This window comes from Centruroides vittatus, unplaced genomic scaffold (assembly GCF_030686945.1).
Source record: "Centruroides vittatus isolate TY-2023 unplaced genomic scaffold, ASM3068694v2 contig_890, whole genome shotgun sequence".
Taxonomy (NCBI): domain Eukaryota; kingdom Metazoa; phylum Arthropoda; class Arachnida; order Scorpiones; family Buthidae; genus Centruroides; species Centruroides vittatus.
The window spans coordinates 896,201-968,289 of NW_027122581.1; the positions used below are offsets into that span (position 1 = coordinate 896,201).

At 26.8% G+C, this 72,089-nt stretch overlaps 2 protein-coding genes across 3 annotated transcripts; one reads left to right on the plus strand and one right to left on the minus strand.

The window, feature by feature from the left end:
• Positions 1–235: 235 nt before the first annotated feature.
• Positions 236–57,010, plus strand: LOC136983890 (PP2C-like domain-containing protein CG9801). 2 transcript variants are annotated; one of them, XM_067280772.1, is made up of 8 exons: positions 236–276; positions 5,233–5,289; positions 5,900–6,214; positions 33,451–33,758; positions 37,127–37,291; positions 42,809–42,990; positions 49,974–50,175; positions 53,199–57,010. In XM_067280772.1, exons 3-8 carry the CDS (start codon positions 6,081–6,083, stop codon positions 53,825–53,827), a joined length of 1,620 nt encoding a protein of 539 aa, XP_067136873.1. In that variant the 5' UTR covers positions 236–276; positions 5,233–5,289; positions 5,900–6,080; the 3' UTR covers positions 53,828–57,010. The 2 variants fall into 2 exon arrangements, with proteins under 2 accessions (XP_067136873.1, XP_067136874.1); XM_067280773.1 differs by having other exon boundaries at positions 238–276; positions 33,451–33,725.
• An 11,464-nt stretch (positions 57,011–68,474) lies between these two features.
• Positions 68,475–69,658, minus strand: LOC136983891 (COMM domain-containing protein 2). The gene has a single exon (XM_067280774.1). The coding sequence runs from the start codon at positions 69,525–69,527 to the stop codon at positions 68,928–68,930; it is 600 nt and encodes a 199-aa protein (XP_067136875.1). The 5' UTR covers positions 69,528–69,658; the 3' UTR covers positions 68,475–68,927.
• Positions 69,659–72,089: the final 2,431 nt, after the last annotated feature.

Genomic DNA, 72,089 nt, shown 5'->3' on the forward strand with positions numbered 1-72,089 from the left:
TCGATAAGCATTATCAAAACAGCTTGATCGATAAAGAAATTTTCTTTTATATAACATTTTTACTTCTTATTTATATATAATAATAATTTAAATCGAATAAATGTTATTTTTATTAATATAAATTTTATGCGGTTTAAATAATTTATTTAAATTATTATGATTATTTGTTATTAGTTTTTATAAAAGTTTGAAATGTCTAGATGGCGTTGTTGGAGGTCAATGACTTACGGACACGTGATGCAACATGCCGCAATGCGTTCTGGAAGAGGCGATTAAGTGTGCTTTTTTTGTTTTTAAAGTTTTTTTATGAATTATAATACGACCGTAATTAGAAACAAATTACTTTAACGAATCTGTACTTTTTCTTTCAGCGTTTGGATTTATAAATATTCTAATTAATGTTGTATGTTTCATAAGATTCTATTATTTAAAGTTGGTTCACTTTTATTTCTATTAAGTCATCATTGGGGAAAGATAAATTCAATACGATTTTATATCTTTTTTTTTTCTATAAAATTTATTAATAGCGTTATTATTTCAAACTTTTTCTAAATATATTTTCTTGTTAGGAGGCCATTTTTCAAGCTTGAAGTAAAATATTTGTTGTTTGTGTTGCTATTCTGTTTCAGAAATAATTTTCTCAAAAAATCCAAATTGTTTATTTTTATTCCAATAATAATAATTCAGAATTAAATTTTTGACAGCTATTAAGATATAAATTCTACTCTAATTCTATATAACTTGGGAGTTAGAGTACCTCCAGGATATATAATTTTATTAACTCTATATTTCTAATTTTTTAAAGTTAACTTATTTATTTTTAAAAAGTATAAAATTATCTATAGTTTTTAATTTTTTATATCTTAAAATATTATTTTAAATAAAATATCTTAGGGATAAATAATCTATTTTGTACTTATTATTATAATTAAATTATTGGAAAGTATGTAAATGAAATTTTTATCTAGTTTTTTGAAGTAAATCTTACTTAAATATTTAAATTATAAATCAGAAAAAAGTTTATCGAATTACATATATATATGTATATGTAGGTCTATATAATTTAATAAATTAAATTTGATTAAAATAGACACTGAAATTAATTCATATTTAAAATATACATATCTTTCTAATTCTGCAAACTTTAATTTACTATCATCAATTATGCATGGTAGTTACTAAATAAATATTATTACTACACAATGTATTATATTTAAATTAAATATACAATTCAAATATTTAGTTTACGAGATAGAAATCAAATTTCCCAAATGTAAAAAATGAAGTGTGTCGTCTTTATTCAAATTTACATAAAGTTAGCTACCTGTGGGACTTAATTTAAAATATTGAATGAAGGAAATTGTACAGACACATCCATAGAAAAAACTAATGATTAATTTATAAATATTGTAGGTATAAGAAACAAGTAGATTAAGTGATTTTTTTCTGGCCAAAAGAAATTTAAACAGAAAATAAAATAAAAATTAAGCATTGATTTTAAACATCATTAAATATTGAACAAACAGGATTATTAAGAAATCAAATTATTTGCTTAAAATAGGAATTCATTATATATATATACATAATTTAATGAACAACAGAATTGTTTTTATAACAATAAGCTGCTAAACTTCATTAAATTTAACAATTTAAAGAATAAAATTAAATAAAGGTTATTTACAGTTTTGTTTATTTAAAGGTTTTTAAATATTAGCTAATTATTATTAAATTATAAAGCTAACGAATTTGATTATGAGAACAGCTTAATGGATGACTTATATTAAAGTCAATAAGTCATACATTAAAACTGTTTCCAAAATCAAATTTACTAAATAAAGCTTTACGCTTAAAACTTTTAATATGATTATAATTATATAATATTTAACAATATTTGTTTTATAATGTTATAATATAAAGTTTACATAATTACATTTTTCTCTAGTAATTCTAATTGGTTCAATATTTAATATCAGTTTAAAAGATAAATAATATATCGTAATTTGTAATATAATATTGAAATCTATTGCAAAACTTTGACAATTGCATCCTTTCTGCTATAAAGCTAAGAAAATTCGTTTAGATTAAAACAGAAATAACATATATTTATGCATTCATCGCTCTTTAGCCTTTGTTTGAATAAATTCATCAAATTTAATTTATTTGAACACGTTAATAACTTCTGCAAAATGTAGCAATAAATAATAAATGTTGACCCTCCCAACGTTGTCTACTCTGTCACGTGGGATAGCAATTGATGACGTCAGTGAACTTCACTGTAAGAATTTAAAAATCGATGAATTTGGCCAACCACTCCTCATTTATTACTAAAGCGTTTAAATAGATGAGAAGAATCGACTTCTGTACCCGAATAGTCACGAAATATTTTATTGATTTACTTACAAATTTAAAATGATCTTGTTGAATGATATAATATGCTGCGTTTTTTTTTTTTTAGCTATATCATGTACGTACAGAAGCCGCCACTTTAACTTAAAATATAATAGAAGAAGCATATGTTTGAATGATATATCCATTAATTTAATTAAATTCCAATGGGTTTTCATGGGTTACTGATCGTTCGTTGAATGTTTTATTGAGAATTGCATGAAATACTGTATATTGATGTAACGGTTTTCTCTGAATAACACAGTTGAGGTAGTGCGTCACATGTCGTACAGTTCAACATTACTTTTTTACTTTTTTCTCTTTCTTCCCTCTTGTTAAAAATAGATTTTCAGGATTTTTATTCGATTTAGGAATTGAAACCGACTTATTTGTTTTATTTAATACTTTATCTTGTGAATTGTTTAATACATTAGAAAGATCAAAACGTGGAAAATACAACCATTAAAACAGCAATTAATAAATTATTCAAAGTTTATATATCAAAAACTCATAAAGAATGAATTTATGAATAAAATTTTGTGTGCAATATAAATTTTTTATATTGTATTTATTCAAATTTAAAATATTTTGTACTGTACATGATGATTTTGTTTAAAAGTTATTAAAGGCTTTATGCGTACGAATCTGTTTAAATTCGGCCTCTAATATATAAACCATGCTATAAAGTAAAAAAAAAAATTCGATCTAAATCTCATCGCTAGGTTTCTAGTTCAAGTGGAACAGATACAATTTTTAATTCATGAAGGTCGTTTAGGTTATTTATGGAGTGAAACGAAAGCGAAACGCTGTATTTTAATGCTCCAATAAAGCATTAATTTTAAAAGAATTTTGCATTTTAAAATTAAATTCAAAAACGACAGACGGATATATATTAGATTCTTTTTAAAATTCGTTGTTGTGATATTGGATAGCTCTTAAAACACCATTATCTTGGTAATGGTGCATCAAAACCATTAGCAAAAAAAAAAAAAAAAAAAAAAAAAAACCTGTACTGTAGCTTCTAATGAAGAGTACTTTAAATTTTCTTAATGCGAATGATGTTATATTTAGATAAACCTGACGAGTGCAGTCAATTCGTAATAATATCTGTAGCAATAGAAAAGGAAAATATTTTTATTGCAAATTTTATGCCATTTTTAATTCATAAAATAAGAAAAATAATATTCCATTAGGCTTTTTTCCAGATGTTAAACGTACATGTTTTTCTCATTGCTTATATTTTACAATGACGCAACTACACATCATAATATAAAACGAATTTTTCTGGATAACTGCTTAACCATTAAAACACCTGCTTTATCTTCACAAAAATGAAAAGTGATGATAAACAATTATATATATATATATATATTATATATATATATTTATGCTTTAATTTTCTACAAGATAATAAATATATCAACTTTCTCTCTCATCTAAATTTTTAATTTATAGCGAATATTAAATATTCATATTTTAAAGAAAGAATATAATCTGCTGTTAATATTTTAGAAAGTTAATTAAACCATTTACATTAACGTTTTAAAAATAACAGCGGAATAATAAAAAAAAAATCACTTCTTTTCTAGATTTAGATCATAAACGAAAATTAATTCGAAAGTCTAACTTAACTATAAAAGTTATAATTAAATAAATTTACTAATTTTGGTTTAATGTTTTGAATTCTAAATATTTGCTGATATTAAAAATCATAAAATGTGCATTCAAATAAAGCTTAAATTCTGTAGAGAAAAGGGAGAATTTTTTAAATTTAAGACATATAAGTTTAAAATGATCTACCGATCAAGCATATCATTACACACATTCATCTGTTCCACACCGAAACAGTTTCAATCATGCGAATTTTACTGATTAACCGACATTTTCATGTGTATTATTGTCTTCCTTGCATCAGAAACATCAATACAATTTATAGCAGAATAAATTTAATACAGCGAAAATATTGTTTTAAAATGTCTCTTTAAAGATTGATGGATAACATTCTATCGATTAAGTTACACTACTGATCAATTTATTCTACATATAAACAGTCTCTTTTTTTTGCGATGTAGAAAGTAAATTTAAGAAAATTGCCATTAAAAAAATTTATTTTCGCTTCATTTTTATTGGCACTAATCTAAAGTAAATTAAGTAAACATACACCAATATTGCTGACATATTTCCGGATCATAAGTCAGCTATATGTTTGGCAAATGTCACTCATAAAATAAGATAATATAATTTTATAATTTCAGCGGCGAAGCCAGTTAGAAACACCATACATTTTCTGCACAGCGGTATTATATGTATAACACGCATTTTGCATTTTCAAATCGATTTTATATATTAAAAACCCATGTAAAATAAGTATTTAAAGAAAATAATAATATACAATTATATATATTTAAACTGTTAAATTTAATGGTCGCGTAATGTTTTCGCAGTAGTCTACTCAATAACAATCAATAGGAAGTAAACAGACTTATCGATGGATGGTATCACGTATATTGACTTATCCTTGACATTCTTTCTTCGTTAATGATAAGTTAAGGATATAAATTTTAAAGATTATTCTTTCATTCCTTCCTACATAAAGAAGCTTATTTAAATCATTCTGTTAAAGAAGCGATTTCTCATACTCAGAATAACTTAAGAGGATATGGATAAGCGGGATATATCCTTCTTTCGCCTGGTTTATTTATTCTGTGTACCCGTTAAACGTTTCTTGGACAGTTCTTTAATCTTTTTGAATATTTTAAAATATATTTTTAAGCACAGGAAAAAAATTATTCAATGAAAAATTTATAATGAAATAAGGCGGATGTGTCGGTTTCCTTTATTCTGTAGGGTCTAACGGGAAATGACAAATAGAAAGTTTAAAAAAGGACCTCTAAATTGGTTCAGGTGAGGATTAGAGGATGAGGCCAGTTCGAAATTAGTCCTCCATTATTTAATCACTGAGTTATTTAAGAGAAAATAATTTTAAAAAAATTCTCTTAAATGATAAAAATGTTGTTTATAAATATATATATATCTTAAAGCAATAATAATTTATAAAAATTTCTCAATTTAACACGTTATATCTAATAATACGAGAGAGTAAATATTATTTTCATGACGTAATTGATGTCAGATGTGTATGATGTCATAACCGAGTATCGCTCGTTAGATTAATTAGAAAGTAAAATTAAAGATTTTTGAAGCGTCTAATTTTGTAAGATTAATATATTAAATTTTTTTAGTTTTTTTAATAACTTTGAAAATAATTATTTTTAATAATGATCAAAGTTAACGTAATAATGCGTCGTATGCATAAATTTTCTTAAATTAATTCTAATTCGTTAATCATTACATGTGATGTCGTTATGTAATCACGAATGGATGCCGTCATGATTCAAAATACGAATAAATACACACGTGTGTATTTACATAATTTAGAATTATTTATAAACTATCATTGGATATATATATATTTTTTAAATGTAAGATACTTTTTCCTTTGTTTTATTTATAGGCAAAATCGTTAATATCTAGTTTACACGTTAGACACGAGGGGGAGCTTTAATCATCAAAACAAAACTCATCCGGGTCGCCATCCGCTCGTCAGTTGTTAGTGAATAACGGTCTATGGAATCAGAGTTGTGCGAGAAGTGAAAGCGGAAAAAAAAGGAGGAAAAAATTTAGGTGGCTAATCAATGATGCCTACTTTACGTGAGAAGGTGCAGGAATTTCTTAAACATTTATCTTCTAATCAAGATGGCAAATGCGACAAGTCTCCTTGCACGTCGCCTACAGGTCAAGGGTCGTTCATTCATAAATATTTATGCGGGTAAGTGCTTAATATTTTCTCATTAATTTTCATATTTCATAAATCATATTTATGACTTTAGTTCGAAAATAAAAATCTTAAGCTCTACCAGTAAATATTTTTCAATTTAAACCTTCGTTTAAATAAATAGGTAAGTGAATTTCACTTATAAAATAAATATATTGGTCGAGTAAACATTTACGCTAAAGACGGCATAAACAGACTGATAAGTGATTAGTTGCGAAGAAATTGCATGATATTCTTTTGCATATATCATGAACAGGAAACATGTATCACTGCTTATTTTATGTAGCATTTAATCATACATTTTTTCATTGTTACATGAGGAAAACAAAACAGTTCTGTTCTAAAATGGGATTGTTATCCAGTAAAATTCTATATTGAATTAATTTCGAAAAGTCTATTTATATATCATTTTTCAAACAAGTTCTTACCTATAAAGTATTTATTTTAATTAATCTGTTAATTAAAATGTGTTAAAATGAAATGTTGGAAAAAAAACACTTAAAATTGTGTAATTTATATAAAAGTAAACAAAAGAAAAAGGTGCTTTTAGTTGTTTTATTTTTAATTGTCTTGAAATATTTTTTTGTAATTTAATTTAGTCTGCTCTTTAGAAAAAGTAATATTTGTTTTTGCTTTTATTTCTGAGAATGAATCATATGTTTGAAAATGCATAAATTTGTTGAAACCGTAATGATTTGGTTAAGATAATTTCAAATTTAGGAAAACTTACACAATATTTTTATAAATTGTTTCAAATGCTTCAAAATTCAAATTAACAATGTTTTTCATTGAACATGATGTTACTTTGTTGAATATGTTGCAACTGCAACATATTCAACAAAGTAAACTACTGTATTATAACAAATTACACTAATATTGCATTATTAATATAACTAAATATACTGTTAACTTAGTATAATTCATACTATGTAAATTGTATAATAAAGGTAAAAGCATTAAATTGTCTAAATAGACAATTTAATGCTTTTAACAAAGAATAGAAACAATAATTAAAAAAAATAAATGTGATGTAATTTTAAAAAAATTATTTTTTTTAGATTTAAATCGTAAGCAAAATTAACAATTTATTATTTGAAATTTCAGCTTAATTATAAAAGTGATAATTAAAGGAATTTACTTTAAGTTTGCTTAAGTCATGAATTTAATTTTTTTTAAGTATGAAAAATCATAAAATTATTACTACACAGAAATTTTTGTCTACTTCTGTCTCTACTTTTCTTATTAATTGTTAGAAATATACTTAATTTGTTAACTAAAAGCAAACCTATTATGTTTGAATGTTTTCTTTTAATAGAATGTTGTTGAATTGTTCTGAAGCTTTAGCAATGAAGCTTATTTCTGATCAATTTACTGCATACGTTCTACTGAGATGTAGAAAAAATTAATTGATAATTGTTGACTTTACGTATTTAATGATGCTTCATTAATGTTGATAGTAGAATTAATAAACATGAACCATTTTATGCACACTTAAAATAATAATTACTTCTATTTAGATTATTATAAATTGCTTTCAGAAGCTAATAAATTAAACTAAATATCAAGTAAATACAACATATAATAAAGGATATTTTAACCAAATTTAAATGTATTAAAATTTGTTACAATCAAACACTTTAAGAAAAAATGATTTAAAAATTTTTGAAGTATGATATGTTATTTTTACATTAGTATGTTAAATATATCAATAGATAATATAAAATATTTCTGAATGATGGATTATAATGTTTCAAAATTAGTTCTAATCTTAATTATATCCATATATACCTGCTAATTTATAAATAGAATTTTCTTAGAATAATAATAAAAAAATATATATATATATTTCTTCAAATTGCCATTTATGTATGATTTGAATAAATGATAATACCATTTATAAATGGTATCAGATAGATCTCATCTGTCAAATTGTTTCTGATTACTGTACTTACCTAAGCATTTACTAAATCATTCAGAAATAGGTTTAATATTACTATATTAGAATTTTATGCTAAATATGTATGTTAGGAATAGTCATTTTTATATTGTTGAAGTTTTTTAATTGAAATGTAAATCCTACTTATATATTATTGAAGAAATTACTATTATAATGTAATGTTTTGATTGCAAAGAAAATATGTAAAATGAGAAAAAATGTCATTAAAATTTCATTGTTATGAATGTTTTAAATGATTTTCACTGATATAACAGAATTAGATTTAAAAATTTTTACATCTGTTTGTTTGCTTATATGTTGAATATGACTTTTTTTTTTTGTTTGTTCTAGAAAAAATTCCAATCATCGGATGAAATTTCTATATAGAAAGCCTTGATTTTAGTCATATAAATTTATAAATTTATTTACATTTTTTAAAATATTATTTTAAGAATCATATATATTATCACAATATTATGACATGATTAAATTGGAAAAGCAGAAGGCATAGCACTAATTAGTTTTAAATGACAGATGCTTTCTTATATTAAAAAAATGATTGATTGATAAAATCATATTTTGTATTCTTTTTTAATATTGCCAATGTAGAAAGATAGAAAAGAAGAGTATTTTAAACATGTTTTTTGTATTGATTTGAAAGAAGCATTATCTATGATTTTATCATCTGATCTTTCCAAAAAAAAACATTTAACTTTATCATAATTTTGTTTTATATTTATTATATTTTTTGGACATTTATAAAATTTTGCAAGTGTCTTACATTTGATTTTAAATAGGAAAAAATCTTATTACATGATGTAATACTTGGTTTCAGTTACATGTCATATCACATAAAAGCTTATCATTTGTAGAAAAATAAGAGTAACTATGAATTTCTTCAGTACTGAAATAATCTATAAAAATTTCTCTCATTAATTAAAAATCAATAATTTAAGAAATCATATCTCAGGATTTAGAATGCATGAAAAAAATAATTACTCATAAATAATAATTTTATAAATATTTAAGGAAAGAGATTTTCACAAAAATAATTTTTAATAATAGACTTTCACTAAATTTTCATAACATATTATGTAAGCACATAAAAGATGAACATGTAGACTATATCATATATATATTCATTAGATGCAGTCTGGGTTAATAAATATAATGTGATTAAAAAGTTTACAAAGTTTTAAAGCCAATAAAATTAAATTTTATTGAGGAGTTGTTAAATAATTGACCAGAAGGTTGTAATCATTTTATGACAGAAATAAAAAATAAAACTGCTGTGGAACAATAACTTATTCAGTTGTGTGTTTGAAATAATAATATATCAGTATCCTGATATTTTAAATGAATAAAAAATAATTTTTATAATTAAATATTTGCAATATTGCTAAAATTTTTCATTCAAAATATTTTTAAGGAATTAAAAAAATATATTTTTTATTACATATTTTGAAAACTAATTATTATGACACTTGAAAGGATCATATTTAACATGAATTATCAGAAAAGACTAAGCAATGACCCCAAATTTCTAATAAAGTGAACATTGTTTATATTATTTTTATTAAAGTGTTTTAAGATAAAGAAGGAAATTAGTCATTCTTTGATGTTATTTGAAAAGATTATCACAAATAAAAATATCATAGAATTTTATTATAAACTTTTAATCAAATATCAAACAAACAGTTGGATTTCTTTATCAAGCACTAAAGTTAAATAATCACTAAGTAGTTTGGCAGGCAATAGGCAGTAAGGTTGCCATCTCTTGTTTAATTTAATTATTAAAAATTAATTAATTAACTTTGGAATCTGGATATTTGGTGTAATTATCAGATTGGTTGTATTTATTATAAAATATTAATTATTGAAATAATTGCATATTTTGAATGTTATCTGTAGTAATTTAGTTTTAATATTTAAGAACAATGGAGCTTTTTAGGTTAAATTTTATTTTTGATTTTTTTTAAGATAAAATGTTACTCATAATAATAAATGACGAATACATATGATTAATTTATTATTTTCTATATTAACACAATATTATATGCATGCAAGTTATATCAATGTATATAAGTTAAAGTATATTAATTAAACAGTTACTCCCTCAATTCTCATGAGGGAGATTACAATCGATTATCTAATTAGATAATCTGACTGCAAACAGTAGCCAAGTATCTGGGATTTTGTTTTTGAAAAGAGGCCAAAAATTGATATTTCTTAAAAGTTTTAATTTCTATTATTTTTCAGAAATAATATTTTTAATAATTTTATAAGTTTAATAATCTCAAAGCATAAAACATTAAGATTAATATAAATGAAAGACTAACTATTTTATATTATGGAGAGAGAGAAAGAAAGAAATGATAAATTTATTTATATATAAATTATGGGTAAATATTCTCTGACAAAAATAAAATGTTTATATAGTTGGTTTAAAAAGTTTTCACAAAAAATAAGGAAAATAAATAAGAAAGTATAGTATTTAAAAGTATATTTTCTTATTTATATTCATCATGCAATAAATATTTCAAGAAAAATATATTAAACATCTATAAAAGATTTATATAATAATGATAGTAATATAAATAAAAATTTATTTAGTAATTTTAATTATATTTTAAAAATATATTTAAAATAATTAATAAATAATAAATTTGATAGGAAGTGAAATACAGTACAATCATTCATAAAATCAGTAAAACATAAAACAATTGCATCTGCATCATAATGTTTCATTTGTATGTGTAAGAAGTAAGAAGCTATAATCAAACCAATAACACTGTTTCATAAAAAATAAACTACCATATTTCCTTGATTAAACCCTGGTTTTCAAATAAATTCTGGGGAATAAAAGTGCTGTTAAAAATGAATCCAGGGTTTAAAAGCATCGGAAATACTGAGAAGTATAAGATAATGTAACTTAGAGTGACAGATAAAAAATTTAACTAAAATTCTCTCTTCAGATTATCTCTAGTCAGACATCACTTTCTATTCTAAGGTTCACGGGAATATTTTTATTTTTGGAAATAAAATTATAATATTGTTGAATATTGACTGCAGAAAAGTCTAGATTGAGTTTGTAAGTCAACTGAAGGGTAATTAGAAAAACTCAAATTGGAAATGATTTGAATTGGAAGATGGTAATAAAAATCCTGATTCTGACAACGATATCAAAACAGAAATGAATGACAAAGTAACAGCCAAAGCCAGGTTAACTATGAAAACAGTAATTATTTCAAATGTTTTAGCTATAACCCATAATTTCAATAAATTGTTTTGATAGTTGTGAAAATAAACAAGTAATAAGGTATTTCTTTCAATTTTTACTTACTCATCTCCTTATTTTAAGGTAATAAATTCCAGGACTTTAAATAAACCCAGGGGGTATACATATGCTTTAAAAGCAAACTACCTATATTTAATCAAGGAATAAAAGTACCTGAGTCATTGGCTTGATTATTTAGTTGCTTGCCACCTAGATGCACTCTATAGACTTATATTATAACAGTTAAAAAACGATCGATAATGAAATATAAAGATTACTATAACAGAAGATTTAGATCAGAAAAAATGAAAAAAGATTTAACATGGTATTAGAAAAAAATATCAATATGTAAGTGATTTGAATACTGTTATTTTCTAAGAATTATCACATCCATGGAAAATAATGGTGTTTGAACTACTTACATATTGAGATTTTAAAAAAAGGAATTGAAACAAAAGGACAAATCATAGAAAAAATATGTTTACAGAATAGAATACAGGAGAAATAAGTTGGAATTACAGAACAAAATTCTTTACAATATCTTATAATGTTTCTATTCTGACAGACTTTTAAAGGATAGAGAGTGATTTTTATTTCAAATGATAAAATAACAAGCTGTGCAAGAAGTCTGAATAAGCCAGTGCATACAAAATTTCATTATTAAACTTAAGAATTAGAAAAAAATTATTGTATATTTGGAAAAATGAGAATATTACAGCAAATTAAAAGCTTAGAGAATATAAAATATGAAGAACAGATAATAAAATACTATTGTTATTATTTAGGAATATAAAAATGTAATGAGATTCCAACAAAATTGTTTCATACAGTTTTCTTATACTATTTCATACAAATAAAATTATGTTGAAAATAATTTAATAATAGAAGCATTCTATTTGGAGAAAAGTGAATATCAATATTAATTAAAAGTAGTGTTGATGTTGATGTTATCTTGTTTATATTTACTTGTTAATTTTCTATATTCAAAATTATCATTGTCTGCATTGTTATATATTCACCACTCTAAATAAATGAATATTTTTATACTTTTTATGAAAATGTCTTTGTAGTTCTTATGAATATTATTTAATTAGAATTTTGCTATCGAATCCTTTATTTTGAAGTTTATAGTAAATATCTTTTTGAAGATAGCAACTTCAAAGTCTGTTTTATCAATTTTATTAATATTTATCAACATTTTATGACACATTAGAATAACATTTAGATAGTAATGTATTATTAGATAACATGTACAATTAATTAATTAATAATTATTTCTTTTTCATAATTGCAATTATAAACTTAATTGATGTGAGTTTAATTAAATATGAATCACAGTAAAATACAGTATATAAAATAATTTTTTTAGAAAAAATTAAGGTACAAAGTATAAATAAATTTTAGATATAATCACAAAATAAATATATTATTCTAAATGATGTGTTAAGTCTGTGGCCAAATATATAGATCTGAGATATTTTTGCATTAATTTTACAATATATATTTATATTCAGATGATAATCATTCTGAATATTTTCTTTATATATATAATAAAAAATATTATTTAGAGAAGCACCCACTCAGAGCAGATTTATGAAAGCATGACTTGTTTTCTTATATTCAGATAGTAGATTAAAACAATTACAGATATTTCAAGAAAAAAAATTAAATTGCTTTTTCAGATTTGGTGACACATTAGATTTTAAAAACAAAATTAGCAAAACATGTCAATTCATTTATAAGATTTATGCACTATATTACTTGTAACATAAGTTTCATTTAATCTTATCTAATTTCTTATATTGTTTTCCTTGAAGAAAAATAATAAATATTTTTATATGTGAATTCAAACTTTATATTAACTTCGAAATTTTACAAAAAAAAAAAAGATACTTCCCACCGTTTAGTGTGATTTTGAAAGGTTATCAAACTTGGCACCATCTTTTGTAAATAAATAAATAGTGATAGTGTGCGAAAGAAATGGCGTACCCAGGGGTGTTGCCAATAAGAAAGGGGGTGATAGAGAGGGTGAGAGAAGGATGGGGGAAGGGAATGGGGTGGGGGGAGAGAAAAGGGGGGGAAAGGAGAGAAATAAATAAATCACTACTTCACTACTAATTTCAGGTTGCATAGAACAGTGTAGTAGTAGTACAGAATATCTGTTATACAGTCTAAATTAAGTCGAGGATGATCTATCAAGCTGAAGATGATGCTGTCTACCAAGCTGTTCAGTGGGCCATTTCACTACCTAACAAAACTCTTTCTATCAACATTTACAGTGACTCTCAGTCTGTCCTAAAAGCCCTATTAAATCCCAATTGCAATAGCAACAAAATCACATATATCCAGCACCATATTAAAAATCATGGTAATAAGATGACTTTTATTTTTGTTCCTGGCCATACTGGCATACTAGGAAATGAAAAAGCCGATTTTGAGGCTAAGTCAGCTGCAAAGGACACTGACTTGGACTATACTCTCATCCCTCTCTCACATAGCAGTCTTAAAAATTATATTCATGTCAATGCTATGCAGAATTTGAACCAGCAATGGTTGAGTAGTAAAACTGGTAGAATAACAAGACTTTATTTTCCTAGTGTTGATTGCAGATTCTCATTACCACTTAGAGATTTAACGTTTGCTACTTCTCAACTACTTACTGAGCATGGTAATTTTCGAAGCTACCTGGTGATGTATAACCGGGCAGAAACTGCCTCTTGCTTTTGCTCTACAGTAAACCTTGACGCCGTCGACCATATGATCTATCATTGTCCAATTTATGATCAAGATAGACTTATTCTGAAATTAGAAATCTTCACGCGTGGTTTCAGGTGGCCATGTCCACTGGATAAGCTTGTTCAGAAGCCACTGTTTGATGCTTTTTACAATTATGTTCAAAAATATGGAAGAAAAGACTATTTATAATTTCTAGCTGCACTCTATTTTTTTTACATTTTAGTTTTCACTAAAAGCCAAATACTAATTACTAATTTTATGTTTACTTTGTATCGTTTATTTTGGTTTATTTATCCTTAGTGTTATACTCCCATAAAAGTGGTGCACTTATTTCTAACAAAAAATAAAAAAAAGTCAACGATGGTTAGATTTGACCAAAAGTATTTTTTTTTATTTAATAAAAAGTTGGTTTCTTGAAATTAGCAGTAATTTATTTATTTAGTATGATATGCTTTTTTACTGTGACTGAGTTCACTTCATAATATACTTAGAAAAACTAAAAACCAGTGTTTATATGAAGATTTTTGCATAATCTGAGAATTATGAATGGTTTGTGATTGAAAAATTTAGTGGAGAAATGAGTTTAAGATGAAGTTTCCATGTAAGTAAAATGATAGTTATAAAAATACATAAAAAAATCAGTAAAATTTTCTGTTTATATTTCTTATTCAAGTATATAATGATAGAAATGTGGGTATAGAACCATAGATGGCTAAATGAGAAACTGTAATTTTCAGAAAGTGAAATTTGAAAATTGGACCACTCAAAAAATTGCTATTTTATGTTACAGTTTGGAATTTTTATTTATCTGCTTATGATCCCAAATAGAACATGTTGAATATACTGTAATAGGAATATTCTATTATTGATAAACTGTAAACTGTATTTAGAGTTAGCCATTTATGGTTGTATACTCATGATGTATGTAAAACAAAAAACACTCAACATTGTATTTTGTTTTAGTATTATTTAATAACACAACTTTAATTTTTTTATGCTTTGAAACATCTAAAAAAAAGTCTGTTGTTAAATAAATTTAAGTTTGAATTTAATTGTTATTATTGACTTCATTTTTTTTCACATACTATAATAGAGTTTAGATAAAATGTCAATGTAGTAAAATGTTTATAAAACTAATTTTTAAAAAAAATAGTTTTAAATTTTATATTCATTTGGTTTTTATAATTTTTGTTGTACAGAGTATAAAAATGACATTTACTATACACGACATGTTGCTATAGTGTATTGACATTTTGTTCTGAAGACAGGGTTCCCAAATCTGTACAACTGGATTAAAGGACATTTAAAATTAGATTATTATTGTTTTCTTTGGACAAATAGGCATTAAGTTGCCTTTACATGCTATTAGTTCAATACATAGTTGATAATATAGTCATTATTAGTAGGCCTACCATAATAGTTATTGGTCTTAACCAGTACTTTATAAATGTTTGTTGTTTTGTTATTTTGCTCATAGTGTTTATTGTTTATATTTTGCTGCACTATACTTACGACATGTTCTATAGTGTATTACATTTGTTCTAAGACAGGGTTCCCAAATCTGTACAACTGGATTAAAGGACATTTAAAATTAGATTATTATTGTTTTCTTTGGACAAATAGGCATTAAGTTGCCTTTACATGCTATTAGTTCAATACATAGTTGATAATATAGTCATTATTAGTAGGCCTACCATAATAGTTATTGGTCTTAACCAGTACTTTATAAATGTTTGTTGTTTTGTTATTTTGCTCATAGTGCAAAAGTTTAAATTGCTGGCACTTCTTACTTCAATTATAATTAGCTGTTAAAAGTTTAAGCAGATACTCTGTAGTTTGATTACAGAGAAAATACATGAAGATTATAAAAATAAACTTTATGGTTGTATGATGATCAAAAATATGAATGCTAAACTGAATTGCAAAGTTTTAGAGTTAAGTAATATTTACAAAAAATACCTGTATCTATGTCTTGTAGTTACTTATTTTTTACAGTTTCAAAGAGGCTAGGAAATATCAATAATTTTGAGAAAACTGTAGTTACAGAATTTTGGTTGTAGCCTTTATAGAATATTATTATAATTCAATATAGAAGAAACATTATCATAAATTAGTGAATAATTAAAAATAAAGTAAGTCCAATTAGAAACATCACCAAAGGATTACCTAAATCCAATTCTCTGATAGCATCATTATCATTGCAAAATATTATGTCTATAATGAAACGGAAGTTCAGTTATTTTTTATTAGCTGAAATAGCTCTTAAATACAGTTTAGGGAGATGGATTTTATTCTGGCTTATTTTACATTATCACTTACTATTTTATATTATCAATTAATTGTAAGGGAAGACAAATTTCCTTACAGTTAATTGTAAGGAAAGACAAACAGACATCATACAAAAAGATGAACTTTTAATATGCATTGTGAGAAGTGTAGACATATAGTGATACAGATGATGATTAAAATGATTGATGTCCTACTATAAATGATAGAAATGTGGTTCAAAATAATAAACAGATGTCTAGAACTGATGATTTTCATAGGCAATGCATAGAATCACTCAAGAATAAGCATTTATTTTATATGAATAAACAAATTAATTGTGATTGCTGAATGAGATGATAAAGAGATGCTAAGAAGGTGCACACAAAAGATTCAAAGACATGTTTTAAATTTTTTAATGTAAATTTTTGTCAAAGGCAAGTACTTAAAATTAATGATTGTTAAATATAAAAGTTTTTTTTTATAAATTTCATAGAGATTTTATTCTTTGAATGTTTATTTAAGAATTTTTTTTATAAATAAGATGTCTGTTACATATTGTATCTTATAAACTTTTGTATTTTCAATTATAAAATTTTAAATTTTCATCTAAATGTTCTAAATTCAAGGAAATAGATATAATGCTTGTTTTAAAAGGAAACCAAAAACTTAAAATTTATTTGAAATGTTTTCATACTATAGTTTTGACTGGCATCAACTAATTAAACAAAAATTTAAATGATTTTTTAAGCAATCAACAAATTGCACAACCACCTGGAATTTTTAGTTTAACACATTGTATATTAAAAACAGGAAAAGAAACTGTAAAATGATTGAATTTATAACTAAAGCTGTCTTCATTTTACCAGTGATGTGTTTCTGGAGGAGGTGTAGTGTAAACAAAATTAGTACAAAATAAATTCATTTTATTATGGAATAAATGGGGATGTGTTCCAGGCATCTGTGAATGTGTGTGTGTGTGTTATATATATATATATATATATATATATATTTATTTCAATAATAATATATTTAGTACAAAGATTTTACTAATACAAAGTAGTAATAAATTAATAATATGGGAATTATAACTTATTAGCCAAAATCAATGATTCAATTTTTATACAACTGCTGTTGATCTCATACAACAGTGTCACTAGATGAACTTCAGTTCTATGATGATGGCCCTCATTGAGGGTCATTCATTGATGACAACCTAGGCTGAAAATCATGCACCTTTTGTAAAATATGAACCAGGGCTGCGGAGTTGGTAAAAAAAACACTTGACTCCAACTTCAACTCCTGATAATTTTAGTAGGCTGACTCTGGCAAAATTAAATACAGTCATTTTATGGGGGGTAGAGGCATTCATAGGGAGGTACCCTACTCTGAACTCTGAAAGGGGCCTGAGGCATTTACCCAAATAGTTATTATTTTTAATATTTAACTTACTTCAATATTTATTTGTATAAAAAAATTAATTTTTAACAAATATTTAATAAGAGGAGAAAGGGGATGATAAAATTCTACATTTACATATATTTGACAGCATTTGCACTCCAATTTCATTCTTCCAGAAGAGTTAGTCCAACTAGCTACTTCAGCCCCTTGTTCAGAAAAGAAAAATATGTACTCTGATCAATTAGTCTGGCTCATTCAGAAAGATAGAATACTTATTTAGAGCAGGGATAATAAAGAAATGATTCAAAAATATTCAAATTCAATTGGGTCGAAATAATTTAACTACTAAACACAAATACTACAAAGAATACTACATATTTAATAAATTAAATTGCTGCATTTTGTATTTAAAATAAATGAATTATAACAAAATACAAAAAGATTTTTAAAAATTAATAAATATATAGTAAATTTTCTTTTCATTTAAATAAAAAAACTAAAGTAAATTTTAAAATGCAGGAGTCAGAGTCGGAGTTGACACATTTTTTCTGACTCTGACTCCTCTGGCCAGAAATTCCTCCAGATTCTGACTCCACAGCCCTGATACGAACAACAGAATTTTTAAATTAATAAGTATAAAATTATTCATACAAAGTTTTTAAGAAAAGTAAAAGAACAGTAAGAAAAGAATAGTAAAAAGTATTTGTGTTAATAATTGGTATTTTTTTTTTTTTTTCCTAAGTTATTTGCTGTGCCTTTTCTTTCTTTTTTCCTTTCATGTTAAGATGCTAAGGCTTCATTTTAAACATTTTTCTTACACAGTCACTTTGCTCTCATTGGAGTCTATTTTGCAGTACTTTACTCTTCAGTTAATGAGTTGACATTAGCAAGAAATTGTTTGTCATGTTATTAGCTTTATACCCTGGTTCATTATTGTTTCTCTTCCTTTGTCCATATAAATGTTCTACCAAATTTGTTAATTCTTCTAAATGAACATTTGCATTTAACATTTGCAAAAAATATTCTATAAGTACACATTGTAAAAAAAAAATTTTTTTTAAATAAAATTTGAAACCAGTGTTGTTGTTAGTTGGTGTAAATCAAACATAAACATCCAATAATCTGATTTTTTAGATTAATGCCACATGATTGCTGAATTTCATGGAATATATCTAAATTAAAGCAAAGATCAGACAAATGTCTGGGTAATGTAGCTGGCAATGCTTTTGCATGGCAAATGAGAATTGTGCATTCAAGTCCTGCTTCAAGCCAATTCTTTTCTTCCAGAATTTTCTAAATTAATTATTAAATATTAATTTCATTATAATTATTAAATTTATCAAGAGATGGTGTTTAATGTCTACTTCTGGGCCAAATTATTTGAAATTTAACTAGTAATTAGTATCATTATTATAGCCTGATATAATCCTGCAATTATTTGATTTAAATCAAACCGATGTAAAATGAGGGTAGCCTATATTAAAAACTGAATTTTTCTGACCTAAAAACATCCAGAAAACAATTTGGATCTTTGTAAATTCATTTACAAAAAACAGTCTTTACACTCATCGATGACCTAAAATGAAAAACTCATAAAGAAAAATTAGTGACATTTCAGGGAAAATGAAAAAAATACTAATAAATGTTTTAATTGTTCAAATCCAAAATTTAACAGTTTGAAAACTTATTAAAGCCAAGATTTTTACGTTAAAGTGTGTGTTTTTGAATTTTAAGTGGTAAACTTGGCATACAGGCTAAAAAATAATTTTATGACTTAAAGGTTTTCACTCTAGACCCATGGTTCTCAATCTTTTTGAAATTGGGGAACACTATACTTTGACATTTTTTTCGCAGAACACTTACAATACATCAGCTTTAAACCTTTTTGAAATCAAGAGGTCACTCTGTCTAGTGTACGACGTCATTGGCATTTGCTGATTACATTACCATACAAAAATTATTTTACATTGTATTGATTTTTCTTTTGCAACAATTTTTAATTGTATATTTGATTTTTTAGCAGAACACTTGAATTGGCATCAAGGAGCACCTGTGTTCTGCGGATCACAGTTTGAGAACTACAACTCTAGGCCACTGATATTTTGAATTTTCTTTTCTTAGTTCCATATGATTATATATGGCACATGAAATTTTGACTAGCAGATATATTAATTGTGATTTACTTGTTAAAATATAGTTTGTAACTATTCATAGCAAATACAGTACAATCAATGTATCGATATAGAAAAAAAACTAGCAGACAACCTACATTACATGTGGGAATAAAACATTGGAAGCATGTTTCATGCTTCCAACACTAATATCAACTACAAAAATGGATTACAAAAGTTCTTTGTATACCATATTTAAGGTGGTAAATGCAATAGAACCTTAATCCTGGTTACTATACTTTAGCTCTCAATGAATATTCTTAAATGATGACTGTGAATAACTCTTAGCAACATAAAGCTGTCCATGAGCAAAAACAGAAGAGTGAAGGTAGGAAAGCTATTATAAATGATTAGTAGATATGCAAAGTGCAGAAAATTTGTTTGGCAGAGCTTTCTATCAGGGTCACACATTCCTTCAGAAATTACATACACAGATGGCTGAGCAGTTAAGATGTCACTCTACTACTCTAAGGGACCTGGAAACAAATCCAAAATTGGGTTGAAAAAAACCAGAAATTTTTTAGGGGTGGTCTGTCCATCTTTTACCACCCAGTCACTCTAAATTTTAATGTTGCAAAAAATTTCTTATTGACTCCCTATACAAATTGACAGAAAAATTTCAGAACTTTGAAATTCAATATCTCTAGAATGAATCATTGAATCTGAAAAGAAAACCTATTACACATCTATAAACTCATGTTATCGATTAACACCTAATTCATTTATATCTGTTGAGAAATTCAGCTAACAAAAATCTTTTTAGTTTAATATATAACCACTGCCATAATTTTCCTGTTTTTGACTAATTTTTTAAAAAATATTTCTTCTATCCCTGCACAACCATTATCTATCATTTGTAAAATTATTTGGTTATCGATATACAAAACATATTTTATGAGTAAAGTCAATATAATTTGTGTGAGCATTACACACAAGTATTTACTGTATTATTGGGTTGTTCGGAAAGTAATTTTGTTTTTTCCATAGAAAAATAAACGCAATATTCTTAGAATAAATAAATATTTTATTGAATTATATATTGACCATTTTGATCAAATATCTGTTTTCATTGTTTCTGGTAGTAGCATGATTTCACATTCATAAAATTTTGATTGTTGTTTACAAAAAACTGATCCAAGTGATTTTTGACATTGTCGTTTCAAGTAAATGTTTTACAGTTAAAAAAAATTTGTAAAGACCAGAACAAGTAATAATCTGAGTGTGCCTGATCTGGTGAATATGGTTAGTGTGATAACACATCCCATCTAAGCTATAACAGTTTCTGACCAGTTACCAAACTTGTGTGAAATTTGGCATTATTATGATAAAACACTACATTTTGTTTGTTGATCAATTTAGGCCTTTTCTGTTTGATGATATTACTCAGTTTGTTTACTTGATGGCAGTACACTTTCAAATCAATTGTTAAATTGTCTGGTAAAAGCTCAAAAACAAATTTTTTTAAAATCCAACCATAGAGAGCATCTCTCGTTAATAACATGTGGAACCCATATATCAAGCTTTGAAACGAAACCAATTCATTTTAAGTAATAATAAACGGTTCAATTTAATAGATTTAATCTCTTAGTGACTTTACGTGTTGTTATACGGCAGATTGCTTCAATCAGTGCCTTTATTTTGTTTTCATTGGCTTCAAATGGCCATCCAGAATGTGGTGTATCTTTGATATTAAAATTGCCAGAATGCAATTTTGTAAACCAGTTTTGGCACTGTCTTTCTCTCAACACATCTTCTCCAAACATGTAACACAAGTTTTTTCTTGTTTGAACAGCATTTTAGTTTCTGTTATAAAAAAGCAAAATATGCCGAAAATGATGCTTTCGATTTTCCAAATTTGATAGGACACCGAAAAAAAAACAATTGTACAGAATCAAACAAAATTTTTTACAAATAAGCCTTAAAATATCAGCTGTCGAAGTATATAATGAAAATGTGATTTAAAATAAAATTGGCTGGTAAAAATACATCTAATTCCTCTAGTAATAAAAAAATGAAATTACTTTTCGAACAACCCAATATATACCTACTGTGTATATTAATTTTGAAATCCTATTTTTCAGTTCTTAAGTCATAATTTCATTTATTTAAACAAATATATAAATGGATGGATAATAAACTTATATAGTTTTTTAATTTATAAACAGTATGATTGATTACCATCTTAAAGAATTCAAAATAAATGTTTTTGAAGCTTGTTTTTAAATACATTAAGACTTAAATAAATAATTAAGTAGAATAGCATATCAATAATAAGCTTCTTAAGTGACTACTGCATCATATACAGAGTGGGCCAACGAAAACGAAATGGCAGTGTTCGTGTTCGTCCAAGCAAATCGCTCGGACAGGTCGATTTTATTCTCGAGGGGACATCTTATGCAATAAAGTTTTTGCAAATCTGAATATTAACTAAACAAACATTTTTTTTCGAAATAAATGTTTGTTTAGTTAATACAAAATAAATGAGTTTTTAAAATTTTTTGTTTGTTGTATTCAGAATCGCAAAAACTTTATTGCAAAAGATGTCCCCTCGAGAATAAAATCGACCTGTCCGAGCGATTTGCTTGGACGAACACAAACACTCTGCCCTTTCGTTTTCGTTGGCCCACCCTGTATATGTAAATGAATTGTTTATTTAAAATTTATCCTATAAACTCAATAAATATCAATTTTATATCATGTATGAATAAGATTTTTATATTACTATTCATTGCCCAAATGAACAATCAGCAAGCAAGTAATGGAATATTCCTAAATGTAATTTTTATAATGAAGACAAAAATTATTTTCATTAGAATTTAAATCAAGTATTTTTCACAATAAGTAATCTATTTATTTAATCATTACACGGATGACATTATTTTAAATGTTAATTAATAAAAACAGTTGGATTTTTGTTATGGTGTATTTACAAATTAAAATATTATTTCAGTTTAAATTAATGATTTATTATGTATATAGAATGTTAGATTCAATTTTAAAATTTAAATTATTAATTATAATTAATTTATTAATTATGATATGGTAATGACAAGAACAAAGAATTTAATCTTAATGGCATGATTATTTACCAATTGATCATTAAGAGAAGCAATTACTTATGATTGGGCTGCAACTTGAAAAACTTATAGACCTATAAATTTCCACTGTTTTCTGTCTTTCCTTAATCTCGAGAACAATGTTATATAAATGAAATTTAAGATCAGATATAGAAAGATTAGGGACAGGAGGCACGACTAACTATATACAAACTTTGGATGCAACCAGAAGTCACATTATTTCAATTCAAAAATTTTTCCCTGTAGGAGCTAAATAGATGACAGCATGGCTGTGTTGCTAACAGGAAAAGTGTGATGTACAGGGGACTTGCTAACAGGAAGAGTATTAAGTACAGGGGCAAGACACTACTAATTTGAAGTGGAGAGCATATATTTTAAATTAAATAAATTTAAAAAATATTATTAAAATTACAGTCCAGCATTTTGACAACATCACAATAAATAAATAATTGCTTATTCAGATACATTTTGTACTTAATCCTATTCTTGCTTATACTTTATGAATCAAAGAACAAAAAAAAATTTAAATTAATGATTTTATAATAATTATTATTTTTAATAATGAATAATCAAAAAAAAATTGTTTTTGCTATTTCATTTAAAGTACATGTGAAATTTTATTATTTAAATACTGTATTTAGAAATTTTAATACATTTTTATTCTTAATTAATGTTTATTCAGTCATTTTAAAAATGCATTTTATTTACATGAAATCAATTCAGCATTTCAAGTTGTTACAGGTACAATGGATAAAATTCTAGTGTTGTTGTTTCTATCTATGGTATTTAACAAATGAGGTCAAGTTTGAGGTGGATAGCTTGCTGAAAGAATAAAAGGAAATGTTAACCATGTTGACCTTCTTCATTCATTTCATGAATTCATTTATTGTAACTGTAATAATTGAGTTTTATAAAAATATAATTAACTTTACCAAATGATTAATAATTATTTATGAAATTATACAAAAGTAAAAAAGTCATGTATTTTTTTTTTTAGTCTAGAATGAAAATTATGTTCTTTATCATATAATGATATTAAAAATTTTGTTTGAAATTTCATTTTGTAGATGTTAGCTAAGAATTTTATAATGACTTCTTTTATATCATAATTAATAGCCTAAATCAAAAAAAAATTAATATTGAAATAGATAAATTTTTTCAGTTTAATTTTTCATATAAGTGATCTATTAATATTAAATCTATAAAATTAAATCTATCAAGTAGTCAATGATCTGTCATTCTTATAATGTTTCATAAAGCATAATTATATGAATTATGAATATTCATTTTATCAGATGACAAATATATGCTTACTATCCCTAGATAAATTGATTTTCTTACTATTTGGAATTGTTCCAGACATTCCATGGCTTGCTATATAATTACACTGTTTACTTAAAATTATTTAAGGAAAAAAATTATATTAATTTAAGCCTTAAAGTAATTGTGGTTTTCAACATTTTCTTCTACAATCACCGAATGTCAAATATTCTAATTATTCTCTTACAAATTATTATAAAGTATTCATTACGCTAACAGTCAATTTAATTATTTTGTTTAATTCAAAAATTAAAATTTTAATTTTCTTGCTTGCTTTAATATGCTTGAAAATGTATTTTCAAGCATATTTGATGTATTTTTTTTTTTGTTAGTAATTTCATATTGTTTTTCATAATTTTATAGTTTTTAATAAATTTTATATAATCAATATACAATGGTATGATGAAATTTTTAACTTGAAATATTGCCAATAGATCTAACAAAGAACTTAAATTAGCAAAATTATAATGATTATTTTTAATTTGCTAAACAAATACTTGAGCAATATAAGTAAACAGGAGATATATCTTCCTAACAAATTCTTAAAAGAATTAGCATTCAGTGATATTAAAGTTAATGTAATTAAAAGTATTGAAAGTTAATTTGATCAGTTCATTCAAATATTGATACTAAACTAGAGATTTCTCTTAATTCTAGCTGCTAACCAAATTAACTTAAGTAGAAAAGTATCCAAAAAGTGCACAAAGTAAATTTTTCTTGTTGATTTTTACAACTAGTGAGGACTCTTTTATTTTGTAATTTCTGTAATTCTCTAATACTTTTTTCCACATATTTTTATTTATGCAGATTTTTTCTTTTTTCTGATAAGTTTCTAGTGATGATGATAGTAATTTATTATGTAGTTAATACATTAAAAATAATTATTCATAAGCCGTTTAATTTATTAATTTTTAACAAAAAACTTATTTAAATTTGCTAAAATTAGAATTAAATATAAAAAGTACAAGCCAAATGAAATCTATTTATCTATGTATTTATAGTTACTTTATATTTATTTTTTTTATTATAGCACTTTTCATTGCAAAAATGCTCAAAAACTAACAAGCAACAAAAATTTTGATCTTGAATAATTTGCACGAATCCAAATTATGCAACAAAAATATTTCTTTCCAAAAGTTCCTATGACATTTTTCATTGAGAATAAACTGCTTTTTAAGTAGTTAATAGTTCTATTAATAATTCTTAGCCAGTATGAATAAATAATTTACTAATAGCATACAAATTTTTATAAAATTGTATTAACAGCTTTGTTTCAATAATATAAATAACGGTAATATGAATCATTCACTGTCAGTTTTGAAATTTGATTATATCAATATACCTTTTTTACTAAAATTTTTTCTTTTAAACATTTTAAATTATTACAGAATCCTGCTATAATAGTTTGATATATTCTCTTAAGGTAATATTTTAATTCTCATCTTGTGAAGTTATCCACATATATAACTACTCTAATTAATTCTGATGATGAATTTATATTGCCAATATTAGTCAGAGTAAATGTATTCTAGTAATAAAAAAATGAAAGCTTTCATCATGTGTGTAAAGGATGTAAATTTGTTTATTTTAAAATAATATAAATTTCAATATTACTGATCATCATCATTAGCATTATCCTAGAAGATGCTACAACCATTTAGGGATTGAGTTATTAAAGTCTTAACTACTAAGACTTTAGTAGTAATATTACTCTAATTGTTATGCTAAAGTATAGTAATATCACTAAAATAATTTTATATGTAAGGATGTTTTATAAGTGAAGGAAATATGAATTTTGAATTATGTTTGCCAAGATAGTTTTCCTTCCTCTTTATACTTCACTTACCAATGAAATTTATTCTAAGACTAATAAATTTGGAAATTCAGATCAAATAAATTATGACTTCATAAAGAAAGCTGTTAAAATAACAATATTACAAAATGAACAGTAGAATACTTTGAATCTAAAATTCGATGATTTTTAATATACATTCTTTAAGTTTTTTCAAATCAAATGCTTATCCAGGGGAAGGGTTTGAAAACAAATGTCGTGGAAGCAGGCTCTATAGTAATAATATTCATTTTCAAAGTTTTCTTGAAGATGAATTGTTTGATTCAAAAGCACTTGAACAGTTTTAAATGTATACTTTTTTTAAATTTTACACTCTACTCTCACAGCATTCTTCTATTAAGTCATAAATTGTATTATTATAAGAGATCTAAAACCCTTAAGAAGATTTTAGATCTCTTTGTAATAAGAAAATTGTCCTGTTTAATTTGGCAAAAATTGTTAACTGTTTCATAACTTTAAGTTGATATATGTATTTTATCAGAAAGTTCTTAATTTAACAGTTTAAAAACACAAATAAAAAAGTTCACTCCTGATTAGAATAAGAAATTGCTAATGTACACCCAATTATTTTTAATGTCGAGATAAAGTTTGTTTATGAAATTACTACTGATTAAACTATTCAATTTAATTTAAACAATACTTCTGTCTTAAATGATCCTTGATTTATATGTAACTAAATCAACTGGTAAATACAGTTATTTAACTAAATTTATTCTTTATAATTGAGTAATTTTTTTGTTTTTTCCTCTTCAAAATAATTTTCTTTCTTATTATATTTTAAAGAAACTATAATTTTTGATAAAGTATCAATTTAAAATTTAGAACATTATTTAAAAATTATTCTAAGAGTGCTACATTTCTAATTATGTACTGCACATACAATTGTTCAGTAATTTGATGATATATTTGTGATAAAAGTAATTGCAGTTTGAAATAATCTTTTTAGAATTTAGTAAAATTTGTTTGTACTCTTAATTCTAATTTCACCAGTTTTCATATATGTAACATATATCAATTATTTTTTCAGTTAAATGAAAATTACACTAGTCTACAAATTGAGTTGTTTATTACTTGCCAGAAATAAGAGTATTTTTACAGACCAACTTTTCATGCTGATTACCAAACTTTTTTCAGTTTTTTTTTTCTATCATATAATGATTTTAAATTAATAACTAGGACATCATCAACTGTCATATTGCAATAGAATTGAGGCAAACCAAAAAGAAAGAAACAATCTTTTATCTGACAGTCATTGATAGGCAAACCTTACACTTGCTATCAAAAGAGGATATCCTTGTACCTAAATAAATGGCTAGAGCTTTTTAAAATTAAGCCAGATGACTTAATTTACAATAAAGAAAATAACTTTCTCTAGTAGACAATACATACATAATGTGTCTTTATACAATTGGTCCTTTCTCGACTCCACTGTGGAATTGTCTTATCCCTCATCTGCGTGAGAAAGGACCGATTGTATAAAGACACATTATGTATATATTGTTTACTAGCGAAAGTTATTTTCTTTATTGTAAAGTGGCTAGAGCATTTGGCACCAGGGGGCAGACTTAAATATGGCACCTTTTGGATAAGCCTTTCATGTTACAAATTTAAAAATTATAAAATTGCTTTTTATTAATGTAATACATATTATATTTCATAATATAATTTTTCTTACTTATGCATGACAGTTTTCTATAAATGTATTAGTCTGCCCATGTAACAGTTTTGGAATTTCGGCACCCTGGGCATATACTTCTCCACATATAGCCCTGCCTTTCCAAACCCTGACTTGTACCTGCTAGCCACAGGAGATGTGATCCTTGCACTGGCAGAGTGTGATTCTTACACTTGCCAACATGAATCCAAGAACAAAGCAATCATTGTCAGTTGCTTTGTTCCTGTGTCTTGGTTGTTGTTGTTGTTTTTTCACCTATTTTCTATTAGGTGCATGCAATGCTGTTTTTTTATTTTTCTTCCCTAAATTCCATTAGGTGTGCTCAATTATGTCAGGGAGCACAGACATTGTCACTTTGAATCCACTGTATATTAAAAACAAAGTCATTGGCCCCTATTTTTTTACATTTAAATGGACGCTTCTTACATTTTTGGATTCCTCATCACAGTTAATGGAAAATGGCAAAGTTTTATCAAAATCAACCATCAAATTTTGAGAATGAACTCAATTCTAAAAGCCCATAAAAGATGTGCTAACGATCTTGGGACATCACCTAACAAAGTCACATGCACTTGTACATTGACCTTGTATCTTGAAAACGAAGTCACGGACTTCATTTTTTTTATAACATTTTTGGATTCCTCATTGGAATAAATGGAAAATGGCAAAGTTTTATCAAAATCAATCAATCAAATTTGAGATTGAATGCAACGTTGTAAGTCACATAGACGAGGCTTTGTTAACACTTTGTGTCAATTATTACAAAACAGCTGCTGAAAATGTATATAACTGGTAATGCATTTGTATAATCTTACATTATTAAAAAGAAACTGATATACATCGAAATAGTGAAATTAAACACTGAGAAGTATATTGCACTAAATTAATGCTAAAATCTTTTTGTACTTTTTCTTTGGATCTATACAATAGATCATCAAACAACAGTCAGCTAGCATTGATTCATTCCAGAAGCCTTGATTATATTTCTCTAAATCTTGATGAAATTTCTCCCTCTGCTCATCACTGATTTTATCAAGATTACAAGGGGGAAAAAAATTCTAAATAGGAGTACAAAAGCTGTAGTTTGAGCAACATACAGAATCCCATTTCTATATATGCATCCAGAAATTTTTGAACCCTCCTTGTAATTGGACTGCAATTTGAAAAACTTTTAGACCTATAAATTTCCATTGTCATCTGTCTGTGTGTCCTTTTTTTAATCTCAAGAATGGTGTCAGATAGATGAAAATCCAGGACCAGATAGGGAAAGCTTAGAGGCAGGAGGCCCCCAATAAACTATATATGAACTTCTGGTATATACCAGAAGGATATATATACAGTAGTTAATTGTATAGTTAAATATATAGTTAATTTTTTTTTAATTGAAATCACGACTTCTGGTATTTCAATTCAAAAAAAATTTTACCCAGCACAGAGATGCTGGCATAGATGACTGGCATGACTGTTGTCAGAAAAAGTATGATGTGCAGGGGCAATACACTAGTAATTTGAGATTCAGATCATAATTTTTAAATTAAGTAAATTTAAAATATGATTAAAAATTTCAGCCCAACACTGTGACACTATCTCAATAATTTTTTCTCATTAGAGACTTGGTGTTCTTGGAAAGTTAACACAGAGCCATTTGAATCTTATCCAAGCCATCATTTCTTTATCATTCATAATTTCTTCAAAAGTTTTCATCCTGAAGTAGGTATTTGATCTCAGGTCTGATTAAGATTCCTTTTTTAGTTTTTCAGCAATAATATTGGAAAACTGGAATCCTATTGAATATTTTCTTCCTGATGTTTTGATGAAAGTTTTGGCCAGTCTGGGCTCTATCTGTTGAGGTGGGGACTAACTTCTTTTGGTTTATTAATGGCATATTCTTGATATGTTCTTCTCCAGGTTTACAAGTCTTCCTTGGTTACCAGTCACATCTGATGTAATGTTCTTCAGTAGAACAACTGTTTTACATATACAGAAAGCAACAAAACTTAGTAAAATGATCTCTCATATCCATCAGCATATAAATGATGATAAATCTTCACACTTGTTTCACTGGTGCAAATGGTGTTGAATTACCTCCAGTACTATATTTACACTATTCATAACTCTTTCAAATGATCTGAATGAGTAATTGGTAAAAAAAGGTTTTTAAATTATCATTACACAGAAGACTATCTTCAGACTTTGCAGGGAAGATTCACTAAATAACTGCTAAACCAATGAATTGTATTCTTATTTTAGTTCCTGGAAAAGTTCAGTCACATCATTATAGTCAACTATTGGACCATTCAAGAAAAAGAATTTTCTTAAATCATCTTTTCACATGTTATAGCAGTGATGTCCAAACTACACCCTTCCAGGCTGTAATTTGGGCACACATTAATCTGGTCCATGAACATATTTGACACATCACTTATAAATGAGAGAAATAAGCCTACTTTTTGTATAAATGAAATATATAAAATATTTCTGGCCATCCTACCTACAACTTATGAGCAATTTGGTCTGCCAGTCAAAAAGTTTGAGCACAATTTGTTATTGCTCTATAGTGTGATAGTTTGATGTTTTTCTTGACAAGATTTTTTTCCTTTAGTCTAGAAATTAGTTTAGTTTTTTTAGGCAGCAATTTCTGATGAAATTGTTAAACTCGTTTTGCATAATCTCTAGAATCACAATGCTTATGAATTGCTCTATTTGTGTATTCAATACCATGTTCAACACTAAACTCTTACTTTATTTCTTTGAAATAAAAGCTCTAAGAAAAACACCTTACTTTGGCAAAAATTTGTTGTTTATCAGTATTATCTTAAAATATCTAAAAACAATATATACTTTTCTGTTTTTATTTGCAGTTGATTCAATATTTTTTTCTTAAAAAACACAGTACAAAAACAAAGCATATTTATGTTATTGAAAAATAAATTATCTATATATTCCTTTAACTATTAAAACATAATATTTTAAAGAGAATAAAATACCCAGATTTGAGTAAATTGGAAAAATATTGATTTCTATTTTTAATCTACTTTCTAATCCTTCTGATACCCTGGGATGCTAAATCAACGCAATCTCTAACCTGTTGACCGGAGTAAAAATTTTGTTCTAAAAATTCGCTAACGTTTTCGTCGCCCCTTCTGGGCACATTCTCAGGCTTTCGATAAAAGACTGTTGCGAGCTGTATACCAACCTTCAAAGCTCCCATTCGGAGGTATTCGATTACCTATTCATATCATTCTTTCCACCCCGAATCAGGACCACCTTAAAATTTGAGGCCATGGAAATTTTTAAAGCACAGTGCGAAAATAAGAGCATCAACTTTAAGGAAGAAATGTCTCTTTCTAAGGCGTGGCAATTCTTAATGGAGGACAGCGGGTGATTTTATTTATTTATTATCTCTGATGTTTACTGGTAGGAGGACAAGTGGTTATACGGGTGGAAGATTTATAGTACGGGGTAACGCATGCAATTGGGCAAGAAGGTAATCAAACACCTCCGAATGGGAGCTTTGAAGGTTGGTATACAGCTCGCAACGGTCTTTTATCAGAAGCATGAGGAAGTGCCCAGAAGGGGTGACGAAAACGTTAGCAAATTTTTAGAACAAAATTTTTACTCCGGTCAATAAGTTAGAGATTGCGTTGATTTCTATTTTTAGTTAATATCAAAATACAGTAATTATTGGTATGCTAATATACATAATTACATATTTTATTTTATTCAGAAATTATTATATACAGGTAGGCCTCCTACAACATGGTAGATACGTTCCTTGAAAATACAGTAGAGCATCAATTATCCGACTCAATTGGGGACTGGGATTGGTCGGATAACTGAAAAAACGGATAACCAAAAAGTATGAAAAAATGCATTATTAGTATATAGCTGTTCACCTACTTCGCCTTGAATTTTCATCGATGTTAAGCCTAACAAAATTTTTTTTAAATAATAATCGTCGCTATTGTATCGTTAAAAATTTTCTTTATTTGCACAAAATAAATACAGTACTGTACTGTATATTGAAAAATATAAAACAAAAAATATATATATATTCGGGTTACATATTTTACATAAAATAGGCCTATACATTAGAAAAGAAGTCCAAAATTTTCTTTTGCTTCACAGCTGACACTCGTTTTTTGCCGCTAAATCTCGCACATGCTTTAAAAACAGGAATTGGATATCGTCATTAAATAAAATTAAGCCACGTTTAAATACTGGCCTCCCTTTCATGGTCGAGCTAATGTTGCCAGCTTAAACATGCAAAAATTTAACAAAAATAATATTTAAAATAGCCAAGACACAGCCAAATGTAGCATCACATCACTAGCAGACATTTGAATTTGCTGACTAGAACACGGTCAGTTAATCGATGTGACGGTTGATCAGGGGCAGATAATTGATGCTCTACTGCAGGGATGGCCAACAAGTCGATCGCGATCGATCGGTCGATTGCCAAGCCAATTTTGGTTGATCACTAGCGATGTCTTGACTTAATGTATTATATTTGTAACCGAACGCAACTGTATGCATGCAGTTATGACTCGACTCATAAGCAGTGAGTGCACTTCGTACTGAAACAGTGTATAAACATAGTATGTATTTCACACTTCCCCTTCCCCGCTTAGACTATGCCTATGACAACAAGTTGATCGCGACACATTTTTATGATAAAAAGTAGGTCTTATGTGCACAAAAGTTGGCCATCCCTGCTCTACTGTACCACGTTGTGGGAAATCGTGTGATAGGAGACACCAACTTAATACAAAACTGGAATTCAGTTCTAAAAAGAAAAAAACTGCCATTTATGGTGTAACATTTTCATCATTTTTTAAATTTATATACATAAAAAGCTAAGTTTAAATAAAATTCAGCATCATATAAAAACTAAAAAGATTATGATTTCAAATCAAAATCAAAAAGAAACATAATGTTATGCTCACAAATTCAGTCCTCATCGTCACTTATTATTGTTGTTCGAGAATGTTTGACTGGCCTCATTTCAAGATCTGAGCTTGTTTCATCAAGTTCCACTGCACTTATGTGATCCATTGCAATTTTTCTGTTATGTGAAAGATAATTCATTTCTAAATACCCTAAATTGTGTTGGAACGAAAACACGTAAGAGGCCTACCTGTATATTATATACACACACACACACTTTTCATAAATATGAATTAAATTGTGAGTTAAATTTTTTTTTTTTTTTTTTTTTTTGACTGTCTTGAGAACATTAAGAGAGAGAGAGAAATATTTGTTTTAATGTAGTATAAGAACAATATTAAATCCTATTTATATTATTCCTGTAATAAATTAAACAAAAATATTTAATTTATATTGTTAAACTTTGCAATTATAAATTATAATTTATTTTAAAATTTGATTTTTTAATATATATACTTTAAAATTTGATTGCTTAATTTGGTTATTATAATTACGGTACTTTAAAAAATAATATAATAAATATTTTCTAGATATAAAATTTGAAATAATTGAAAATTTTTTTTTATTTTATAGAGAAGTTAAAAAGAATCATCCTGACATTTTATTTGGAAAATCCTGTTATGATTTACCCATTCAAGAAATAAGTGTGTTATCTAAAAAAGTTCTTGCTGCTTACACAGGACCTGTGGGCGGTCTTACACAAGTTAATAAAAAACAGAGAGCATTTGATTCATCTGAACCTGATGTAGATTTTATAGACGAAGATTATGTTGCAAGCTGTGACAATATACCAAACTTAATTAAAGATGATGATAAATTATCACAGAAGATTGGAACACCCAAAAAAAGTAATGAGAGTAAGAGTAATTCTGAAATATCAGGTAAATTATTATTAATGTACTGCCAATTCTTTTCATAATAATTGAAAATTATATAGTCAGCTTGCATAATACGAGTTGCTAGGGGAACGGTATTTAGTTTGCTTTATTGAAAATTTGTATTAACAATTTTCAGGTCAAGGTTATATAATTTAGGAAGTTAAGACTTAATAGACAGTCAAAATCTCTAAATTAAGAATTAATATTTTGAATTAATTTTACTAAAACAAGTTAATGCTCTAAATAATTTTTAAATCAAACAAAACGAGGGGGTGACTCTCTTGCCATTGAAGTGTAGAGCAGTGAATCAGAGTGGTTAAACAAAACAAAGCTAAAAGAAATCTAATTTTTTTTTCTGTTGAAGATTGTTTGAAAAGGTAGAAAATATTTTTTGGTCCGAAAGAGTAAAAAGAAAAGGAACCAAATTTGGTGCAAAGTAGCCAAATCTGGCATTACTATACATTCCTCAATATGCAAACCAGCAAGTGTTTGCATGAGACCTCATCTATTTAAAGGGTGGGCATCCTTAACCCCTATTTTCTGAGTACAGTAGAATGATCTGCTAAAACCAAATGTTTGAATTGCTGTACAACCAGAGGTCAAACACAGTTTTGCTTACTAGGAGAAGAAAATGTATTCTACTCAAAATGGAATATTTATTACAGTACTGCTTTGCTTTTTACCCTTTTTGGCATGAACAATGAAATTGTTATTGAAAATAGGGTTACTTCTTGGGGGTTGTGAAGATAATTTACAGTTCAGTTTAATGAATTTGGTAAAATTTTTGTTTGCTTTATCACATGAAAATTAATGTTGTGACAATGGCATTTGGCCAAGTCAATGGCAAAATTCACTTCAATGTGAGAATTTGTTTTATCAGTGTTTGTTTTAAGGGGATTTAACTATTTTAATATTAGGGAAAAATAGGGAATAAGTTTTAACTGTATTACAATTTAAAAATTTTAAATATAAATTGGCAATTCAAGTACATATAATTTCTTGATATTTGTAGAATTATTTTATTTAAATGTATGTTTCTTCTGTTATCATTTATATTTTACTAAGACATATTTACCAGTATTGATATTTTAACAATTGACCAACAATTATGACAATTTATTTTGATTTGATTCATAGATTTATGTATTAATGTTTAATTACAGTTATTTTGTTAATGGTAATTTATTCTAAAATTAAAATTGTTTTTAATCTGTGCTTCAAAGGTTAAATAAAAAGACAGAATTTTATATTTAATCAAAATAAAAAAATCGGAAAAATAAACACATAATTCATTGAATGCACTACTTACCAATTCAAATTCATCCTGTAGGATTATATCAAGTTTCTAAACAACTCCGTAAAATTACGAAAATCTCTAAATCAGTTTTAAGGTCATCTAATGATGCATATAAGGTAGAATATATGGGTGATTTAATAGAAATCCATTCGTCTTTAAGCACTTTGTGTACTTGACATCAATACAAACAAATCTCCACCAGTGAGTCCCACTGATTCACCAAGCAAAAATTCCTTTCTGGAAGAAGCATGTTGGGTGATGATTGAAAAAGTCCCAAACAGTTTCCTGTACTATCTGACTGAAATGTACAACCTTTAGAATTTTTTTTTAGCTGTCCAAAGATGTGGAAGTCACAAGGGGAGAGGTCAAGACTATATGGGGAATTGTTCCTAATGCATGTTTTCCAATTGATCTTGGCAATGTTTTCTGTATGGGCATGGGCATTTTTATGAAGAGGAATGACTCCTCGACTTAGTTTACCAGGCCATCTGTTCTTAGTGGCCATGTGCAGGCAATCAAGTGTTCCAATGTCTCATTCAGTGTTAGTGGTTACACCTGATTGCTGAAATTTCACTAGTAATGATCTTTCATACTCAAAAAAGATCATCAGCATAACCTTATTAAATGACAGTTGATTTTCACCTTTTTTAACAATGCACATCAAATATAAAATAAGCCCAAGGACTGACACTTGTACCAACATTGATATTAAATATAAACATCATTTAACCTAATCTTTAAGATTGACACTAAATGATTGCAAGATTATATTGGGCTATATTAATGCTGCTATTAATTTAATAATTAAATGTTAATTAGTTTCGCCTAGAGGTAGGCATTAGGTGCCATTTCTTGATAAATTTAATAATTATAATTAAATTGATATTTAATAGTTCTAGAAGCAAAAATCAGACAGGTCTGAGTAATGTAACCAGCAATGTGTCTGCATGGTAAGTGGGAGTTGTAGGTTCGAGTCTCACTTTGGGCCAATTCGTCTTCCAGAACCTTCTATATTAATTGTTAAATATTAATTTAATTATAATTATTAAATTTATCAAGAAATGGCACCCAGTGCCTACCTCTAGGCCAAATTAATTAACATTTAATTATTAAATTAATAACAGCATTAATATAGTCGAATATAATCCAGCAATCATTTGGAATTAACATTGAAATTATTATAATGAATACTGTATGTCAGTTTAAACCCATCATTGCCTTAATTATTGCCCATTACATATTGAAAAATTATTATTCTTATAATTATAATTTTATGATTAGAATAAAGTTATTAAACTAAATATGTTTATATGTTGTAGTTGAATGTTACACACACTGTCAGGACCCATGCAACACTTACTTTATTACAATGACAATCCTTATTTAATCACAAAACTTATTCTGCAATTATATTATAAAATGCTTGCTTTCATTATACAAAGGCATTTTTACTGTAAAATTTCTTTTATAAATTTGCTCATCTCATAGACTGAACTAAAAGTCATTGACACATCAAATAAATTGAAAGTATTTGTAATATTTACTAGTTTCAATTATTGTAATCATTGTTTGCTACATTTGATTTAACATTGATCATACTCCATAAAAAGGTGTTTATAATTTCATTTCAACTTCAATTAAAACATATTGTTTGGCAGTTCTATAATTTTCAGAAATCTGCACTTTATAAAAAAGAACATGATCATGAGATTATCAGTTTTTATCAGTAGTTTTGTATTGACACCATAAATTATTTTTGTCTTGAATTCATAATCTTTCAAAACAATTTCATAAGGCATCTGTTGTATTTGATTTTAGTTTATTCTACATCAGGTAAATTACTATCTTTTTATGGATATGTTTATTTAACGTTTCTATGTAAACTGTATATTGATACACTTGGTTTTATCGATATTTTCTCAGAATTATAATTATATTTTTAATTATTTTATTCCTTTATATTTCAAAGTGCTTATTAAAATGAAGCAAAGTTTCAAAATAAATTGAACATACATTTAATGATTTTAATAAATCAATAAAACATTTTTTAATTTGGTGAATACTTTGTTTATAGTAAATGGTGATTGCTTATCATCTCAGACAAGTGATGAAAAGAATTATTTTCCTGATGATAATGAAGAAATTGCTGGCATAAAAAATTGGAACCGACCTTCTGATTATGCATATGGTATTGCTACAACTCTGTATGAATGCCATCCTGTTACAAGAGAAAATGCAGGTGAGAATTTGAAGTTTTATTTTATTTTAAATACAAACAAACAGCACAATTTTTTTTGTAGAGACTGAAAACTTTACATTTGGTTCCAAGGTTTGGATACAAGATTTTATATAATATATATATATATAAAATCTTGTATCCAAAACCTTGGAACCAAATGTAAAGTTTGGATTTTAGAATGACACAAATAAACTATTACTTGCAGTAAGAATATTTATTTGATATTTTTTCTTTGTTAAAGTTTATTTGAAAGGAGTAACTTGTGCTATAAGTAATGTTTTGTTTTTATTGCTGTTATGCTTTGGTTATCTGGAAGTCTTGATACATTTTAAAATGAATCGCAAAAAGCTAAAATTATCAGAATAAGAGAAGTGCATGTGATTTGTTTGGAATGATCATTCACAAATGACATCTAAAATCTGCAATGAATTGCTTTCGGCTTAGATAATTTTTATGTTTTACTTTCTCAGCTGTTATATATAATAGGAAAGGTATGGCAATCGATCAAAAAATGACCCCTCCAAGATTTTAACCTTTTTGGATTCATAGGACCTTAAAATGTCAAGAAATGCAAAAAATTTGGGTGTAATTTCTGTATGTATGGATGTTTGTGTGTGTGAGAGGGGCACAATTTTGTTCACTCTCTTTGAAGCTTAATAATTCCTGTTCTTTTTGTTGAAAATTTCTGAAATTTTGCAGGGAGGTTTGTTTATTATAGGGATTGATGCTATTAAGTTTTGATGATTAAAGGTCAAGGGGTAGGAAGATAAAGAGGGTCCTGTGTGTCTCCAATGAATGAAATCCATCCCTACCCATAAAACTAAGCTTTTTGTCATTTTATAATAGCTAAAAATATGATATTTTATTTTTAAAAACTTTGTGTAACAGATGGTGCCACTAAAAGTTGCTTGAAAAGTTAAACAACTCATTGCTGGAATATTTTTAACTTTTAAGAGAATTTGAAATCAGAGTTAAAAGAACATTGACTTGTTCTAAGTATGCAAATTTCATCTGCACTAATTTAGTGATGTGTATATATATTTATAATGTATTATTTATATATACATATATAATGTATATAAATATATAAATACTAGAAATTCTCCCATCAAGCATAATGGAATAATTTTTATGAGAAACTAGAAATTGAGGAATGGAGAAGAGCTTCGAGTCAAACTTGTGACGCTGTTTCTGTAGCCATTGACAAAACCATTGTTAGTCTATGTTGATCAAGTCGAACTTCACAACCCTCAGAGGTCTCTGTTGTTCTTATTCCTTTAGATCTAGAATTTACCTTGCCAATTTTACTCTTATGCTTTCTCCTAGGCTTTTCCCCCCCCCAACAAAATAGCAAGTCAAATTTTTCTTCAGGAAATTGTTTTGGGGAAATATTTTCTTATAAAAGGATTCCAGTCAATTGCCCTTTTTTCCTAAAGGATAAAATGCCACTGGATTTTGATATATGTTCAAAATGCAGAAAAGTCATCTGCAAAAAGTGCATGATAAACAATTGCATCAATGCATACTTTGTATCAACTGTGTTAGCCAAAAAACATTTGAGATATCTGTATTGTGTTATATTTAACATTGTATTTATATTCACTATAGTTTTATACAACAACCTTTTGCCATATCTTCTTTATATCTGAGAAAAGTGTACAAGAAAGAATAAATTTTATGACAAATAATCAAATATTTTAATATTTGTTTTCATAATTGTTAATTAGCCAATACAAAATTAAAATGAATAAAATTACATTAGATGTTAATAAAAACATTATCAATAATGACAAAATACCTTTCATCTAACTATTTTCATTAAAAAGGTGAAAATATATTAAATTTTTCAGAGAAGACAAAAGTAACCTCTCAGCTGATTTAGGATGCTTGAAAATAGAACTGTTCTAGCATTAAATACTCTATTTAAATTGCAATTTGATATTGATTGTTTTTTCCAAATTTTATAAATGATAAGTTTTATTGGATAATTGTGTAATAGCATATTCAAATATAAATATAATGTTTTACTCTCAATGATAACTTAGTAAATGTTATATGATTGTTGTATTTGTTTATACAGTTGCAACAAATTCAAATACTTTATAAACACATAATAGATTAAATTAACCATCTAAGCTTATTATACAATCAGAATTTCTGCAAAAAAAAAAAATATATAAATTGTGATGTTTAATATTAATAAACTTTACAGAAAATAATTCATTATATTTGTTCTTATTGGGCTATAATTTGAAAAAATTGTAGATCTATGAATTTCCACTGTTGTCTTTCTGTCTTTCCTTAATCTCAAAAATGGAGTTAGATCAGGGGTCACCAAACTACGACCCATGAGGTCAGTTTATCTGACCCACCACTCACTGTGCCACAAGTGAACTAAAATATAATTATTTATATGGAAATATCATAGCTCGTAAATAAACTTATTACGTAAAAAAACTTAAAATAAGTGTATGTAAAAATGCCAAAATTGGTTCAATCTGATTTTTGCATCTGACTGTAATATAAATTTTAGATAAATCAGTGAAATAAAAAATTCAGCGACTTTTTGCAATTTTGGATATCACAGTGCTTTTTGTGTATCGGCAATGGAGTTTCTAAGAAAAGTGATTACCAGCTTGCTGTAGTGATCGTGTTTGTGTATTGGTAAATAAATGTGTTGGTTGTCTTTATTTTTTTTGTATTCAGTATACTGTATTAAACAAAATGGTTATGCAGCCTGCGCTTGTCATTCTCTCGGTTATCTGGCCCACTGTGAAAAAAGTTTGGTGACCCCCGAATTAGATAGATGAACATTGAGACCAGATACAAAAAGCTTGGGCAGGAGGCCCCAATTAACTATATATAAACTTTTGATGAAAACCAAAAGTTGCATTATTTCAATTCAAAACTTTTCCCTGAAAGCAGTTAATAGATGACCAGCATGACTGTTGCTAAAAGGAAAAGTATGATGTACAGGGCACAATACTACTAATTTGAGATGGAGAGCATATATTTTAAATTAAATAAATTTAAATAATATGATAAAAATTTCAGCCCAGCATTGTGATGATGTCACAATAAATAGTTGCTTTATTTTATTTATTTTTTTTTGTATGAAAATTTTGTCTTTGCTTTATATTTTGACAATGATGAATTAGATTGGTCAAATATCCAATATGTGTAATATAATGCTCTGATGTGGAGAATATAAACATCTTTGGTAATAATATTCCATTAAGTTATCATTGAAATAATCAACTGTTATAAATGATTGGATAATTAGGATGATTGTAGTATTGATAGCTGTGTGCATTTGCTACAGAAAATGTTGACTAACTTTTATTGTTAATTCATCAATATTTATTCAAAATATGTTTGTGGTCATTTATGAAAAATTCAATTCAAACTATATTTTTATGTCCGTAAAGTTAAAGGTCAATATAAAAAAAAAAGAAGAAAATATACATCGTACAATGATAAAAATATATTTTACAATAGAAAATCAATGTTATGTAAGTAAAGTGTTTTAGGGAAAAAAGTTTGTTAATTTGCCCATTTTGTGCAAACATCAGATATTTTTTATGTATCTTGTAGTACAGATATCATTGTGTGTGCTGTATATCTTATAATATAATTGAGATGGGTTGATGATGATGATGATGACCATGATGACCATTTGGGCTCTGCACTTATTAGGAGTTGAAAGTTGAAATTTGGTACACAGGGTAAGTCATGAGAATGTACACTAAGAAGGGATTTTCTGAAATTCCCCCGTGGGGGAGAGGGTTAAGGGTTACCCTGAACCCTCTCCCTCTTCCCCATAGATTTTACTGTACTATTTTAGATGCAGTTTTTTGTGGAAAATCGAACATATTTTTAGCCCATCTAAAAATTCTCTAATTAGTCTCAGAAGAGGGTGAACCTAATTCTTGCACCTGGTAAAAATGGGTAAGATCGACTATAATCTAATAATCTTAATCTTTGCTATTGTTACTTTTTTCCCAAGCAACACTGGACTCATCTGCTAGTGTTTGTGAAAAAATTTTTTAATATTTGATACTATTTCAAAATTTAAGAACAGAATTTTCATAGTATAAAGAAATGTTACATCATTCTAAATATTTATAAAAACAGATTGTACAATTTGATATTATTATTATAATCAGGAAAAAATTTTTTACTTAAATTACAAATTATAGTCTAGATTAACGGTTCTCAAGTGTGACCACCAGACACTTAAATACCAAAATTTTTTGTTAATTTTTTAATATTGAAATTTAATAAAATTATGTCAACAATTTTAGATAATTGTTTGATAGATTCAAATGACTGACTTTAGAGCTCTACATATACTGATTGTATTAATGCAACAAACTATCAGTAAAATTTGGGTACAATTATTTTCCAACAGTTTTCTGTATATATAGTCAGCATAGTTATATACTTTCAACAATATCTTTTAAGAAAATAAGTTAAATTTTTAATTAATCATTTAATGACACTATAAAATTTATTGTTGTTTGAAAAAAAATAAAAATGATTTAAACAATAGGATAGGTTTGCTTTCTTCTAACTTTGATAATTGGTAATATAAACCAACAACACAAAACACCAGGATGTGTTAAAAATTGTACTAGAACCTATATCCGGTGTGACAAAAAAAAACAAAAGAAAAAGTTCATCACAAACGTTTTCAAACTGCTATGAGTTCTTTCTCAGGTGTAAAATGGAGTTTCTGATGGGACAGAGCAATCGGTTAACAAAATATGAGGGGAAAAAAAACATTCGAATCTGTAACATGAGTCGTATTTTTTTCTCATATTTCATTAACCGATTGCTCTGTCCCATCAGAAACTCCATTTTATACCTGAGAAAGAACTCACAGCAGTTTGAAAACATTTGTGATGAACTTTTTCTTTTGTTTTTTTCGTCACTGTGGATATAGGTTCTAGGAGTACAATTTTTGGTAATTAATATTACATTTTTCTTTTTCTTCCTTTTATCAATGATTACATTTAATATTGAGTCTTTTTTATGTTTTAAATGCCTCTAAGATTATATTATTAGTAATTAAAATTGAAAACTGAATATTATATACCGTATTTTACAGACTATAAGACACTACGGACTATAAGACTCACCTTAATTTTTAAGCAATTTTTAAAAAAAATACCTATAAGATGCTATGGACTATAAGACGCACCTGAATTTTGGAGGCAACTTTTCGAATAAAAAAGTGCGTCTTATAGTCCGTAAAATACGGTAGTTGTATCATCAGGTAAGTTTTGACAAATTTCATAAAAGAAATAACTTTATTATATTTGTGTTTTGAATAAAATGGATTTTTTATTTTATTTTGAGCATTTTGATATTTAATACAGGAAACTGTTAATTTTTATAATTTAAGAATCATTGAAATAAATAAATAAATTGTTAAAACTATAGTAATTTTTATAGGTAAGCATTGTATACACACACAAAATATGGTAAATATTAAGTTTTATGTTATGTTTTCAGGTGATCCTATTGCAGATTCATTTGCTGTTTGTATGAGAGAAAATAGTGCCATATTAGCTTTAGCAGATGGTGTCAACTGGGGTGAAAAATCTTGTTTAGCTGCTAGATGTGCTGTTCATGGTTGCATGGACTATCTCAATAAGGCTTTATATCGTGAAGGTGGAACTATTGAAACTACATTGGTATGAATTTTATATTATTATGAATTACTATTTGTAATTTAATGAAAAATATTTATTAATATTTTGACAAAAATAGAACATTTTTAAATAGTAATAAGTAAATTTATTGTTTGTATGAATCTTAGCTGTTATAAATAAGAATATAACAAACTATTGTAATGACTGAATTTTTTCATTTAACATAGAAAAGAATATTAAGATTACAATTAAATAATATAATTTATTTTTGCAGCAATATATATATAAAACAAAGCATGTTATAAATTTATTTAAACCTGGCTTTTAAAATTTTATCTTGAACTATTATTTTTTTTCTTTTAGAACATGCAACTCATCTACATTTCTTTGTAAAATGTAATAATTTCAAGTGAAAGATAGAATACTATTTCTTGTTCAGTACATAATGTGACAATAACTCTATGCATCAGTATGGAGGCATTTCAAACATATAATTTATTTAACATAATATAGTTGAAAAAGTTTTCATTTGTTTATTTGATTATTGAACTTAAAATATTTTATGAATGAATGTTTGGGCTTTTTTAAATAATATTTGATTCATTATCTATGTATTTTTGACAAGTAATTACATATTTGTAACAAAAATATATCATTTTAAATAGGCATTATTTATTTTTACAAGTTTAATTAAATGCTAAATTTATAAGGAATATGAGGACCCTAACCCTAACAGCTCCTCAAAGTCGTCATTTAATACAAACAAATTTGAAGTTGATGACAAAATGACTTGAATGGTTCTTGAATTATCATATTCTAACATAATGGCTGAAATTATTTTGTGACCTACATTCTCAAACATCAGCAGTGTAACTCATACAAAACACTGACCATTTAAATGTCTTAAATAAAACGTCTAACAAATTCCTGAAAAAAATTATACATATATTGTGTTAGGATTTGTCCAGAATAACTAAAATTATACACAAAGCAATGTGTCAGTTTAAATAATATAAAACTAATTAAATTTTGTATTACTTTTATTATTTAGTATTGGAGTTTATCAGCCAAACATAAATGGAACAAAAAAAAACTTTTAAACTAGAACAAGACTTTTAAATGTTTACAAAACTGTGTGATAGGAAATAAATATCCAAAATAACAAAAATATGTTTTTAAGTAAATTAAATTATTTTTGCATATATCTTAATAACAAGCTACAAACAAATTATAAATTAGTGTCAGTAGCTGTTGCCTGTAAAGAATGTTTGATTTATAAGTGATTTAAGTATAAGAATCACTTAGTGATTGATAGTCTCAATTTGATTGTATCTGGAATGTGCTATAATGCTTTTTCTGCTCTTCATAAACAACTATACAATAAACATAAGAGGGGCATTGAGAGGAAGATCTACAACTAAACTCTCAGAACATGTGTTTCAACATAGCTTTAGTGTAAATTGGAAAAACTTATACAATTGCTTGTAATAGTAGACAAAACTTTATCCCTCCTGAAAGCTTAACAGTTTTAACCTTTAAGCCAGCCAATATCTCCATTTTGTAATCTAAATGACTTTCTATACACTTTGACAGTAATACTGCTATTGATTTTACAGTATCGTGAGTGTAATTATTAGATCCAACACAACAGCCATACAATAAGTAATAGTAATCTGATTTATAACAATCGTACATTATCTTTATGACGGGGGGGCGGGGAACTTTTTTTAGCTATTACCCCAAAATATATTTGTGTAAGTCGACATTACCCCCCTTATTTTGAAAAGGAGAAAATCAATACAAATTTAAATTAAACACTATTTATTGAATCATTTTACACTGAAAACAATAAATAATAGACAAACCAAATAAAATTATCATTTTGGAACAATAATTTCATTGAAAACTTTTCCTCTTTAGGTTTTGGAGAAATTCCTTATTACCCCCAATAATTTCATTTTTACTCCATTTGGGGTAATTTACCCCGGTTCCCTGACTGCTGCTTTATGATGTCATCAATCACTGTGTTATTTTGTTACCGCATTCTGTTTTTTTCTTCAATTTACATTTTCAAATGTATATACATTAACAGAGGTCATGCTGATAGGGCCAAAATCACCACTTGGCGATATTTTTATTAACATGGCGATAAAAATATAATTCTGGCAATGGCAAGTGGCAATATAAACCCTAGTCTGATTGTTTTGACATTCAGTGTGAAATTGAATTACAAATCACACTTCAGGAAAAGCAGCAGAATTTCGATCCTTGTGCACCACACACCTAGTGATTTCAATGACATCATGTGGCAAGTTTGGGAGAAAAGTAGGAAGTGACATTGAGAACCGAAAGCAGTTTTATGAAATGCCACCCAGCGTTTTCAGATTGCGGATTTTTTATTGACCAACAGAAAATTTGGGGAATTTTTTGGGGTGTTTTTTTTTTTTTTTTTTTACTTTGGTCTTTTTGTAGTAGACTAAAGCAAAAATTTTGACATGACAGAACAAGCAAAATACTATAATAGCCAGGTGGATAAGACTCTAGGCAGTGGAGATAGACAATGTAAGTTCAAACTTCAGAATTTTAGTTTAGTTTTTTTTTTTTTTTAATGTCTAACATTATTATTTTGCCACATTATTAGCATTATTATTACTATTATTATTCCCCACATTTAAAACTTATAAAAGAGGATAAAAATTGTGACATCATTTCCTGTTTAGCAAAAATAAGTCTCTGTAGATCTCTTTTATGTCATTAAATAAAACTTTTATTCCTTCACATTTATTTTCACATATTTTGTTTGTGATTACATACTATGTCCTTACAAGTGAATAAGCTTCATATGTTATTGCACATGGACAATAAAACAAATGGTATGAAAATAGGGTAGCATAGTCACAGCATTTTATTTTTTTAATTGTTAATATAATGGACAATTTTCTCATGCACTCGTCTTTGTTACACTACAAATATCACTATACCACCATATCTGAAAATAAATGTGAAGAAATAAAACTTTTATTTAACAATGTAAAAGAGTTAAATCTACAGAATCTTGTTTTCACTAAATGGGAAATGACGTCACAATTTTTAATCTGTCTTATAAGCTTTAAATGTGCAGAATAATAATAGTAATAATATGGTAAAATAATAATGTTCAGTTATTTTTTTTTTTTTTAATGTTTAACTAAAATTCTGAATGTTTGGAAACTTTATTGCCAAATGCACTTGGCTAGCACCACTCAGAGATGTGAAACTTCCAGACTTATAAACTAAACACTGAATTTTCAGAGGCTTGATTTTTGGAAACACATGAGAAGTGGGTCCTATTATTTTGACAGAAAGCTGTTTATGTTTAAGACTACCTGTTCACCAAGTTTTGTTCAAAACAGAGACCCGAACTTCTGGTCCTCTGATTGTATGATTGTAAGTGACAGCTTAACATGCACTTTTGCTTATCACATGCCAAACTGATAAGGCTACCGGCACCTACATTAATTAGTAAGAAAAGAACTGGTGGCAATAAATAATTTGAAGTGGTGAAAAAAATTTAAAACTGATGAAATGGTTGGTGTTATTTTAAAATTTTCCAGAGTGACCTCTGCATTAATATTAATAATAATAAATGATCTGCCAAATTTTTATCCAACTATATTGGAGCAGATTGTTTGGTATTATTAATGGATTGTGTTATGTATGTTATATATTAACATTAATGTGAATACACTTTGTTCAAAAACTGCAATAATGCATTCTGAAGTAGCCCAACATTATTTTTCAGTTGATGTGGCTTTATACTAATAAATCGGGTTTCAGATATTTATATATAGTACTGTACTATATAAATCTGCACAAAATGGGATAGATAATAGGAAAAATGCAAATGCATTTTAAACAGGTAATTGTTTTATTACATTTTGCAAGCTTAAGTTTGAAAATTTTATAATTATAAACTGTAATATTCTAACACAAAATGGGAATGTAGAATGAAACCATCATATTGCAACATCACAGAAAAATTCACTCAAAATTACCTAGATTATGATGTGACAAAATGGGAAATGATCTTACAGATCTGAACTTTCTGTTTTTTGAGAACAATTGCAAATTAGGTGTTTTAGACAGCTAACAAACTAAACTACAGCAAAATTTAACAATAATGAGAAACCTTGTAGAATTTATTAACAATTGACGAGGAAAGTGTATTTAGACGAAAGTAACATATTTATCAAAAAAGCCAAAATTGACTTTTTCTAGTCACTGCATCAAAGTTTCTTAGATATTTCTTAGATAAAAAAAATTCTAAATCCAAACTTACAAACTAGTTTCAACAAACTGATGCAAAGAAAAATATAGCCTTACAAAAACTTCATCATTTTTTATAAAGCTGTGGGTGAATTCACAATAGTTTTGGTTACCTGTGTTTGTTTCCATTATGTACAAAATTTTGATACTTAATAGGAAAAAGTATTTTAATAATAATATGGTTTAATGTATTCATTTTTCTATAAATTTGTCCTTTTCAATTCTTCCTTTGTCAAACTTCATTCATTACACAAAATTCTGTCAATCCAAAAATATGGTCTGTATAATGGTGCATTGCCAAATAAGTTTTAGCAAGTTAATTTACAGGTGCATGAAGTGCTCCCCTAATTAAACAAAATGTCCAAAAGTAAAAGAAATAATAATAAAAATAAATGTAAGGTCATATTCTATTCCTTATAATCTCAGCAAACAATGTACTGTACTGTAATTTTGTAAAATATTCAAAAAATATTCTACAAAATTGATAGTTTTTTTGCATAACTCAAAACTAAGGCCAAATCAAAAAAAGTTTATTGGGAAAAAACTTTCCTGTATTCAATGTTTTCTATTAGCTGGCAAAATGTTGCTCAAAAGATTGGAGACACTTTATACACGTAAAACATTCTGATGTTATTTCCCGTGCTTTTCAAGCAAGAGAACTTTCTGAAACCTTGCTTTCAAGGAACTTTGTTCATTTCAATGTTCCTTTTTTTAATCCTTCCAAAGAGCAAGAGAAGGAACAGTAACAGCAATATTGAAATGAACAAATTAAAGAACAAGTGCAGTTCTTGAAGTATTTATCTGTCATCCTATTCTTATGTATTGAATACAACTTTTCACTATTAACTTCAAGGAAACAGACACACTATCCACAGCATGGCATGCCATTTTTGAACTAGACTTCAACAGAAACTTGCATTAAGGATAATTTAAGTTGTAGAGGATAATTTACGTGAAATTAATTTATTTATTCAGATATTTTAAAATATTTTACATATTTTGAAATTATATCTCAAAAATAGCATCAAAATTTATGTAATGTATTTGAATTATGTAATCAATCTGAACTTTTAAAAAAACATTTTATTTTACTGGCCATTTGTTCAATATCATTGAGACCAGAGGATGTCTATTTCACATAGACAAAAACGTTTGTATGAATTTTTCTTTTTTCATGACATGAACTGGTTTGGTGAGTAGTATATTTACATTACCCAGTTTTTGAGATATATTGAATATAAACAGATAACAGTTTAAAGCAGCTTTACAAAAAACAATCTTAATAGATTCTGTATTAAAATCATGTTTGATTAATAGAAATGTGCAAGATTTTATCATTTTAATAACATTTTATTTCTTAAAAATTATGTAGAAAAAAATTTTTTATAATAGACAAGTTTAAGATATCAGAAATGTTTGGCCAAATTTCACAGGCTTACAGAAGGGAAAACCTGAATAAAAAAGTTGAAGGCCATTTTTTGACCTGAAGCTTAGTGAGTTATTAAGCATTAAAGTGAATTGATTTCATTTCAGTTAACTATGAAATGTATTGGTAATTAAATTCATTTACTAATCATAATTTCATTATTAAACAGCTCATTTCAAATTAATTCATATTTAAAATTTAAGGCCTGCCTAGACTCTTGCGCCAAAAACTCCAATTCCAACCAACTCTTAAAATTTGAAGAAAAAATTGCTTTCTCCACCAAAAAAAGACATCAAAACAAATGTTAACTTTTGAGAAACTTACATTTATCTACTCAAAAGCCAGTATTGCCAACAGTATCTATGCCTTGTGAATTTTGTTTGTCTTAACTTCACATTTGTAATATGCTAATCCTTAATATGGTTTATTATTCTAATGCTGAGATGATCAATATCCATTTTGTGTATCATTGAACAAATGCGAAGTCATATGAAACCCTAAATTTTTGTAAAGATGTCCGACTAGGAATACCTTTGCAGTTGTTCATCAGCATCTTTGAGAAATAGGGACACTTTCAACAATCACCATTGATAAATGGAGAGCAAGAACTACACAAACACCAGATATGGAGGAGCAAGTTATTGCTAGATTTGGGGACAATCCAAGTACAAGACTAACAGCTACAACAGTAGATACCACTCATTTCTGTGTATGGCATATTCTTTATAAATACAAATTGTATCAAGGGAAAATCTTTATATCTAAAAAATAGAGATTAATTTAAAAATGAACTGTTTAATAAAAAAAAAAAAAGTGATTACTAAACGAATTTAGTTATTGATGTAGTTAGACTTGAAAAACAGAAATAATGTCACTACTGTTTGATGCTTTAATAATTCACTTATTAAGCTTCAGATAAAAGATGATCCTCAACTTTTTATTCTGGTTTTTTCCCTCTGTAAGCCGGAGAAATTTGGCTAAACATTTTTGAAACACCATGTAAGTGAGATTTTAATGATGCAAGAATTATTATAACATTTAGCATTTAGGTTTGGTCATTTACAAATTTACTAAATATTTTGTTTAAGATTGTTACTTACTGAATAATTGTAATAATTTTCAGTTCTGAATTCCAGTTGTTTACTTTTTATATATAATAAAATGAAAGTGTTATGCTTTTTCTTCTGAATAAATTTTATTTTGTAAATTTATTGTGTAAATAATTGAGTTACAATATTTGTTGTTTTGAAATCAATTTTCATTATAAATAATGAAATTTTCTTAAATTTTTCAGGATATATTTGTATGTTTATTGAGGTCATTTCATGCAGCACACAATTTAATACTTCAAGAAAATGGAATGCTGACTACACTTTGTGCAGCTGTTGTATGCCAATTGAAAAATTCAGATAAATATATTGTGTGCACATGCAATGTAGGAGATAGTCTTGCATACGTTTACAGTCAAAAATATGGAGTAAGAGAAATTACACAAGGTCAGTAAATATGTAAAGCATAATTCTATACACAAAACTTATATATGTAATGCATATTTTTCAGGTTTTCTTGGTGTTATGAAATATCTCTTTAAGAGATCAAAATAAATTTATTTATATCATACTCCACAAATCAAAATAATGTAAAAGTTTACGAAAAAAATGTGATTACTGTTTTCCCACTTGAGCAGGACTTCTGCCTAAGCTATAAGCTATCACCTTATTCTGAGTAATTTAATGTAAATAATTTATAAGAGGATTTCAAAAGAATATATTAGTGAATCTATGAAAATGTTCAATACAAACACACAAACCTATTTCATATTTACTATCCAAAAATCACCTAGTGATTTCTAATCATCTGGCAAAGAAACTCTGTCCTTATTCTATGATACACATTTAAAATAGTAATAGTAAAAATGTTTTTAACTGACTACCCACAAGTTTTAAGCATTTTTAATCAAAAGGAAGTTACAGGAAAATCAATTATATAATTAAAGGAACATCTACATGAGACTTCTTCATATTTGTATTAAAATAATGCACAGAACACATGCTTTCTGTCTGCATAAAATATCTTGTCTATGATACTTGACTGTAAGCTTCTTAGAAGACATGGTATAATGCATAGAAGTATTGTTATTTTTTTTACAATTTAAAAAATATTAATAAGGTTTCATCTTTCTTCCTTTAGAGCAGTGGTTCCCAACTGATGTGCTGTGAGATGATAAAAAAAAATTAAAAACAAATTTTAAATTCAAATGTATTTTAGTGTTGGTTTCAATAATTATGTGGATGTTCAATGTAGTTTTCATGTTGAAAAGATCCTTTTATTTTTAATTCTTACAATTGTTTTTATTTTGTTCAAGGTTTTGAGTCTGGATTGAATTCTATATACTAGATTTTTATTCATTTATCACAGCTTCAAATTACTAGGTCATCCTATACGTGTGAGCGAAGGATTCTTTGTGTTTTTGCAAATAATTTTTGTGAATTGTGTATTCACATTTTTTACCAGATGCTCACCCTCTTGTATTTAAAACACAAGTATTTTATGTGGGTCGTTTGAATCATTCTTATATATTGTCGGGAGTAAAGATGAATAGCAATAGGAAAAGCAAAGCTTTTGAATCGAATTCAAGATTGAAATTCCAAAATCATACAGGAGCACGATATAAGTTTTAATCCATTCCCATGTGAAAATAGAAGATTATTCGGAAATCAGAATTCAGAGAAATTCATAAGTGTAATTGACAGAGAATGGATTTGACTGTTAAGAATTGGCAAAAAAGGTTCCCGATTGTCCGCCTTTGTGTGAACAAATTATGTTGTCGATTTTACAAGATTTTTCCTTAAAGTTTAAAATGCCAGTAATTTTTGTGGGACAATGTGTGCATTTGATATTTTATTTGTGATTAAACGAAATAAAATTAGAATTGTATTAATAAATCTAATTTTTTTTTATTTTGATCTTTAAAGTCACACCTTGTCCTATATGCAAACAAATACAGTATTTAATAATTTTAAGTTAATTTTACAAAATACATTAATGTATAACAAAATAATTTGTTTATAAAAATATCCTTTATTAGAATGATAATTTTATTCAAATACAGAGTGTCTAAAAATGATTGCAGTGATTTTCTGAATTTTTGTGTGTGTGTATTATTAGAAATGTAGTGATAGAGATGTTTGTTTTATATCATCAAACTCAAAGTTTTGTTTGAATTGTCAGTTTTTTTTTTTTTTTGTGCAGTCTCAAATTCAAATTTACAGCCTTTTTTTCTCTTCTGAGAAACCATGACAGAATGCATCTATCTGATATATTCCTCAAAATTGGCTCATGTCGCAGCTGGAAAGTGACAGTACAGACTTCATCTAGTAACAGAATGGTGCTCTACCACATTTCCCTGCAACATCTTTAAATTTTTGGACACCAACCACACTATCGAACCAATGAATTGGTCATGTCAAGTAATGATACTCACTAGCAGTTACTGTTATGACCTTCACACTCCCAACTAACCCTGTGTGTGTTTTTTGGGGAGTACATTTGTATTGCCACTACTAGCCATTCTGTCAAAAATGCAAGCTTTCATCATCATCACCACTCAAATTGATAGGGATATGCTGCATTAGGTGTGGAATGAACTAGATTAGAGTTGATGTGTGCAGAATCACCAAGAGGACAAATATTGAAAACTTATTTAAAAAAAGAAAAAAGACCTGGTGAGATTTTTACATATTTTTACACTGATCATATGTTGGATACAAAGTGATTTATCGAAGCTGATGCAATCGTTTGTAGACACCTTGTATATTTAAAAACTTATAAATAGTGTATGTAATATTATTTGAAATTTAATTATTAAAGAAAAATGTTCCACTACTCTGTCTATACTACTTTCTCATATAACAATTTCCATTAAACTCTGATAAATGCAAACATTCATACACAAAAATTCAAATCTAAGATCTGGAAAACTAAGATCAATCTTCATAAAATGTCGTCACATCAGTATATTTTACAAATATTACAAGTCATTAATTGCACCAAACAAAATTAATCATCATTACTCTAGAATACTGTCAATTTATAAATGTTCCTGATAATACATCATAGTAACTTGAAAGTATTTGAATGCTTGTTGTTTCTAGTTTTTCACAAATTTTTGTTTTGCAATATCATTTTTCATTTTGTAGATTCTTTCAAGTTCATTTTATTTTAATTTATCCTCCTGAATTCATTGAATCAAATTATTACAAAGCAATATAGTTTCATTTAATTCAAATAAAATCATAAATAAATAGTACTTTTTTAATTTATATTTTTATCATTTACATAAATTCCAAAATTTTATAGTTAACTAGGTAAACTTTAAGTAAACTTTATTTTGTCATAAATTGATAACGTCACTATTGTTTTTGTGTTTTCATTTAAATATTTTACTTTTAAGTTTTAATTAATTAATTTTACAATAAATATATCTATATAATTAATCATTTTAAAAATATTTTTATAGGTTCCCATGATATCTATTCCATGAGAGATATGAGAGATGCTCTTGGAGCTCTTGGTCCTGTAGATGGTCAAAATCCTGAACTTAATAATTTAACTGTATCTATGACATTAGTTGATGTTGGAGATATTGTTTTCTTAACTAGTGATGGAATTTCAGATAATTTTGATCCAGTAGTAGGAAAATTTGCAATTCCACGAAAACTTGAGAAAACATCAAAATCAGAAGTCTCGGAAGAGAATGGAAAGAGATCTTCGCGTTTGCATAGGTTGAATAGTCAGAATGACAAGGATTGTATTTCATTTGATCCTTCTCTTCCTTTAGTAGAAGCACATCAGCGCCATGAACTCACCCTTCTAAGAATGGAAGATTTGTTGACAAATGGTGTAAATGAAGGTGATGATCCAGCACAAAATGCAAGACAAGTCTGTGAACAAATGATTGATTTTGCAGTGAAATTAACTGTTGCTAAGAGAAGAATACTTGAAGATCCAGAACTTTACAGCGAGGGAGATTTAGCTATTAGTCTAGCAGAACAAAGGCTAAGGAGAAGAAAAGCTGGAGAAAAGTTAGCAATGGTTCCAGGGAAGCTTGATCATGCTTCAGTGGTAGCTTATATGATTTCTAGTTAGTTATTATAATTTCAGAAATCTAAAATCTACCTTTAGATATTAGATTCATGTAATTAAAAACTTAATTGCAACTCTTTATTCAATATTAATCATACATTCTGTAGATATTAAAATATGCTTATTGTTTTTAGAAGTAGATGTTACATTTCTTCACATCATATAAAAAAAATTTATTTAACATCTTTAACTGTATATTTATCACAATTTCATATAAATGAAAAATTGTTATTTTTATTCGAGAATCTATTTACATTTGTATTATATTTATTGACTTTTTTTAAGTTTGCTTTTAACATTAACCTACTTATGAGAAAATAAATGAAAACTGTTTATATTTATTAATTTATAAATTAAATAAATTAATTAATTTCATTTTAAAGTCAAACATTTTTTGTTTCCATATGTAAGCCTAATTCTCTTGATTGTTTCTTAATTAAGTTAATTTTATTCATTAATTATCAGAATTTGACCTGAAGCTAGGGCAGTTGTGCCACTATCTTATATAAAAGTTAATTAGAAATTTATTTCAAATTAATTATTAAGTAAATTAGAAAATTCTAGAAAAATTTATCTAGAATGGAACTAGAACCTGTACCACCTTCTTACCAGGCAACAGGTTATTAGTTAAGCTACTTAAAAGTATAGATGTGAAGTGGTAATGTGCCTTTTAGGTCAAATTCTGATAATCAATTTGTTAAATTAGCCTTAATATAATCTGAGAATAATCTGGTGTTTTTAGACTTACATTCAGCAATAGATTCAGGTTTTTAGTTATGCTTTTGGTTTATTTTTATGATTTTAGTAAATTTTTTCATGATAAAATAACATTATTTTTCATCAGTTCTTTTTAAAGTTGAACTACCTCCTACAATAATGATTTCAAAATATATTTGATAATTAATTTTTCCTTATATTTTGTAAATAGTTCTTGTAGAGAATATTTCAATAATTGTATTTTCTGTTTTATTAACTTTTTTATATATAAATATATTTCAAAATGTATTTATTACTTCTAACTTTAAAAAAATAGTCTAGAATGTGATTTATTAGAAAGGTCTTCCAATGAATATTGGATGGATTCATAGAGTAGTAATTATTAGCCGAAATGAAAAATAAAAGCATTTAGTGTAAATATAAAATGATAAAAAGTATTTTGAATTGTTGGCATAGCGCAAAAGATTTAGAGTATTTTCACTATTTTTTAGAATAAACTGTCTGGAAAAGGTGCAATGATATTAGGAAATAGTTGAATCAGGCATCTTGTATGTGAATATCAAAGATACTTTGAGGGTAACATCTTCCAGATGATGTAATTTATTTTAAAAAATGCAATTAGAGAAGTTTACTGATTAAAAATATTTCATCATTACATTTAAAAGTAATCATTAAGTAAATATATCCTTTATTCATAATTAAGCCAGTGATCAAAATGGTTAAAAATTTAACATATATTTTAGTTAATTTTTTATTGTATTTTTTTTATGTATAAAGTAATTTATATTTTAAAAATTATTGTTTAAACTTCTGTCATCTATCCTTGTGATATAGAAAAATAGTTTGCATTCAGGAATAAGATATATTATTTGTATGTTAAGAGGAAACAATTGCATAAGCCTGTATTTTTGACATTCCTGTAAACATGAGAGCTCTGTCCACTGCCCACTGCCCACTGATATGATATTGATTCTATTGAAAACAGAATATGAACAAATGACAGTATATGAAACATTAGAACATTTAATGTCATTGTTTGAATTTGTTATAAATGATGTCTATTATGTACTAAAAACAAAAAAATATATCTGGATATTATTTATAACAAATCAGACATATCACTTTTATAGAAACACAATAGTCAGTTTTATAGTGTATTTTCTCAGCATAAAAATTGCTTGCTCACTATTTAAACACAACAATTATTATACATTAATTTCATTAATATAGTCCTCATACCATTTTAATACTTATATATATTTTATCAATTTATGAATGGTAAACTATCTCAATCATTATTTCTTGTATAAATGGCTCAAAAAATCAGTCCAAATAGTCAGTGCAGCCTTCATTATTGGCTCACAATAAAAGAAATTTAACACAATTGAAATATCAAGTTATTCACTAAAGTCACTTAGAGCATTATAGAATCCCTTTAAATACTTTAGATGATTTCCTGCAAATTCTAATGTTCTCTGATTATCTGGTCATGATGATATTTGGGATAATGAGGAAATATGCAGTATTTAGAATATTTAGATTTTCTTTCTTAGAGGAAAATCTTATCAAATAATGTAAATTTTTAACTTCTATAAAATAAGAATATGTATAAAATGCTACATTGATACTTCATATGCTTACCTCTTACAAGATATAAATATGATTACCTCACTATCAGGATTCTACAGCAATGTATACAATTTTTGACTATTACAATTCACCATTGCTTCTTAATCTGTCCCAAATTTGAGGAGTATGATTAAAATACTTTCAGCTATATTATCATTATTGCTATGAGCTATTTTTTTATAACCTCCATTCTTATACAATATTCTGATTATATAATAATAATGTTGCTGTTTATAAACTTTTTATGAGTATCACTGTACAAAATTTAAAGTTTCAACAAATGAGTATATTGATCCTGTATATTGTAGCTTTGTGAACAATTATAATACTATTAACAAAAACAATATTTTGTATAAAGAAAAAACTAACAAAATTATTCATTACATAAATATTTGAATTATTGTTGAACAAAAGTACTTTTGTTCTTTGTATAGAACTTCATCAGAAATACAAATACAGAGTGGAATGTATTAGAAAATCTAATTTGAAATCTGTTATATTCCATTTTATGTTTAATGAAGTTCTACACAAAAGAATGAATCAAAGTCTCTAATATTTTAAGAGCTAGTTAAATCCTTTCTACAAAATCATTATAACTATTTCATTAAATTCACTTATTTATTTATAATATTCCACACTAATCTAGCACACTAAAGTCTAATTACTGTTGTACTCATGAATTCATGTTTTCTTTAACAAAAAAAGCCTGAAATTTTATATATTTATTACTCTTTACTGTTTTCAAATTATATTTGAACAAATAAATGGTATTTTCAATAATATAAACTGTATTTTTATAAAACATCAGAAGTGTGACCATTTTCCCCCTTATTCACAAATTACATAGATTACGAATTACTTAACATGAATAAAAAAATGATTTTGCTTTAGAATAAAAATTTAGCTAAATTATCAAAAAAGTAATATCAATAAAAATATTTTCTGGATTTTTTTTTTAATGTGTGATGACCTATATATAAATCAAATTCCTGGCACAAACAAGTTCTTGGAAAAAAAAATTTTTCAAAAACTTACAAGAAAATCATCTTTTCTCTTGAGTTTTATGAATTTCTCTAAAGATTGGTCTGTAAGACTTTGAAAATATTTAAAAATAATTTTTATTTTGTTATTGTAATAAAGCATTTTTATATAAATTTTCTTTGTCATAAATAACATTCATTAACTTGTGATTAAGCAATCACTTACATAAAGTAAAGTTTTAATCCTGATTATTTTGAATGCAGACATTGTTGCAGACAAGTCTTAAAAGTTACTGTGCAATTTCACGATAACTTTTATGACTTGTGTAGTGATTATGATAGCAAGTATTAACTTTTTAACTGTGTGTCATGGCTTAAATTTTCTTTTTATCAATGTCCTCTCTAAATTCTCTGCCTGCCTGCCTACTCACCTGACTCAGTCTGCATGGCAATTGGATTGCCTTGGGCAATCTGCTGTTCTGACTGAGAAGAAGAAATCGTGCTTCTCTGGCAGAGAGAGTTGGCAGACATTTGAATTTAAGATAATTTTTATTTTTGTCGTCTTATTTTTTTTTTTTTTTTTTTTAAATCTTCATTGTTGGTTTCCTTTTCAAACTTTTTACATTATTTTAAAATCAAATACTCTTTTATATAACAATTATGTTTAATCCATTTTGATCACCGGTAAGTAGTTATATTATTTGCCTGTTTTAGAAATAAATGTCCAAACAATAGTATTAAATATGTGTAAATAGAAGTGTAAGTTTTATTGTTTGGTGAATAATTTTATGCAAATGCAAAGGAGAAAGTATTTTAAAAAAACTGCAAATGCTGTGATTGAAATGATTAAATTAAGAGTACCTGTCCAAAATTATGATAAAAGAGAATACATATTAATTTAAATCTATTGGATTTTCTTTAAGGAAAAAGTAGAGAAAGTAATCATGATTTTATTAAGCTGAAATTAATGGTAAATGTTCCTTCGAATGGTAAAGGGTAAAGGTAAAATGTAGATATGAAAAATTTACATTCTTCAAATGAAAATATTTTCCAACTTGTTTAGATCTAATACTTTCAGATTATATTTCAATGAAGTAAATTATTATAAAAATAAACATTGTTAGAAATAAATATTAAAGCTATGTAACTGCTATCCATTTTATATTTGTACCGTTCGGTGTTCACAGAATGGATAGATTACGATAAATGAATATGCTTTGTTGATAAAAACAGACAAAACTTAAATTATTTGAGTCTTTTTTGAGCATAAATGCTCACCTTTACGAGTTCTACAAAGGTGGATAGACTTCAAAAACAGACTAACTTGTCCTCATTTGTTTTAGAAGTTCTGAAGATAAGCATTTGAGTAATTTAAGTTTTGTCCCTTTTTGTTGATATATCATGTTTGTTTATTGTTATCTAAGAATAGTAAAGAAATGCAGTTTTTCTGCCACCTTCAAAGAAATGAAAGTCAATTTTTCTTTCTCATTAACATAGAACCTGCATTTCTAGACTATTTGGAGGGAAGGGAATTGATTGTTTCAGTTTGAGCTGTATAACTTGTGCCAAAACAGTCTTGCAAGTAATGTAGAAATGCAACTTTTTGCATTAGCTGAGGAAGAATAGTTGACACTCGTTCATTTTTTTGAAGATGATGTAGACTTTGTATCTTTATTCTTATACTACTACTACTATTACTACTACTACTACTACTATAGTAGTATTTGGAATCCTCTTTATGAATGGACAGATAATTATTAATGTCAAATCATTCGGAATAGAATTTAAAATCTTTAATTTTTAATGTAATACACACAATTAAATTTACATTACTTTTTAAGTTTTTAATGATAAAATTTCACTATTGCTCAAAATAAAAATTTAGAATGTTGTTATATATTAGAAAATGCTAACAATAATAGTTATATGCTATACAACTTACAATTTATTTAAGAATTTTCAAATATTTACTTTAAAAAATTCTTAATTTTGAATAATACATTTATAAATACAGTACTTTATTTTTCAGAAAAAATCGACAATCAAACAGTTAAATGCTTAATACTGTTGCAAGTTTAGACACTTTTATATAATATCACTTATAGCCTTATTGTACAGTAATTATTTCCAACATTTGATGAATTATATTTAATACAGTTCTGTTAACTTTTTCTTTTAGTGAATAACAACTAATTATTACAATTAAATCTATGACTTCTTGCTTTATATCCTCCGCTTTTATGACTAGTATAAATTTATTATTAGTGAAAAGAATAGCAATTCTTATCTATAAGTTCTTTTTTAAAGCTTGAGTTTAATCAAGCCTCCAATGAGATAGGTAGTCAGGTGTAGTTCAGTGATCTCTGGGTCAAGACACCCACGAAAATTTCCAAGGACCTGGATCTCCCAGAACATCGGATTGACATCTTTATTATCTTGGCATCTTGCCTCAATGCTATATTTCCTTTGTTGACCATCTCTGTATATAGTTAAAAATTGTATTTCCTAAAACATAAACTGAGATTATGATGCTTACTTGATGGTTGCTTTTAAGGAACCATCTAGACCATAAAAGTAGAGGATGTACATTATTTTCAATTATAAAAACAAAGAAAATAGCTCATTTCAGATGTATAGAACCAAAATTTTATTATGAATTTATACTTCTAAAATGAAAACTGAAGTATTGTCTACCCATTTCATTTCCCGATTTAATAATAATCATTTATATTTCAAATGTTGGATATAAGAAGTGATTTATTCTAGTGTTCTAATCTTACATTTTTAATTAAATAAATAAATAAATAAAATAATTTTATCTACGATATGCAAATTAACTATTGCATTTGTCATATATAATTGTGATATGGATAGCATAGCATTTCCATTAACACTAAAAGAAATTTTTAATCTCTATTGTAATTTTACCAGCTTACATTGAAGAAATAAAATAAAATTAACCATCAATATGGTAGTTGAAGTGCTCTTTCCTGTCATAATAATGGCTTTAATGTTGTATGCCAAATGAAAGTCAATGGTATTTTGAATAATGTCCTTAGATAAATGTGTATAGTATTTTCATGAAATGTATATCTCATTGAATAATAAAGAAAAGGACCAGAATTATTATTTTAAAATTGTCCAAATTGTTAAAACAAAAGAAAAAAACTGCCAATTTTTTTAATTTTTGTTATGTGATTTAATGCATTTAATTATTATATTGTTATATGTCATTTTTTACTACATGGAATAATTTTTTCATTTCTTTATACATCATTTTTTCCCTTACCCTTCTTGTTAATATATTTCTTGATATTTTAAATGAAAATTTTGATATGATGGAACAGTATAAAGATTATGGATATTGTATGAAAATTAGTAAAATTGTGATTGACTAGGATATTGTTTTAAATAAAATCTATTACTCTTCCATAGTTTGTCATTTATTTAAAATTTAACTGGTGTTGTCTATTTTTTCATAAAATGTAAAAGTTCATTAGTGATGGAGATTGGGAGAAAAGAAATAAATATTTCAAATAACAAAGAAATACAATACAGACAAACTTCATTTACAAAAAAATTGTTTTTTTAGTATTTGCAGAAAAATGTACCTTGTAAACTTTCATTTTTACAGTTTTTAATTTCATTAATTCATAGTAGAAATTTAATGTATAATAAATCATATTAGGTTTCTATTATTTTGCATGCCCTGTCATAGTTTATTTGGAGTTTAATTGTAATAATAATCTGAAATCATACATTTTCTCAGATAACCTATAGTTTGTGTTTATTTTTGAACAATAAGAAGACAATATTTTGAAAACATATGCTATAAATCTCTAGATATGTTTGCTGATGAAGTAGCAGGTTTCATTGTAACAGAGGATTTGGAAATCTGTATCTTAGTAGAGTAAGAGTAATTTACTCATGTAGATGCTCAGGTTTTGACTTCCAGAGTTTTGGAGTTTCTTTTGTATAAAAATTGGCAAATATTGCTTTGACAACAATATGAATCATAACAGTGCACATCAGTCAAACCAAACAAAACCAAGTTAATAAAGAGAAACTTATTGAATATCATGTTGCACTTATTAATACTGGAGTGGAAGTATAGCACCAAACGTTCTTTGTAGTATCTTCTAAAAAATTCTCCAGTAGCTTATTATCTTGATAACGACTAACATTTTCAATCCTTCAGCTCAAACATAATGGAACATTTTTAAAATGCAATGTTTAATCGAATGCATCTCCAGGTTAAATTCGCTGCGTGATGTCGTTTGGTGCACTAGATATGTACTAGATGTTTTATTTTTGAAATAATAAATATTAAAAATAAATAAATAATAATTCAAAATAAAATAAACTATTATCTAATTGAAAAGTCATTTTAATTAATTGTGTTATATTCTATATATTTTAATTATTGCTATTTTTTTCAATTGAAACTATTCCCTAAGATGGCATTACTAAAGGCATTCCAGATGCATTGTTTGAGAAAAATACTGGGTGTAACTCTACTACAACACATATGCAATGAAAACATCAGAAAATATTGGTTAAATCAGCCAACTATATCAATATAGCAGTGCAGACTACAATGGTTTGGACATGTACTCAGAATGGATCCATCCAGTTTGCCATATAAGTTACTTTAGACAGAAAAACCAAAGACTGGAAGACAATATAATGTGCCTAAAAAAGACCTGGAAAAAAAAATGATTGAATTAGTCTTACAGCACCAAAGACTTGCTTTCTCAAACAAAAATATCAGCTTCTGATAGCCAACTATGGAGAAGCATTGTTAAAAATTCCTGTAAACCCATGGCACCTACATCAGCTTACTGGCTTCAGAGTCACCCAGTGGCAAGCTAATGGAATTCAATGATGATGACTAAGATAGTCCAAAAGTTACCTTTAAAGTTTAATGCTTTATTACAATTAAATGATAAGGTTTACATAGTTAAGTGAAATACAATTCAATTTGGTATCCTGAAGCTATTTCTGTTATGATACAATGTAAAAAAGTGCTTCAGAAAAGTTATTGTTGTACCAGATTTGTGGTGGCAGGTTGTCCTCTTCATGTTCCTTACCTTTTGCAAGAATTCGTATATATATTGAGTTCTCAAAAAAGTACAGCTCTACTACCCCTCTCACGGTAACTTCATATAACCACCATCACAACCATTAAAGCATTAACATATTTCTGAAAGACCTTCTATTCAATACATTTTATCATCAATTTCAACAAGCTTACATTATGGAAAGAATCATAAAGATGGAATTCACCAACTTGTATATTTTCCAAACTCTGAATCCTTGTGACTTCTTTTTATAAGCTATTTGAAGAATGCTACATAACAATCTCAGTAAATGGCATGAGCACTTCCAAAATCTTTAATGTGAAATCTGATTTCAAGAGATGTTCTTCAACATGTTATCAAACTTTGAATATTTGACAATTTCAATAGGCTTCCTCAATCTTATTCACTGTGTTTGTTTTTAAACAACTTTGTGTGCTGATTTAAGGTTTACATTTAAATATATTTATCATTCAGTTGTAATTAGGTATCCTTCATACACATCTCACCTTAACGTGATTTCAAAAATTAAAAATTAATACAAAATTAAAATCACAGTGGGTACACATCTTATGATTCAATTATGATGCAGCCAAGTTGTATGTTCAATCTTTCATAGATGAGTCTAAAAAAATCATTTGTAATGTTACAATCACAACAGACCCTGATTTCATTACCATTTCTTCGACAGAGTTAAAAATGTTCAATCTATGGATATATAGCCTTAGCAGATGAAAAATTATGAATGGAGGACAAATAGTTTTAAGAAGGAAAACATTATGGATATGTTTTAATAGAATCAAAGTAAAAAATAATTTAAAGAAATTAAACTTTTTTTTCTAATAAAAAGATTAATTACTGTATTTTTAAGAATTGGTTTTATGAATCAAATTTTCTTTTTTTGAATTCCAAAAAAAAATAAGAATGATTTCAAATTTATAAATCAAACTTATTCTTAAAACTGATACTTAATTTTGACAATAATTCTCATCCTCCACTTGTATAATAGTCCCCATTTTGTCACAGTACGGTGAACAGGGACATATCCTTCTTTCATATATCATTAGGTAACCCTACCAGCATCTTCAAAGAAACAAAGACAATGATAATCTGGACTGTTTCTATATTAGTTGATTCATAATCCAGTTAAATTACTAGTTAGATATACACAGTACTACTACTAATTAGAAAAAGTAAATAAATGCACCTCACTTTATATAAGTCTGTCTTGGAAATACTGTATTTGCATAATATAAGGAATACCTGTATGAAGTCTGACTAGATCAAGAAAAACAGTACAAGAAAGCTATCGTGTTTTGCTTTTATTAGGAATGTGCACTGTTTAATGTAAAAAAAATACTCAACACTGCAAAGATATCAGCATCAATGTATTATAAAGAAAAAATAAGAGCCAAAATTATTATGACTACAGTATATGATAAAGAATGTGGTTGGTAATACTGTATATGTAAAAATACCTATGAAACAATAATAAACTCCTAACACAGATATCTTCTAACTAGCATGAATATCATCATCTATTTTCTACACTTTTTTCTGGACATCTCACAATAATAGTTGGAAGTCATTAAAGCAGTCTTTGATAACTTGTCTTCAGTTATTAGAATTGCAAAATTTCTACAATCAAGTTCCAAAGTAAATTATCATATTTTCATAAGTTTGAACTTAAATCTGGTAAGGTATGGCTTCTTCAATGTACAAACCACCAACTGCCAAATTCATATTGAAGATATTCTGTAGCTGGGAGTTTTAGGACAGGCTCGTGCATAGGGACCTTGTGATACACATATATAACTTTTTATTAATGTTGCCATTTTAAAATTTCCCAAAATTTAGTTCATAACTTAATGATTTTGTTTTTTCTTTAATGATTATTCTCAATAATATATTGCTGAGAGGAAACAAATGTACAGTACATTTTCAAATTTGATTAGTTGTGTATTCAAATGGGATCAACTAAAATAAAGATTTAAATAAAATGCCCAAGTTTAGTTTTCATTTATTGATTTTAACATTGACTGAAGAAGATAGCTATAAATTTAATGAATTTACTAACTGATTTCGAACAATACACTACATTGATATTACTTTAATCTTCAAATAGCTATAAAATGTCATTGAATATTTTAACTCAAAATGGTGAAATTGTTATATAAAATAAAAAAGAAACAAACAAAATACTGATATCTATTACTACCATGCAAACTTGCAATTAGAATTTTCCAAGAGGGCATCCATTAAGTATATGTACAGCTTTTGAGCTACTGTTGACCCCCTGCATGTGTACAATGATACACTTTTTGTAATACCCTCTCCCCTTAAATTGTTCATGTAATTAATTAATGGATGACCCAAAGCTGAAATTAAAATTACAATTGCTATAATTATTAATGTAAATGGTGTATTTAAATTGTCCAATAACTGCATTGCAATTACTAAACAGATGATAGACTTGCACAAACTTTTTTTTATTTAAACCTTATGGCACCCTTGAAAAATTTTATTTTTGAAAACTATATATAACCATATTAAATTTGTATTTGGTGATTTCAACATATTGCATGTAGAAGTCTTGTTGAGATGTTACCTTTTAAATAGACATCAATGAGTTAAAAAAAAGCAACTGAAGAGGGGTTATTCTGTAAAATACCCCCCATAATGCATTTGCCTGGAATTTTGTATCTCAATGGTGTCATGAGGTTTAAATAAAAAGAAGTTTGTGTAAGTATAGTATCTCTTCAGTAAATTGCACTGCAGTTATTGAACAATTTAAAATAAAATCAAATGGCATGGTTCCAACAAGAAGATTAATGTAAACTGTGCAGTCAACATTTTGTAATGCTTTCTGGTCTATTTCATGAAACCTGATTTTGTATACACTTTAAATTCATATTTTGTCTTTTTATTCTCAGTACAATCATTACAAAGAACAAATTAATTTCCATTAAATCCAATAATACACAGCTTCCACACACTCAAAAATAGTTGTCAACTCACTTTCCTAATGAATATTTATACTGGTTTTCTCATCTAACCAATGTTCACTTACAAAAACTCACTAAATGGCATTCTTTATATCTATCTACCCACCTGTGAAGAATCCCGAGGACAAATATTTGTGAATATAAAAAATACAAGAGAAAAACAACTTTCAAATTCTCTATATCCACACAGGTGGTACCATTCTGCATTCTTCTTAGCAGTTATATTCCCAGCCCTATAGCTTGAAGTTGCCTTTATTAGGTTGCAATTTGAAAAAATTGTAGACCTAGTGATAAGTAATATTCTTAAATGCCTTTTCATTTGCCATTCTGAGAATTTTGTGCACTAAAGGATGTAAACAAAATAGCACTTCCTGTTGTTTATTGGTCACATTAAAATACATGGAACACCTAAGTGATTTTCACCATGTATGCAGAAGACTATATTATCCTAAATGTCCTAAAGTATATGCAAAAGAACAACCTACATACAAGCATTACTTATTATTGACAATTGTTCTGCACATCCCAACTATCTTACAGTATGGAATCAATATACAAGTACAGTAGTTTTATGCTGAATATGACTTCATTGCTGCAGCTACTAGACCAAGGACTGATAACAATAACGACATATGCAGCAGAGTACAAAGCAGCAACTACAGAAAAACAAGCAGCAGTCTGCTCATTTTTCCATACTAGCTTGTGACTTTAGTATCTCAGTTTGAAACCAGACCATCCCTATTCAACCACTAATTGCTATATTTGGAATTGAAGATCACTATGCAACTGCTTTGTACTCTGCTACCTGGAAAAGAAAAGAAACTTGAAGCTACAGAAATAGAACTGAAAAGATTAAATAAAGATTTACTATATCAAAACCTTATATATTTCCTTGTCAATGCTATTGACAAAAACAGAGACATAGAACAACTACAACATAAAAATGGCTATTTAAAATCTGGGAAATGCTCTTGATAGACTGATGTGTGTAACAAGAAATAGTATGTGGAGAAAACTGTCTTCAAATAGTGCATGAATTTAAAGGTTTTGAATCCTCCATCAAAGGAAACAAATGGCTATTGTTGGTTTGGTCAAAGGGCTGGTTGCAACAAAGTTGACAAGGACAATGTCCAAATCTTGTAAAGAAAACCTTACAGTTGAAGAACTATTGCAGTGTTTCTCAACCTTTTTCTAATAGGTGGCTACCAACTTAATGGTTTTTTCTTGTGGTATCTCTACCTTTGTCAATATAGTTATTGCACTTTTCAAGAAGTATTACAAAGCTGATCAACAGTATATTTTGCAGCATCTTTGAAGTGTTGTTGTGACCTCTGGTTGCAAACTATTGAACTAATACAAGATGAAAGAATACAAGCAGAAAGGGAACATGACAAGGAAGGTCCTAAAGATAAAATAGAGCAAGATTTTGAGTAGACAGTTGTACTGTACAAATTATTTCTTTCAGTGGACAATGTATGCATGTTGACAGCTTTACTAAACAATGCATACAAAGTTCAATTTGTAATCTCACAAAGTAATCACCACCCTCCACAAAAGTTATTTTATTAACAAAAGTTCTACAATTTTAATTATTTCAGGATGCATTTTGGGAGCGACATTACTTCACTCCCCTCTTCAGCTTATTACAACAGAATACAGATGTAATGGTGAATACTAAAAGTATGTAAAGAAGTGTTTATAGTAGTTCTGTTAATAAGTAATTTCTCCTTTACATATTTTTAATATCCACTATTACATTTGTATTCTGTCATAATACACCAAAGAGGGGAGTGAAGTAATGTCTCCGAAAATAATTAAAATTGTAGAAAACTTTCATTAATAAAATAATTATTAACACTACAATTTAAAAGTCTCACCATTGATGTATGACAAGTCATAAAACACTTAATAATTATTCTTCTTTACACTCAATTCTTGCTTGTTTTATTGTAAAAGATCAGATGCATATTCCTTTTCATTCTTGATATTTAAAATATCAATAACCTTAGTAACCTTAATCAATAACCTTAGCTTCTTGTAATATTTATCAAAACTGAAATCCCATTTTCTAATTAGTAATATCTTAACGTGTGTGAGCCAAACTAGTTTCTCATCTCAATAGTCAGTTATCTGTACTGTCAAGATTTCATCTCTTTCAGATATTGGTAAAGGAATTATCAATTTATGACACACCCACAGATTCAAAAACATTATTTTGAATCTGGTAGGTGTCATAAATTATTCAATATTCCAAAATAAACATTTTTTATATCAGGGTTAATGGTAGAACTGAAGTAGGCCTATAAATCAGGCCAAAAACATCTATTTGTTCCATTAATAAACATTTTGCTGATAAGGTTATTTTTTGATATTCACAACTGCTTCCAGTTTTATTTTACATTTTCTTGCAGAAAACCAATGAAAGGTTTCATCAAATACCCACAAAACATACTCCATAGTGTAGACAGCCTTGTGTCCATATGTCCTGGGAGGTGATGCACTATAAGATTAAAGATAAACTTATAAATCTTCCTTAGAATAGTGCTCCTGCTCTAAAAATGCTGCTGACAGTGCTCGTTTAAATGGACTGCTCTACTAACAGTACTCTGTTAAAGAGAGTCTTACTAATGTAAAACATGGGGATAAATCAGGAACATAAGAGAGTGTTCTCTTAAGCAAATTGCTTCCTTATTCAATGCTCTGTTAAGTGGACTCAACTGTATAATAGAACACTACAAAAATTTTAAATCATTATTTTAGTGCTCTATTTTAATTTCTATTTTCTATAAATGTTAGTGTTTAGATTTTGTAACACACTATCCCACATCATTTCTGTTATGTGGATTGTTCAATCATTTTAAACAACTTGAAGAAGGTTGTTTAAATTGACTGAAAATGTTTGGACTTTTAAAGGTGTTATTTTATCTTCTCAGAAACATCTGTTATCAAATTTAATAAAAGTTTGTCAATATATTAAATTTTTTCTGGATAAATAAGAGTAACATTGTTAGATGTGGATAGAACTATTTCCAGTTTTTGTTGTTTCTTATATAGTAAACAGGCTGTTTTGGTCTTTTAGAAGTTTCTATATTAACAATCAACAATGATGTCAGACAAAGTAATTATAAATTTATCACTTCACAGTTTTCATTAAGAATATTGTTTTATGAATATATTATATAATTTTATTTAATTAATGATGAGCAAAAAATTAAAATAAAAATAAAATAAAAATTGAAAGTAACTGAAATAAAATTATTTTTTTATTTATTGTTTTAAACCAACAATTTTAAATTTATGATGATGATAATTGTATCATCAAAAAACACACACAAAAAAAATAATTACAAAATATTCCATCTGCATTATAGATCAACAAGAATTCAAAATTACCTAATTATGAAACAATTGAACAAAAATGCATGTTATAAATTGGATATGTAAATTCTACTACTGTCTTTTGCAGATATTACATGTTAAATAATTTTAACACATATACAGTATATTTATATTTCATAGCAAATGCCACAGTTTTAAACCAAGTAATTTAAACATCATTTGATTGTCAGTAAATTAAACTTAAAATGGAACTGAAAAATGTTCTTGATCAATAGATATTATTTAATATTGTGGAATATATTTTAATTAAATATATTAAATTAACCCAAACAAATATAAAAAATATTTCCACAATTCATTTAATGTGTCTCATGATTCTTCTGCAATGTTGTAATTTCGATTCTTTCAGTGCTTGATCCAACACTTCAGTCATATGAATCAAATTAACAGGATCTATCTGAAGAAGGAGAGATTTAACTTTCTCGTCTTGTATTAATTCTAATTTCAACATAATTAATGGAGTCGTCTGATGTCTGAGAGAGCGCGTGGCCAACTGAACATCCAATCTCCACTTCAGATTATGATAATGTGGATAAGCGGTGCTTAATCCCGATAATTCCTTTCTCACATCATGCCTCCTGCTAGAATGAAACTGCATTATTTCTTCTTGAATGATTTCTGGCAAATCAATTGATATCATTGAATCCTTTAATTCCAAATCACTTAGACCCATCTTAACTGCTTCTGTAATTAAATACATAATACCTTCAATGGCATGTTGCACCATTTCTGCATCAACTCTTAATTTCTGTGCTGCTGTCTGATATAATTTTGGATTTGACCCTTTCTGAAGAAACTCTATTGATAATTTACAAAATTCTCTCATGACTGCACTATCCAAATTATTTAAAAACTTTAAATGTTCTTTATGTTGATCATCTAATACTAATAACATGGTTAAGTCTTACTTTAGCCACTAAAATTCACTTAAAACTTCAATTACAGGGCAGAAATACACCCACGTGATAAAACACTCCTATTATTGACATCCGAACGAATTTTAATTGTATCCGATGAAATGATTGGTTGAAATGAAACTACGTCATCGCATTCTTCCAATTGGATAGAGCTTTATTGTTAAGCGTATAGTACATGTCACTTTCGATATGAAATATTGTTTAAAATACATTTCATAAATAAATTTAAATTATTATTTAATTAACATGTGTATGAAATAAAATGTGCTTATATTTAATATAACTTAATAAATAAAATATAAATAAATTTGATTACCGTAATAAAAATATATATATTCTTGCCGATAGATGGCGAAACATTAGTCGTTTGTCGTTTGAAAGTCTATCTTGGTTTTAACTTTTATTTTTTAAAACTTATTTTAATATTAAATGCAAGCATTAATTTACATTTTAGTTAATTAAAATATTTAATTATTAAGTTTAAACGTTTAAATTTATAAACTTATATTTTTTTAATTCTTTACGATTTATATATTTCTTCAAAATTTAATGACGCAATATCATTTCAAAAATCCTGACCAATCAGTCATTTTAATTTTGAAACTAAGCTCTGTATTGGTTAACTTAAATTTAAATTTTTAAATATTTAGAAAATGTACTTTAATTGGCTAACGTATTGTAATTTTAATTTTGAGCCTAGTACACAAAAAAACAATAATAATATGAAATATACTTATCGATTGAGTTTCTATACATAAATTTTTAAAGAAATTGTTGAAATTCTATTTATAAATCGGTTTTGAAAAATCATATCCGCTTTAGAAGTAGACCGAATGGAAAAACAATCACATTTTTTAAAGTTAACCACAAAATTCCTTCAGTTTGGAACAGAGGGTCGACACCTGAAATTAACTTAGATACGAATTCTTTCCAATCTGCCAAAAAACATATTTGACAAGATAAGATTTCAAGAAAAGAATTCGTGGAAGGGAATTCCTTATTCAACTCATGAGGGTATTCCTAACATACGGAAAATCATGAGAAGTATGTGAAGCTGACTACTCTCTTTTTAGTAAGGGGAGAAAAATGGGGAATAGAAAAAGGGAAATAATGTTTCTCGGTGGAGAAAGAGATCATTTATTTTCCTTGAACAGGTTAAAAGGAAAAATCCACAGTTGGAAGAAGATAGATAAATGGACTTTTCTACTCCAAAACTTACATTGGGTTTGGATACTACTTTCTGGATATTTCTCCATTATGTAAAGAAACTATTCCAAAAGCTTTACTAAAACTTAAATTATTAAACTAATTTAATTATTTTAAAAATATATTAAAAAATAATACGATTTATAAAGTTAAAAACCAAATTTATTTTATAAATTATACAAATGTTCCGGTATTATATACAGTATATATTTTCCCCCTCGTAAATATGGATAAATTGGACTGAATATTAAAAATTAAACCCGTTTAAAAATTTTTATTAAACTTAGTTGATAAATATGCGTTAAATAAGTAATTTATTTTAGTAAAAGAGTTATAAAGCTGGATGATTTTATTACCTTGAAGAGATGAAGATGAGATCAGAGTGGAGTGCCAAACAATTGCCCTAGAAACAAAAGAAGAAAACAGATTGAAGGGGGTACCACCCATGTAGATAGTTTACTGTGGGATATTTGTTATACGTTATTACACTTTGTTGTTAGTCTTTCTAATGGTAGAGAGAAAGAAGATATACTTTACTCTATTTTCTGGAGACTGTCTATAGAAGAAGATGGAGACATATATCAACTGTCTTTACAAACGGGTTTGTCTTTTATCTCACTTTGTCCATCTCTTCGGGAAAGATCTTTTATTTCTTTTCGAATCACAGAATTCTTTTTTCTTCATTTATGATGACAACTATTTTTCATGTTGACGAACAATTGCAGCGATTTTGAAGTAGTATAAAGAATCGACAACTTACAAACGCAATAAATTTTTATCGAGGCACATATATCTATCTCTATTTAATGTGTATATATATGTGTGTGCGCCTGTGTTTGTGTGTATAAAGTAGGAATATATGAGCAAAGTTTTAAGACTTGCTAAATTAAATTTAGTAGAGACTGTTGATAAATGATCTAATTTAGGTAAACAAACAAGAAGCCATTTTGTGTGACATACTACACTATGTCAACATACTGTTATTGTTTGAAGGTTTCTCAAATTAACTAGTTGTTGCCTAAAATAGCCATTTAAGTATTCGGTGACACTTAATTTGTTTTGTGACAAAAACTAAACATTTACAGATACTTTATCTCTCTTTTGTACTTTTTAATAAACGTGTTTACTATAATGACGACTTAATTCGACTTCTAATCAAATTTCTAATGTATTTTTAGAGATAATATAATGGTATTTTTTTTTAAAAAAAAATCAATCTATAATTTAAAAGAATTTAAGAATTTTATAATGTGTTTTTGAAGGAGGGGATGGGGAGTTTTTATCATTAAAACTCACTTGTACATATGGTAGAATCATTACAAATTTCACTCATT

Bases quoted from the DNA above. Each gene is read 5' to 3' on its own strand.
- LOC136983890 (XM_067280772.1), top strand. From the start codon at position 6,081: ATGATGCCTACTTTACGTGAGAAGGTGCAGGAATTTCTTAAACATTTA. The intron at 33,759-37,126 runs GTAAATTATTAT...CTTTGTTTATAG, and splicing joins GAGTAATTCTGAAATATCAG to TAAATGGTGATTGCTTATCA. The intron at 37,292-42,808 runs GTGAGAATTTGA...TTATGTTTTCAG, and splicing joins TGTTACAAGAGAAAATGCAG to GTGATCCTATTGCAGATTCA.
- LOC136983891 (XM_067280774.1), bottom strand. From the start codon at position 69,527: ATGTTATTAGTATTAGATGATCAACATAAAGAACATTTAAAGTTTTTA.